This window comes from Quercus suber, unplaced genomic scaffold (genome assembly GCF_002906115.3).
Source record: "Quercus suber isolate HL8 unplaced genomic scaffold, Cork oak 2.0 scaffold_868, whole genome shotgun sequence".
Lineage (NCBI taxonomy): Eukaryota > Viridiplantae > Streptophyta > Magnoliopsida > Fagales > Fagaceae > Quercus > Quercus suber.
This window is the reverse complement of record NW_027070298.1, coordinates 100,378-172,466: the sequence shown is the minus strand read 5'-3', so window position 1 is coordinate 172,466 and position 72,089 is coordinate 100,378. Positions and strand designations below refer to the sequence as shown.

General features: G+C 34.1%; 5 protein-coding genes across 5 annotated transcripts; 3 read left to right on the top strand and 2 right to left on the bottom strand.

Moving 5' to 3' along the window:
- The first annotated feature begins 29,680 nt into the window (after positions 1-29,680).
- LOC136065164 (uncharacterized) lies at positions 29,681-31,204 on the top strand. The gene is made up of 2 exons (XM_065767948.1): positions 29,681-29,791; positions 29,900-31,204. The coding sequence occupies exons 1-2, from the start codon at positions 29,681-29,683 to the stop codon at positions 31,202-31,204; spliced, it is 1,416 nt and encodes a 471-aa protein (XP_065624020.1).
- An 8,046-nt stretch (positions 31,205-39,250) lies between these two features.
- LOC112028917 (ankyrin repeat-containing protein ITN1) lies at positions 39,251-39,643 on the top strand. Its single transcript, XM_024061607.1, has one exon. The coding sequence runs from the start codon at positions 39,251-39,253 to the stop codon at positions 39,641-39,643; it is 393 nt and encodes a 130-aa protein (XP_023917375.1).
- Positions 39,644-40,060: 417 nt separating this feature from the next.
- LOC136065163 (secreted RxLR effector protein 161-like) lies at positions 40,061-40,615 on the bottom strand. The gene has a single exon (XM_065767947.1). It carries the CDS (start codon positions 40,613-40,615, stop codon positions 40,061-40,063), a length of 555 nt encoding a protein of 184 aa, XP_065624019.1.
- Positions 40,616-42,976: 2,361 nt separating this feature from the next.
- LOC136065162 (uncharacterized) lies at positions 42,977-43,987 on the bottom strand. Its single transcript, XM_065767946.1, has 2 exons — positions 43,492-43,987; positions 42,977-43,299 (listed from the first exon to the last, which is right to left on the bottom strand). Exons 1-2 carry the CDS (start codon positions 43,985-43,987, stop codon positions 42,977-42,979), a joined length of 819 nt encoding a protein of 272 aa, XP_065624018.1.
- A 20,525-nt stretch (positions 43,988-64,512) lies between these two features.
- On the top strand, positions 64,513-69,308 carry LOC112028918 (protein ACCELERATED CELL DEATH 6). The gene is made up of 3 exons (XM_065767945.1): positions 64,513-65,156; positions 67,279-67,811; positions 68,294-69,308. The coding sequence occupies exons 1-3, from the start codon at positions 64,526-64,528 to the stop codon at positions 68,930-68,932; spliced, it is 1,803 nt and encodes a 600-aa protein (XP_065624017.1). The 5' UTR covers positions 64,513-64,525; the 3' UTR covers positions 68,933-69,308.
- Positions 69,309-72,089: the final 2,781 nt, after the last annotated feature.

The following is a 72,089-nucleotide window of genomic DNA, read 5'->3' as shown; positions in this document are numbered from 1 at the left end:
AAATAATTAAGTAGGTCACATATGATCCTTCCCTATCAATCATTTAAAGTGAAGTTATGAAACATGTTAGTATTTTCTCATTCATAATAGTTACAAATAGGTTTTTTTCTAGTCCTCCACCATCTAACGTGAATGTAAAAATTGTATTTTGAATAATTGCTGAAACTGTAGATAAGGAATGATGCATGAATGAATGAATTTAATTATGTAAATTATTAATTTAAAAATAGTTAATCATAAGTAAGACTAGATGCATGATAAAATGAGTAACTATTTCTTTTTCTTTTTTCTTAATTTTAGATATTTAAGCATTTAATAATGTAATTTTTTTAGATCTCAAGCTCAAAAACTTGACCTGAGATCGAGTTTGAGTTTAATATTAAGCTTGAGTTTGGCTTGACTAATTAATCAAGCCAAGCCAAGCTAAGCTCAAGCTTTTTAGCTTTCCCATGAGCTCAAGTTCAAACACTATTTTTAAGTTTGTTACAAGCTCAAGCCAAGCTCGAGCTTTTGATTTTCCTGACGAGCCATGCTTGAATATGCACTATTCGACAAAACTCAATTCGTTTACAGCCCTAAGTGAAAATGATAGGTACCATAGAGTAACAATGAAAATTTTATCAATATAACCAAATTGACCATTTATCAATCTATCATAGTGAGTTGATCAATATTGATATTGACACAAACCCATTTATCCTAAAAATTAACCTCCAAAAAATTGTGTTGGGTTAATATTTTGTTTGTGGGTCATTTGAAACCTTGCTGCCCAAGAAATGATGAGTCTCTTGCTATAATACCTATTACATATTTGATAGCAAGATGCTCATGTGTGAAAAGTTGCCCAATATATAGTGACTACTTTAATTATCTTTTCTTTGGTTTTGTTAGACTCTAATCATCTTATACACCATTGTCGACTATCTATAGGGCATAGTTCACCTCCAATTTGGTTTGCAAAACTACATGAAAATTCAAATAATTATTCATATATATATATATATATATTTTAGTCACATGACCTATTTAGTGTATCATGCATCTTGTTAATAAAATAATTTCATAAATTATTTTATTTAATACACATTGATGATTTTATGAATTTCCATATAATTAGGGGTTGATGGAAATTAAATTCTCTAAATGGCCTTAGAGGAAATCTTTGTCCATATATTAATTAGTTCAATTATTTATTTTCAAAGCAACAAGATTGTATGTTATGATTAATGTGTGTTATGAAAAATGGGTTTACCATTATTATTACTATTATTTGAAAAACACACACACACAATGGAGAGAAAATTGGGTTTGAACATAAGGGCAAGACTTAAGTACAGTACTTAGGTGCTGTTCCTTAGGTTTCCCTCTTAAGATTCTACCATGTGAATTTTTTCTCACAGAATAGAAGTATATTTTTTAGTTAAGTAGTCACATAGCTAAATTTTAAGAGGAGAACTTAAGGAACAATACCTAAAGTATTGTACCTAAGTTTTGTTCTTAACATAAAGACACATCATAAATTCCACAAAACAATCATGATAACTTTTAAACATAATGGAACAAGTTATATTACACATAATAAACTCTTTTATAAAGGGGTTTATTTATATTGATTTACTTTTTAAAAAAAATTATAAATTGAATAAAATTAAAATTATACTTAAATAAGGTATAAGGTGTGGAAATCATAAATAAATCCATAGAGAAAATAAGCTAAAACAGATTGCCTTTAGCATAATGTAATTCTTTACAAGAAAATTTTCATTTGAAATGTAGTTTTACCATTTAAGGATTGATTTCTTTTTTCTAGGCAAGTAATCTCTCTCTCTCTCTCTCTCTCTCTCTCTCTCTCTCTCTCTCAATGTTATAGTTTTTTTTTTTTTTTTTTTCCTTTTTGATGGTTAATTAACGTTTTAAATTTATTTGAAGTCAGGGTTTAATTTATTTTACATTTTGAAAGTTTTAAATTTAATTTCTAGTGATCAAAAGTTTTAGATTTAATTTGTTACTAACCCTATACAGTGAATTTTCTCTAAAGGGGAAAAAAAGGGTTAAAACACACACTCTATCTCTTGTAGTGTTTTAAGTTTATTTTTTATTTTTATTGTTAATTAACATTTTAAATATTTTGAAGCTAGGGTTTAATTTGTTATATTTTGAAAGTTTACAGTTTAATTTTCTATGATCAAAAGTTTTGGATTTACTTTGTTACTAACCGTTTTATAGTGAATTTTCTCTGAACAGGAAAATTTCTGCAACCTATGTGGTATTTTTACCGAAACTACAGAGTCCTCTGGCAGTTTGTTTAATAATTTATGTATAAATTGCTTGTATCTGGGTTGAAACATGAAAGTACAATGCAATTTGGTCTATCGGCCTTTATGGTTTGTCTGTCTCTTTGTACTTAATAATAAAGAACAGTTTGGAATCTATGTAATAGTTAGTTCTTGGTTTGTAATGTTCCATACACAATTATGGTAGATTGTGATATGAAAGGAATGAATTCCGTTTGTGTTTTAAGAATAGGCCCGCATTGAAAGAAGACAGAGCTTTCGTTGGATATCTAATAAAAATTTTGTCACAAGCACCGAACTTTTAACCCAAAATTTTGTGTGAAAATTTTGATAAAATTTCTAATGCCTAATACTTCTGCGTAACTTCACAAAAGATACACCATTTTCACACCGTTAGCATTAGCATTAACATTGCTTTTTTTGGGTTTATATATGTATGTATGTATTTATGTATGTATGTATTTTTTTTATTTTTTTATTTTTTATTTTTTATTTTTTTTACATTAAGGCTACACAATCAATATTTACTCTCCCTACCCTTTCTCTCTACCTCATAAAACCATCAATGGAAAACAGAACTTTCAAAACCCAATTGCATAGCATAGACCCAACCAGGTCCTTCCTGAACCAAGACGCATGTGGTACAACTCTTTCCTAACGTTAGCCAACAACTCCAAGGCCCATGCCTCGATATGAGCCCGAATTGGCGTTGAGAGTATCCAGGTTGGAGAATGAGGTTCAAATGGAGCTGTTGATAAATCAATTAGTGCTGCTCATATCTCTCGTTCTTTCTATGCAATCTGCATTTGGTGTGAGGCAAAAAGCACAACTGTTTGATGAAATGCATGAATTGAAGTTTCCTTCACTAAAACTAAGATGTACGGGCTTGGGCTTGGGCTTGGGCATAGAGGTGGGAAACTCAAATTTTTAGTCCAACTTTGGTTTGGGTTTTCTCTGCCAATCCAAATTGATTTAAATTTCATCATTTCTCACTGATTGAGACTAAAAGCTAAGAGCATCCACGTCCGGATCCTATATCCCATCTTATTTTACCATCTTAAAAATCTACTTTATTAATTATACCATACCATTTACAATATACTCAACATCTCAAAATTCTGTTTTCCTCTTCTACTCATTAAAATAATATATTTACGTAATAAAATATATTTTTTGTTTTTTCTCAATTTTCTCCCCCACGGGCGTCCCTTCCAGAATCCTCCATTCCTTTACTTTTCACCTTCTTCCAGCCTCCTTCTCCAAATCCATCATCCATATCAACCCAACTCCTCCACACAACTCCTCCATCATCCATGTCAACAACCTAGATCAGCGAAACAGAAAAGAAAAGAAAAGAAAAAAAAAAAAAAACCATTAACCAGCAAACCCAAAAATTTATATTCCAAAAACAACGCCACGCCACAAACCCAGAAAAACCACAAACCCACAAACCGTTAACCACGCCATAAACCATTAACCATGCTACGCCACGCCACAAACCCACAAATCCATAAAACCAGAAATTTCTCAAACAAAGAAACCCAGAAAAACCATCCACCGATCTCCGCCACGCCACAGCCACCACAATGCCGATACCAGCAGACCTAGAAAAAAAAATCCATTAACACCCACACCGGATCACAACGCCACAGCCACCACAGCTCCGCCAATCTCACCACCCACTGATCTCCGCCACACCACAGCCACCACAATGCCGATCACATATACCAGCAAACCCAAAAAAAAAAAAAANCCGGGTTAAAAGGAGAGAGGAGAGAGAAATGAGAGTATTAACAATTTTTTTTTTTGCAATTCAGCTACAGTACCATCTTACATTTGAGATGGTACTGTAGCTATATCTCAAATTTTTTTAGCATTTTAGCATATGGCCTTCCAGTTGCTGGCCTTTTTTTGGGCTTGTATGCCAAATGTGCCTTGTATTTGGCATATAGCAAGCCAAATGCAGATGCTCTAATATAGTAGCCAAGTAAACATTAATGTCAATGCATTACATCTTTGATTTGTTAGAGATTATAAAAGTTTGGGTTTTTTTCAGAATTTCAGATGGGTTGCATTCTTTATGTGTTAAAAGCTAGGAAGCCTTTATTCTACGAATATGTAAATGAAAATTTTGAACTTTTAATAACTTTGCTAGAATTTAGCAATAGCACCACCATTGTAACTCTATTTTTGTGTGTGTGGGTTGTTAAATTAGCAAAATGATTTTTTTTTTTTTGAAACTGAACTTTCATTCAAGAAGAAAAATATACAACCAGTACATTTCATTTTCAAGTTATGTTACTCAATTGAATTTTCCCAAAGCCCAATAATTGACCTACGAGCGAGCTACTTTTTAGGGCAGATAAAACCCACTTTTTGTAACCCTTTGAGTTGGGCCAAATTGGTTGGATTGGCCAAGTTTAGTGACTAGTCCTATGGCCCCTAACCTTGATATATTTAATGTAAAAAAGTTTGAGAATTGATAAGCACTTCAAGAATCTTCCAAGATCACTAAAGAATTTTTCTTTCCTTTTTGAAAATATTTTCTTCATAGTTTCTTTAGGGTCCGTTTGGTTAGAGGGGTGGAAAAGTGGGAGGATAGAAAAAATTTTATTTTCTCACCTTTTTGTTTGGTTGGGAGTGGAAAAGTGGAGGGATGGAAAAATGAATTTGAATAAATTTACTCATATACCCTTGTTAAAGAATGATGTCAAATTAAAAAAAGTGACAAATAACCACAAAAAAAGAGAGCAATCACCCAAAATTTTTTATAAAAATAAAAAACATGTTAAAAAAAAAAATCACATCCAGTAAAAATAAAAATAAACTATCACGCCCAAGCCCTAAAAAAAAATAATAATAAAAAAAAAAATAAAAGGGCAACGTTGCTGCCTAGGGAAGAGAGAAGAAAGAAAAAAAATGCAACTTAAATAAAGGGTATTTGTGAAAAGTGCATCTTTTAGCACTTTTCTCTCCTCATTTTCCTCTCAAATTGGGAGGATTAAAAAAGGTGGGCCCGAAGGAAAAAATTTCCTCCCTATTTTATGTCTCTCTTGTTTTCTCTTCTCAACCAAACAATAAAAAATGCTATTTTTTCACCTTATTTTTCACTTTCTATTTTCCATCCTTCCCATTTTCACCCCAACCAAACATACCCTTAGTAAATCCCTTACTTGAATTCGTTAATATAATATATTCATAGATCATACTTCTTTTCATTTTCTTCTTTATTTATTTAGCACATAATTACTTTAATATATATATATATATATATATATACTCTTTACTTGAATTTCNTATATATATATTCTTTACTTGAATTTCTTAATACAATATGTTCTTGCTTATACTTTGTACCGGTCACTTAATCAGAAAACTAATAAGAATATTCTTACATTTTTATATTCTTTAGTACATAATTCATTTATAACTCCTTCTCAAAAAAAATAATCATTTATAATTTTATATTTTTACTTCTATTTACTAAATTGTTGTTTCAACTTGGGTTTTTATTAACTCCAACTAGTAAAGTTTATTATTGTTGAATAAGAGATTTGATGTTTGAACCTTGCCTATATCAAAAACTAATTAATGTCTTAATTTAATGATATGGTGCAATCATTATGGAGTAATGTTATAAGTTACAATTTCATCGTATCTATATAATAATAAAAAGTAGTTTAAACAGTTTTCTTAGAGAATTCACAGAGCAAGCTTGCGGAACTCAATGATAATATAATATATATATAATATATATATATATTTTGCATATAACTTTTAAACGGAGATCAACCACAAAATTTTGTTAGACAAATGTAACAGGATGTTCATAGTGGGTCTTGCAATACTTTTTTATGGTGAAACCGGAAGTGGGCCTAGTAATTACTTCAATCTTCATGACTCATTTCAAACCCCGTCAATTGGTTGCCCACTTTAATTGCTACTATTTCTTCTTAAAATATATATATATATATATATATAAATTGCCTGCTAGTTTGTATTTTTGTAATGCCTACATACTCATGGACACATTTAACAATAAATAATATGTACTCAATTGTTTGAAATTGTTCATGACCCTTCGGTTGGGTTGGTCGGGATGGCATTGGGAAGGAGTAGAACAAGTTGTAAACTAACTTTAAAAAAGAGATACTTTAGTTTGTGTGTTACCATCGTGCTTCACGCCCCTAACCACTTTAATTCAAGTCACCCCACAAGTGGATCATAGTAAACACTGTAAACTTTGTAAACAAGACAAATCACCTACTTCAAAAATATGATGAAAAATGATAAACGTATCTTATATTTTGAAAACACATAAATTATAATAACTATAACCAAATAAATTATACAAAAATTCTTGTAAGAACCAGATTTGATTTCCTAGCCTAACACGTGGATAAACTTAGGCTCAAAAAGCCCAAAATAATGAATTTGTAAAAAATGTGTTGGAAAATTGGGCTTTAGTTAATCAAATGAACACTAAAAAGGGTTCAGATGATAAGAGAATGAAAAGAAAAATGTTTGTATTGAAGAAAAATCATACTCGGCAAAGTTTGAGGAGGTCTGTTCTTATTATTCTCAAGTCCGGTTATAAGTTTGGTTCCTGAATGCTATAGTGTTTCTCTCTTTAATTCTCGATCCCTTAGTCTCGTTACCTCCTTCTTCTTTTATACTATCTTTCATTTTCATCTCCACCTTCCACGTACATGCTAGATGGTTGGTGCTGATACTTGTCCCATCAGCGCCTCCCATAAGTCCTCATGTAGTAGCTATAAGACTGAAAAACTACTGTTCAGGTATCACCTCCATATTAATGCGGCCAGAGAGTTAGTTGCAGAGCATTTAATGCGGTGGCAACAACTTTTTTCTAAAATATTTCAGGACTTTCTCCTGTTTGACATCTCTACGATGCTTATCAACACCAACGAAATTTCTTAGAACGTCACCCTAAGCGACAGACAACATCTTCAAACCTCGGTATTGGTAAGCCAAGGATGCATTTATTCTTGGCCCACCCTCTGGAGCCATTATGATAAAAACTAACCTCCATTTACTAATACAGTCTTTTCTAATAAATATTTTTCTTCCTTGGGCAACCCTTCGTCCTCAGACTGGGTCCCAGGCCTGAAATGCAAACAAATGCTGGACTCTTGGGCCCAATATCCCTACAATTCTAATTTACAATAACATCAAATAAAGTACAAATATTTTATTTCAATCTAATAAAATTTGATCAAATTTTAGAATATAAAATCTAAAAAAAATAAAATAAGCTAAGAAGAGATTTCATTTTTTTTTTTTGACTGAAAATGGTATGTACCATAGAGTAACAATGAAAATTTTATCAATATAACCAAATTGGCCATTTATCTATCTACCATAGCGAGTTGACCCATATTGACACAAACCCATTTATCCTAAAAATTAACATCCAAAAAATTGTGTTGGGTTAATATTGTGTTTGTGGGTCATTTGAAACCTTGCTGCCCAAGAAATGATGAGTCTCTTGCTATGATACTTATTACATATTTGATAGCAAGATGTCCATGTGTGAAAAATTGCCCACTAGTGACTACTTTAATTGTCTTTTCTTTGGTTTTGTTAGACTTTAATCATCTTATACACCATTGTCCACTATCTATAGGGCATAGTTCACTTCCCAATTGGTTTGCAAAACTAAATGAAAATTCAAATAATTATTCATATATATATATATATATATTTAGTCACATGACCTATTCAGTGTATCATGCATCTTGTTAATAAAATAATTTCATAAATTATTTTATTTAATACACATTGATGATTTTATGAATTTCCATATAATTACGGGTTGAAGGAAATTAAATTCTCTAAATGGCCTTAGAGGAAATCTTTGTCCATATATAAATTAGTTCAATTATTTATTTTCAAAGCAACAAGATTGTATGTTACGACTAATGTGTGTTATGAAAAATGGGTTTACCATTATTATTATTATTTGAAAAACACACACGCACATAATGGAGAGGAAATTGGGTTTTAACATAAGGGCAAGATTTAGGTATAGTACTTAGGTATGGTTCTTTAGATTCCCCTCTTAAGATTCTATCATGTGAATTTTTTCTCATGAGATAGAAGTATATTTTTTAATTAAGTAACCACATAACTGAATCTTAAAAGGAGAATTTAAGGAACAGTACCTAAGGTACTGTACCTAAGTTTTGTCCATAACATAAAGACACACTATAAATTCCACAAAACAATCATTATAACTTTTAAACATAATGGAACAAGTTATATTACACATATTAAACTCTTTTATAAAGGGGTTTATTTATATTGATTTACTTTTTAAAAGAATTATGAATTGAATAAAATTAAAATTATACTCAAATAAGGTAAGGTGTGAAAATCATAAACAAATCCCTAGAGAAAATAAGCTAAAACAAATTGCCTTTAGCATAATGTAATTCTTTACAAGAAAATTTTCATTTGAAATGTAGTTTTACCATTTAAGGATTGATTTTTTTTTCCTAGGCAAGTAATCTCTCTCTCTCTCTCTCTCAATGTTTTAAGTTTTATTATTATTATTTTTTTTTTTATGATGGTTAATTAACGTTTTAAATTTAATTTGAAGTTAGGGTTTAATTTTTTACATTTTGAAAGCTTTAAATTTAATTTCTTGTGATCAAAAGTTCTAGATTTAATTTGTTACTAACCCTATACAATGAATTTTTCTCTAAAGGGAAAAAAAAAGGTTTAAAACACACACTCTATCTCTTGTAGTGTTTTAAGTTTTTTTATTTTTATTTTTATTTTTTTATTGTTAATTAACATTTTAAATATAATTTGAAGATAGGGTTTAATTTGTTATATTTTGAAAGTTTACAGTTTAATTTTCTATGATCAAAAGTTTTGGATTTAATTTGTTACTAACCCTTTTATAGTAAACTTTCTCTGAAGGGAAAAAAAAATGTAAAATGCCACACACACACACAAAGAGAGAGAGAGAGATTACTTCCCTATCATCCGCCGTACATTAATTGTCCGCCAGCACACACCTCCCACAATTGGTTGCCTTCAACTCAGCCTCACCTGTAGTGTTGGGCATTGTCTACATGGAATTTCTAAGCACCTCGTTTCCCACAAGTACTATAGCCCCCTCTAACCCAACTGCTTCCCATTTTCCATATGATTACCCTCCTCTTTTTGTCTCTTCTTCACTCTCAGCTTATTTTCATAATGAGCTGCTCAGTGGCGGCTTTAAGAATCTTTCTTAGAGTGTTACTTAAGAAAAATAAATTATATAATCTAATAAAAAGATAAATTCATATATTGACAACAACAACAATAAAAAAACATGCAAATACATAAAGTTTACAATTGTCTTCTACGAGTTTTCATATTTTGAAATCATTGCATAATAGTTTCATTATCATTTATCAATATTATATGCTACAGCTTTTTCAATATACACAACTAAGCAATCATTCATCCACTTAATGTAAAACAAATTATTGAATAAAATTTAATTTTATTGGCATAAAAAAAACTGAGAGTGTTCCTAAAATTTTTTTTTTAAAGGTAGACAAATAAAAATTTTTAAATTATTATATATAAGAATTTTTTTTTTTTTATCAAGTTCGATAAAACAAAAGCTTAACAATTTGGTTGATAACGGTGAAAAAGAAATAGCATATATAACTAAGGAGGTTATAAACAAAAATTCAGGGAACAAATTAAGTCATGGAGTAAGGGTTCATAAAAAAAATATTAAAAAAAAAAATCAGATTATCCAAACTACATCATTTGTTTCCACGTAAAATATTAATAGAAAATAATTTCTTTTTTTTGTAAACAATTTTTTTAGAAAAGTGTTACATTTACAATATTTTTACAACAAATTATAAGTAGTAAGTTATTAATAGCTCTGATTGAATTCACAAATTAAATTACTTTTTTGCTTACCCATAACAACTAATAACAACTTATTACTTAAAATTTATTGTAAAAGTATTTTGAAAATATTGTGAACATAGCATTTCTCATTTTTTTATAATGCTTGGTTTTACATTTTAAAAATATTTTCATGCATTTGGTTGGTAGTAAAAATACATTGAAAGCACAACCTAAAAGTACCATCGCCATAACCAAAATTCATCATACACATTAATAAATTACATACAATAATCCAAAACATATCAAAAATTTAATCTACGACAGGGTTGTGTGAGTGGCTGGATCTACATTTGAGGACGGTTGCATTATGGTGGGTTGAGAGAGAGAGAGAGAGAGAGAGAGAGAGAGAGAGAGAGAGAGAGAGAGAGAGAGAGAGAGAGAGAGAGAGAGAGAGAGAGAGAGAGAGAGAGAGAGAGAGAGAGAGAGAGAGAGAGAGAGAGAGAGAATTTGGATAATAGTGTGGACGATTGAGTTGCAGTGGTGGGCCAGGTGGGGAGGGGGCTATTGTGAATTGACAACGTAAATTGTTTTACTTAAGGTCTTAAAACAATTTATGCCCATATTATTTAGGTCAAATTAAAAATATTTTGAAGTTGACTAGCAATTTCAACTAGAGGAAGTATTTGAACAATTATGTTGAAACAAATGAATCATAAATGAAGAAAAGGAAAGAAATGAAAATTAAATAAACCATAAAAAATCAATTTATTCGACTATAAATCTTGAAAATTCTCATATTATTCTAGGTTCTCTCTGTCTCTCTCACTCTCTCTCAATAGATCAACACCGCTTTGCATTCAATCTTTTCATCAATGGCTTAAGAAGAAGCAACAAATTTTTTTTTTTTTTAAAAGGATAATTAATTACTCCACTGTCAAACTATCGATCACAATTAATTCATATCAGCTATTGTCTACTTTCAAAAAGAAAAAAGTTATTTCTATCAGTAAAAAAAAATATATGAAATGAAATTACTCAACTTTTCTTGATAGCTTGGTTGTTAGGTGGAGAGAGAGAGAGAATTGAAATCTTGCAGGGGGANATAATGCTTGGTTTTACATTTTAAAAATAATTTCATGCATTTGGTTGGTAGTAAAAATACATTGAAAGCACAACCTAAAAGTACCATCGCCATAACCAAAATTCATCATACACATTAATAAATTACATACAATAATCCAAAACATATCAAAAATTTAATCTACGACAGGGTTGTGTGAGTGGCTGGATCTACATTTGAGGACGGTTGCATTATGGTGGGTTGAGAGAGAGAGAGAGAGAGGAGAGAAGAAAGAGAGAGAGAGAGAGAGAAAGGAAAGAAGAGAGAGAGAGAGAGAGAGAGAGAGAGAGAGAGAGAGAGAGAGAGAGAGAGAGAGAGAGAGAGAATTTGGATAATAGTGTGGACGATTGAGTTGCAGTGGTGGGCCAGGTGGGGGAGGGGGCTATTGTGAATTGACAACGTAAATTGTTTTACTTAAGGTCTTAAAACAATTTATGCCCATATTATTTAGGTCAAATTAAAAATATTTTGAAGTTGACTAGCAATTTCAACTAGAGGAAGTATTTGAACAATTATGTTGAAACAAATGAATCATAAATGAAGAAAAGGAAAGAAATGAAAATTAAATAAACCATAAAAATCAATTTATTCGACTATAAATCTTGAAAATTCTCATATTATTCTAGGTTCTCTCTGTCTCTCTCACTCTCTCTCAATAGATCAACACCGCTTTGCATTCAATCTTTTCATCAATGGCTTAAGAAGAAGCAACAAATTTTTTTTTTTTTTAAAAGGATAATTAATTACTCCACTGTCAAACTATCGATCACAATTAATTATATCAGCTATTGTCTACTTTCAAAAAAAAAAAGTTATTTCTATCAGTAAAAAAAAATATATGAAATGAAATTACTCAACTTTTCTTGATAGCTTGGTTGTTAGGTGGAGAGAGAGAGAGAATTGAAATCTTGCAGGGGAAGACATTAGATCATCAATTATAAAAGCAGAAAAATGGAGCAGCTCCATGGGCGGGCGTTAGGCTGATCCCAGGACCACCTGACCTTAAAAAAAAAAAAAAAATATATATATATATATATATATATATTGCTCTACACTTATTAGTTTTTTAATATTATAAAAGTTTTCAATACTTATTAGTTATTATATTATTAAAAAATCTGTAATTTACATCATTAGTTATGTTTATACTAATTCTTGTGTCGTATGGTATATCGCACAATACACGTTTAATACGCAAACTCTTCCTTTTTCTTATATCTTCCTGTTTTATTTCAACTGAGCATACCCAACAAATGCTTAATGATTTTTTTTTTTTTTTTTTTCCCTTTTCCCATTTTATTCCATTAATAATCTGTCGTTTGTCTAAAGTCCAAACTCCGGTGCGTAGGTCTAGGGAAATCAGCAATGGAGCGTACAGGATTTGAACTTTACAACGCAGCTAAAGATAAAGAGGTCTCCTCAAGTACTTTAAGGAGCCTGCTTGAAAGGGTGACATGCAAAGGAAACACCATCCTTCATTTAGCAGTAAATTTTGAGAACAAAGATATTGCAGAAAAAATTCTCAAATTAGATCGAACACTTTTGTACGAGACCAACAACAAAGGTGACACTCCACTGCATATTGCGGCAAGATTCGGGTATGCGGAGATGGTAGAGCTTCTAATAAAGTATAGGAAACAAGATGTTGAACAAGGCATGAAGCTCTTAAAGATAAAGAATTCAGAGGAAGATACAGCACTTTCAGAGGAAGATACAGCACTTTCAGAGAAAGATACAGCACTACATGTTGCTGTACGAAAGGGTGAAAAAGAGATTGTGAAATTGCTAATTAATGATGACCCAACACTGGCAATGAAAACAAATGAAGCAAAAGAGTCCCCCCTCTTCCTGGCTGTGGATAGGGAATTTTACGATATTGCTTTGAAGATCCTGGAATTAAAAGAATGCTCCCCGGAAGGAAGGAAAAACATGAATGCCTTGCATGCAGCAGTTATTCGGACTTACAAATGTGAGTCCCCTAATTAGTTTCCATTTTTCTATCTATTTTTATCTTTAAAATCCAAAGTAAAGCAAAATTGTTAAAGTAAAAGGGAGAACTATGGGGTAGAAAAATTACAAAGAATGTTTGATTTCTCAATTCAAGCAACTTGCATATTGTTAGCGATAGTCTTTCAAGTTCCATGTCGGCTGATTCCAAAAAAAAAAAAAAGGTTCTATTTCAGCTAATTCAGAATGAGTTAGTTCTGATCAACATAAATTTATAAAACAATAAAATTGATTATTTATAAGATTATGTCTGGAATAATAAAAGTTGTATTTCAATACAAATTATGTAGAGACAGTAGAGTAGTGAACATAAATTAATAAATAAAATATAATAGACAATTTATTAAATTTATGTTTAAAATAATGATGGTTGAATTTCAGTACAAAATCTATATGGCAGTTATAGGAATATAACAAATTTTAAAATATTAGATTTATACATTGATATGTCAACTTTTTAAACAAAAAGCGAAAAGATAATAAACAAGTTAATTTTTTATATTGTTGACGTAGCAACAATAAATTTATTATCACATCTGTTTCTATGAATTTTGTATTAAAATTAGTAGTACATTTAGTATTCCAAATATGTATGTTTTGATTAGAGAAATCTAGAGTAATGCCAATAGTATCACAAATATTACTACACATGCTTCACTAATAGATGTGTGTGCGCATGTGTTTGTTTCTCAAAATTAATGTGTCAATTTTTAAACACAACATGGAAAATATTTTAAATTTTTTTTATTAAATTGTTGGTGTAGAATCAATCACATTAATTGTCAAGTTAGTTTATAAAAATTCTTTTTTTTTTTGGGCAAAACAAATTGCAAAAATCATACAGACACCTAATTTTACAATATATTGAGTAGTTAACTTACAATAAAAATAAATCAATTTCACATGAGTCATCCACTAAATCATTTGTTGAGGTAAAATCATTTGGAAGGAATAAAAAATTCATTAATCAAACATATAAATGCGTTACATGTTTTTAGTAAAATTCTAAGGGAGCCAATATTGAAATTTATGTACAATTTTTTTTTAATACCAAAAATACAATAGGGAGGGAGGGGGAATTTTTTTTAAGTCAAGGGGGGCCTGGCTTATTGATAAAATTGGTAGTAATTTTAACAATGTTTTTTTTTTATCTTTTATCTCAAAAAAATTATTTTGTAAGATCTAATAGGAAAATTCTAAAGTTAGTATTGATTCTACTACAAAACACTTACAAAATGATGCAACAATAAATACAATTATTGCCACTTCAACACACAGTAAACAAATATTTTATTCACTCTTTTTTATGACCAGCTACACATGAACTTTTAAAGCATATACGTAAAAAATTTGTAATATTCCTTAAATCACTTGAATATCATAAGATTATTATCCTTGATCTTGAAAGGATTAGCAACAAACGACAATTTGTTAGTAGGTATATGGTAGCAATAAGCAGCTCATATGGAGGGCCCCATACCCTGAATATCTGTTTTTGAAAACATTAGGTATGGCTTTAATAAAAGCACGGTTACTCGATCAATTACTTGAGAAATTGGTCATTTTAGTTAAACCAATTTTTCAGAACCCAACAAATATTCTATGTTATTAACTTCTTTTTATCTATCTTACATTAAAAATTTTATAATTTTTGTTGTAATATATAAATTAAAGCTCATGTTACCGTGGCAGCTACTTTTGATTTAGCTGTTGAAGGCAGTCCCTTTACATCCACAAGCGGATGGGTAAAAGCCACAAACGAATGGCATCGCAAATGTATCAGATTCATTGTAAACATCACCTGCGGGAAAGCTAAACCACTACACGATCCGAGAGAAATAACACGTAAAGGCAAGTCCTCTGACCTCTCTCTCTCTCTCTCTCTCTCTCTCTCTCAAATTAAATTTCATTCTATACTTAAAATCTGCGTTAGATACATTATATTTTCTTTAAAAGATAGAATATATAATTCTATATACATATAAAATCATAATAAATGTATAATAGTAGAATATTTATAGTTTTATATACAAATGTAATTACAAAACTAGGAAAGACTTTTGTGGTCAAATAAAATATTTGGATTCATATGCATTACACGTGTTTCTAAACTAGTAATAATATATTCTCCTCGTCCCAATTTGTTTGCCCTATATTGTATGTATATAAATAACAAAAACTTAGAGAAAATCCAATTAAATTTTAATTGGATTCTCAATTTTATGTTACGTGTCCATTTTTTTTTTTTTAAATTTTTGTGGCATGTTATTGGATGAAAAAACTAAAAAGTTTAAATCTAATTAAATTCTAAATTACACACACACACACACACACACACACACCATTACACATTTTAGAAATGTATGGTTTAAAAAAGTGTAATCTAATACTATGCAATATTTAAATTTCTTATAAAAAATGTATAATTGTAATTATTTTTAATTGTATCCATGCATATGCATTGAGCTACATGATGATATATATTAATAGGCAAAACTTAGAGAAAGTTCAATTAAAATCCAATTTTAAGCCAAGTGTCTAAATTTATGTAAAGATCATACCATAATTATCCACATAAAGTTTGTGCTATGTGTCCACTTAAGTTTTTTAATTTTTGTGCCAAGTGAGTTAATGAATGCAAAATACTTAGAATCTAATATTAATGAACTACAAAATTAAAAAAAAAAAAAAAAAATCAATCACATATACCCAATAAAAATCACCACATGTTTTATCCTATTTAAAATTAGAAAAAAAATATATCATAAGTAGTATTAAATTTAGTTAAGAATTTTAATTTCTGGCTAATTACTTTTATTTTAAAAAAAATAATTTGACTAATTACTTATATTTTTATGATACAAATTGTGTTTAATTTTAAATGTATTTATACATATGCATTAATGCATATGTTACACGCTATTTTTTTTTTAATAATTTGACTAATTATTTATATTTTTATAACAAAAATTGTGTTTAATTTTAAATGTATTCATGTATTTGCATGGATTACATACTAGTAATGATAAAAGCAGTGTGCTAAATGAAATGCCTACTAATTAATAAAGATTTGATTAAATTATATGTTTTTCCTATAGTTTTGGGTGATTTCAAATAAAATCTAATTTCTTTATAAAAAAAATTAATTCAAACCATGAATATAACCCATTGCACCCTCGGTGGGTTATTGTTAAATAAAAATAGCTTAAATTCATAATCTATGAATACACCTTTGGTTAATTTTTTTAAAACGTACATGTGAAATTACAAGAATGTTGTTCAAATTTTTATTTATATATTAATTGAATTAATTTCATTTTTATAATAAGTTGAATCTTACACATCATGCATGCACTATGTAACTCAATGTGAATATTATATATTTATATATGTTGTATAACATAATTTTACGAAATGACTCGTTATAAGTACATTGAAAGTATTAACATAATTTATTTTAAGTGAAATTATATTATGAAAGTTTTTTTATAAAAATTAGGATACTGCCTTGACTAAAACTCAATTATTTCAAAAAAAAAAAAAATTAAAGGATACTATTATTTATTTTAAATTATTTTTTTTAATTTAATAAAAATTATGATCTTAATATATCTCCCCTTGATCCACGCCCGATTAACCGGGCACGAATCAAGGGGGGGGGGGCTAATGTACGGGCCCATGTGTTGCGGGCCTGGGCGTGATTTGGGCCTTGGGCCAACAAAGGAGCCCAAGGGACTTACAACTGGCCCCCCAAGTCCTAACCCAAGTTCGCCTAACAACGGACCCGAACCAAACACCATCCGAGGACCCAAACTTTTCGCCTAACATAAATAGGACTGCTGAGGTGATTGCTCGGTTCGACTTGCCGAGCATTGCTGCATTGGTCCGGACAAGCAACCGGGTGACTACCTGGTGGTGCCTAGGGAATAACGCTGCTGTACACGTTTGCTATAGTGGGGATCATTTCCAAAGCCACTCCCACCTAAATCCTCACTAATCCCTTCTGAGATTGGACCTCTCAATCCATTAACATTGAGGATAATCATGATCACCCCACTAGCAATCTCCTATAAATAGGAGATTGGAAGAAGGAGCAAGGGTTGGAGAGTGTGGAGAGAAAAAAGTGATAGAGAGGAGAGTGACAGTGGAGTGATACAAAGAGATAATAAGGTGGTGTACTAAAAGGGGTGAAAAGGTGACCTCGTTAAGTCTCCTAGCTACGAACGACCCAAAGTAGGAATCACTATCCCACCATACAAATAGGTTGTGAGTCGAGGTGAGGTGAAGCCCACTGGGCCTCATTTTCGCCCTGCACAATTATCTATTTCATTCTTTAACTTCAATCATATTGTAGAAATGTTTTCTTAGTTTACCAATGATTTTTAATTAATATCCAAAGTTTTCAAAAAAAAAATAATAATAATAATATTGCAAAGAGTATAATACTAATATACCTTACAAGTTGTGGTGTTTTCACCCAGATGCAATCATAATTTTTATATATATATATATATATATACCTTTTTCCCTCTTTTCTTCAACAATATGTTTTTGTGGGAGGGTTTCATAGTCTTAGCCCCCAATTAGTAGATATTGTCCGCTTTGGGCATGCTTAGTGCAGCGTCCTCACAGTTTTGCTCAATCCCATATCGGAGAGAGACGCCTCCCACATGTGCCTTATAAGTTTGAGCTCAAGACACATGTGTACCACTACTACACGTGTAGTAGTGGTACACGTGTCTTATTGAGTTTAAGTTTATAAGGCACATGTGAGAGGCGTCTGATTGGTTAAAACTGTGAGGACGTTGCACTAAGCATGCCCAAAGTAGACAATATATATATATATATATATATTTTTTTTTTCATTATTTATCTTAATTGGAATGAGGCAAAAGAGAACCAAATCCTATATGAGTCCCACATTATTAAGGCAAATGGAGTTGCGCTTTATATGAAGGCCTTAGACTTTAATTGGAAAAAGGTCTTTTAGAACCTTAAGAAATAAGGCTATATGACACTCTCAAAAGAACAATATTTTACTAATGATGAGTTCAGGCATAACAAAAAAACCTTTTAAAAGTGAGGTGAGAGAGAACCAAGACTTGACTACGTGGTCACATTTCCAATGCAAAGAGAGTTATTATACCTTATGTGAAGGCCTCGTACTCTAATGGGTAAGAGGCCTTATAGGTTCTAACCTATTGATCTTTGTTGCCTCTCAAGATTGAGTTCCGGATATCCTTTCATGTACCTCAAGATGAGCTTATTTAATTAGCAAATTCTTTAAACCAATATAACCTCAACCATGATTTTACCTTCTCTGTGTAGAATTTGTGAAAAAGGTGATGGATAAATGCAAACCCACACAAGCGGATGACTCTGGTTGGATTCCTCTTCACTATGCCGCACACTTGGGCGATGTGGAACTCGTAAAACTGTTTCTGGAAAAGGATACATCCCTTGCGTACATGACAGAGGAAAAAGGCATGTCTGCCCTTCACATTTCAGCTAATAAAGGACATGTTGATGTAATGGATACACTCATTAAAAGATGTCCAGATACTTGTGAGTTGTTGGACAATAAAGGTAGGACAGCTCTTCATTATGCTGTGGAAAGTGGAAAGCCAGAAACAGTAAAGTTTCTGCTACGCAAGGAGGAATTTCAAAATCTTATAAATGAGCAAGATGAAGAAGGAAACACACCTCTGCACCTAGCAGCCTACCGAGGGTATGCTATAATCGTACACCGGCTGTCACGTTCCAGGAAAGTTGACAACGTGATCCAGAACAAGAAAGATATGACCGCTCTTGACATTCTTCGATCAACAACTCAGAAAAACATTCTATTTTGGCTAGCAGATGAGGTAAGCTGTACAAATGCTACGAAAGTATATCATTTATGGGGGAAATGTTTTCTCTGGAAGTTCACAATTCCTCCGTTTTTTATTTTTGAAATTAACCAATTTTTTTTCTTTATGTTTGAAAAATAAGTAAATATCCTTAATTTATTAATTATTTTTTAGTTAATTCTAATGGAATCACAATGATTACAAATGTAATCCTCAAATTTTGCTCTTTCTTGTGGTGTAAGACAAACAATTTTTTCAAAATGTTTCACTGGATTTAATTTTAAAAGTAATGGATTGGGAGTTTTTGCTCATTTTCTATACATAAGGAGAAAATAGGTTGGTTTTAAAGATAAGGAGGAGAATTATCAACTGGGGAAAGTTTTTTTTCCTCAAATTTATGTTTCTGACAACTTCGTTTCAACTTTCAAGTGATCATATTTATGATATTAAAAATAGAAATTAATTAACTATATATATATATATGTGTGTGTGTATGTATTATTTTCTATAAAGCACACATTGGATTAACAACTAAATACATTTTCGTATGTTGAAATTAAATTATTTAATACAGTTTATTCTACATTATATAAGGTCAACACAGACTAATTTGTTAAGAATTTATGGAGGAGCCAAAATTTTGGCACGGCTTGTTGTTGCTGTTATAATTGTCAATCATGTTGAATGTTAGCATAAATATCAATTTTTGCTTTTACAATTTATACTATATCATAGAACAAAAGATTAATTTTAAATGTGAATATTTCACGGGTTAATTTCAAATTACAGATTAATAATCGGCTTGATTCAGTCGAAAGAAAGAATATTATATTCTCAAACTAAAAAGAAAAAGAAATGAACAGTACACCCAAGAAAAAAGGGAAAAAAAAAATATGAATATTGTAGTAGAGAACATGATCTGATTTTGTATGGATATTATAAACTTAACTTTTTCTTGTGAAACTTCATGCATATTACCTTGACATAGGTAGTCATTAATACTGTTTGCTGTATCAGATGCCGTTGGGACCTTTTATCCATTTTTTTAGATACAATATGGGCTACCTACCCTGTTTGAAAGCAGTGGCCAATAGAGAAAAAGAAGAAGCACATTCTATTGAGACTGCTACGAATGGAGAAGGACATGGTGATCAAAACAAAGTGTCAAAGAAAGAGCACAGTGTGGATATAGGAGGAAATAATAAGGAAAAGACTGAAGCCCCCCTCCAGAAACCACAAGATCAAGCTGTCCAGAAAGCACGAGATCAACATGAGCAGAAAGAAAAATCCAGTGAAATTTTGGCGAGCACATCATTAATGGTAGCAACAATAATCGCAACTGTCGCGTTTCAAGCAGCCTGCCAAGTTCCCGGTGGGTACAATGGAGGAGGCGAGCCAAATCTAAAAGAAAATAATTCGTTCAAAAGATTTATGAAATTTAACTCCGTGTCTTTTGGTTTATCAGCCTTCTTAATGTGTTTTCAGTTCATAGTTGCCATTCTCCCACGATATTTCCACATCCCATACCCACGACTCTTTATATTCTTGCTGTCTGAACTGTCCCTTCTCTGTATGGTAGGAGCTTTTCTATCTGCACTCTACACCCAAAATTCTGAGCCTTCTGATTCTGCTGCAACTGGTACTTACGTTGCCTTGTTTCTTCCATTATTCCCTTTCATGCTCATATTTTACGCTCATTATATTTTAAAACACGTTTCCAAGTATCGGTTTCCCTTTTTCTCCTCCTCATATTTTTCTAAACAATCCTTTGCCCCAGAATAAGGTTCCTCAACTCAAAAAGCACCCAAGCCTCTCTGTTGTTTATTTTATCTATCCTCTTATCACCATGTCTCCTTTCTTCTCCTTTATTTCTCTGGCAATGGCCCCAGTTTGATTTCTCACTTCTTGTGTGTTTGTTTAATGTCAAAAACAAGGATTGCTGTTTCTTTCATTGGCCTCTATGAATAGGTTGCTATCAGATAGCATGTTAATTTGTCTGTATTAATCTCTAATGTTTTATAATGCATATGTAAGTTCTGGACTTCTGGAGTGATATCTGTTCTTAATACTGCTGTTATGTTGTTACTAAGTACATAAATTTACAATCTATAAGGATAAATTAGATATTTGCTAATAATTGCATAAGTCATTAAGCAGAGCTTAATTAACTAAGTTTCAATAGTTACAAAGTTCATTTCTGTTATAAATTATAAATGTCTAGTGGGCTGAGTACTGCTCTTACATTTCTGGTCTAAATAATTAGACACTGATCTTTTGCACCAGTTTCTTTATCTTATTTTTATTTTTTAGATTTGGGATTACAAGTGGTAGAAAAACCCAAGCCTTAACTAATCCATATATTGGATTAGACCTCCACAAGGCAACTTCAGATAGGTCATTAGGAATCAATTGCCAGAATTTTATGAATACTTTGAACTAGAAAAATAAAAAAAACAACCTATGATTTCATTCGTCCATTAACGTATTAGAGTTTAATTTCTTTCATGAACTATTGGCTGTCAATTTAGGCTTTGAAATTAGATGCTATCCCTTTTACCAGTTTCTTTTTACTTTTTGGAAATTAAATAATTCCTACAAAATTGCTTTATAAATCGAGTGTGTCAATTTGTAGTTTACTTTAATCGTTAGTAATAGCCTATCACTAATAGGAGACCAAAAATGTTTAGCAGAATTTGTGAGACAGTGGAAACGAATTAACGATGCTTCAATTTAAGAAGCCTAAGGGAGAGAGAAGTTTTGTGTGTGTGTGTGTGTGTGTGTGTGTGTTTTGAGGAAGAGGGGACATTGGTTAGTACATGCCTTAATATCGTTTTCCTTCATGGTCTTTGTCCTTAAAAGGAGATTTCAATGGTACTTGCATGGGAGAAATTATTCATTCCACCGGGAGGACCATATTAACAATGCCTAATGCATTCCCCCTCAATTACATTTAGGCATTTGTGATAACTTATTGAGTCAAATCTTAGTTACTAATCCTGATATTTTTTAAAACAAAATAATAATAATAAATAAAGCAGTAAAAACACACACAAGTTTAATATTAAAGTGAAAAATCAAATAAGAACCTCTTCAGTGAATCTTGTGGAAAAATCACTATAGGAAAAGCAGATACAACCATCTACTAATAAAAAAAATTGTTCAAATATAGTCTCTATTGTGACCTCTATAAATATCTCGTTTGCCTTGACACCAATAGCCCAGAACCTCTAGAATTTTCCTAATAAGTGACTTTTCCCTATAGGAACTCCTTGTCCACATTAACCAAAGCCTATGGCACTCCAAGGAACATATGTGAAGATTTGTTGTAGGGAACATCTCTAGAAAAATTGTATTGTGGTTTCAAACTATTAAACACTCTTTAGGATTATAAGGTAAGAGGGTAAACTAACGTGGTTTTTCAAAAGGTCAAAGGTCGTGCACAAAAGCACTTTATATAGACTTGGCAAAATAGGCGGGTCAGGTCGGGTTCAGGTTAGGTCAATCGGATTGTGGGTCAAACAGGGTCATTTTAAGCGGGTTAAAAAGGGGTTAAGGTCAATTGGGTTGCGGGTCGGGTTGGGTCAGGCTGACTCGTATTTTTCACATGATTTTTTTTTTTAAAATAAAGAAAACAACATATATTTGTCATTTGGAAAGTCATGTAACAAATTACTTGATGTAAACTTTGAATTCAATGCTTATATCAATAATGAACTCAGTTAAACTTATTAATACTTATTCAATAATTTTAAAATTATATAAATCCTAACATTGCTATCTAAAACAAAATAATGCAAAGATAAGTAAAACAAATACACAAGTTTTATTTCTACACAATATCAACATCCCAAAATATAAAATAAAATTACAAATGACTTATTAGATAACTCATATGACAAAGAATAAAAACACATAAGAAATTTACAATCTTGAAAATTAATTTTATAATCTATTATCAATTGTGGTTGGCACTCTATTTCAATTTGAAATATACATTAAAATTTGATTGTTTACTTATTTATATATGATCTCTTTTATGAATATCATATCATTGTTAAGCAACACATACTCTAGGAAATTTAATAATTTATTTTGAAAAAACATTTATTTTGGATATAAATTGTTAAAAAATTGGTCTAAGCATTCATAATTTATACTAATTTGATACTTTGGCTTCACTATTTTCATACTTATGAATGTTTTTTTACACATGTCTACAATTTTAAATCTATATTTTTAACTCTACTGTAACCAAATTATCTTGGTATGTACTTTGCTATTTGATATCTAAAAATTTTTACTCATTACAGAATGCTCACTCATTACAGAATGCTCAACCATTTATCTTTCAATTAATTTGCATGCAGTTATGTAAAGTCTTAATTGTTTCCTTAAAGCTCACAACAAACAATTAAACCAATATTGTCTTAATTTTATTATTATTTTTTTTTTTACCCAAAAAAAAAAAGTTTTGAAAAATGGTTCTGGTTCGGGTTGGGTCGGGTCTGGTTGACCCACAAAAAATACGAGTCAGGTCACAGGTCAACCCGTTTTTACTTTGGGTCAAAAAATCGGGTTCAGGTCGAGTATTTCGGGTCAAGTAAGAAAATTCTGACCGAGATAGTGGTACACTACTCCTTCGCTTCAGAGCTTATAAGGCAGAAAGTAGGGGAATACTCTTTCGATGTGGGACTCCTAGGACTCCGTCCGAGGACGTTGCCAAGCATGCCTAGGGCGTTGCCATGCATGCCTAGGACGTTGCAAAGCATGCTGAGGACGGCCTAGGACGTTGCCATGCATGCCTAAGGTACCCACAATAATAATTATGAAATTGATATTTCAAGTTTCAATGATTACAATACACTGAAAAGCACATTAATACTTAATGTTACAGACTAAAAAGATCAATCTCACCATATTAAGTAACCTACAAGAGGAAAATAATTTAAGTAACATGGCGTCATGCATACCCTTTATATTTCGAAAGAAATGAAAAGGATCATTTACTTGTTTGACATATTACAAGCCTTGGTGCCATATTTTGTTTAGCCTCCATACTCAACCATTTTGATGGAAGCCATGAAAGTGGTGTAGATTCTCAGCTCTTCCACTGGGTGCGACGTTCAATGTCAAACCAGAACTAGTTAGCATTTGCTTAGTTATTTGATTGAGTCGTCTAGCCATTTCAGGTGTGAGATGATTATTCCATTCTCCAACCTTACCATTTCTAAAAAATGAATTATTTTTGAACTCATACATGTTGACTCCATCTTTTGTGATTCCAAACTCCAACTTTACCATTCCATTTTTATTCACTTCCAAACTAGACATGTTCTCAAAACTATATAGGTGCATAATCTTTTGCACCACACCTTTATCTTCCTCCTCCAAGGAGAAAGGAGGACCCATGAACTGAGCTATTTTCTTTACCCAATGTTCAGTTTCAATCTTCAAATCTTCGTACTTTAAAAATAGTACATTCTCTGGTGATTCCAAATTTGCTCTCCAATATCCTAATAAATGGTCCCAATATGGTCCAAATTAAAGGAGTTAATCCTTCACAAAAGAACTCAAACGCATCCTCCAAAGGAAGATCTTTCATGGCCGAGACTTCCTCCTTAGCACTCATCTTGTGATTAAAGTTCCATAAAGCCACAAATGTATCCTTTGAATCCCTGCATATGTAAACAATTTTGCTACTAGAATTTATAATGGATTTAATTTGGTAAGGAATTGTAGGGAATGTGTGTAGCCACTAGTGGAACATATAAGTTAAATATTTGTGGGCTTGAGCGAAGATTCACCTCAATGAAGGGTACACAATCATGTGCCAATCTTGTGAGTAAAGTTTTAGCCAACTGGTTAAAACTAATCTAGCTTAAAACTAATCTAGCCCAATGTTATTTTTGATTCACAAAGTGCTTTTGTGCCTAACCGATTAATTACTAATAATACTACAGTAACTTTTACACAAGATGAGGAATAAAATAATTGGGAAGAAGGGGCAAATGACCATTAAACTAGATATTAGCAAAACCTATGATCAAATGGAGTGGAGTTTCCTCAGAACAATTATGCATGGATTGGGTATTGATGACCAGTGGGTTTAGCTAGCTATGGAAACAGTTTGTACATCTTCCTATTCGATGCTTATATCTGGTGAACCTAGAGGGTACATTACTCCATCCTAGGGTATCAAGCAGGGGAACCCATTATCATCATACCTATCCTTCTATGTGCAGAAGGTCTATCCTTCTTAATTCGACATGCTGTTGATTCTCAAATCCTCCATGGAATTTTGTCATGCACAAACGGGGTATATATATCTCATCTTCTTTTTGCAAATGATAGCTTCATTTTCTACTAGGCCACTGTGGAGGAATGCCAACATCTCCTTCAATTATTAAGGTGGTATGAGGAAGAATCCGGTTAAGCAATCAATAGGCAGAAGAAGATAGTATTTTTTTTTAGTTGAAACACAAGACCGAATGTTAAAATGTCCATTCAGGGAATAATGGGAGCAAGGATTATGGAGAATTGTGAGAAGGACTTGGGTCTTCCAATGGTGGGGGGAAAGTCTAAGGTTAACACCTTTAGAGACCTTCAGGAGAAAACTACAAAGAGAGTTATGGACTGGAAGGAGAAATTCATTTCCGAATCGGGTAGGGAAATTGTAAGGTTGAAATTTATCAACCATCTTGCTGGCTTTATTCCGTGCCAATTTGCTTGTAATTTAGCAGTTAGTAATCCTGTATTTAGGTGGGAAATTTGTAAGGGTAGTGAGTGAGAGAGTGTGAAGAAATGCTCAAGATTGTGCAAAGAAATAGAGACTCGCGACTGGATCTCGTGAGTGACTCGCGGCTTGCAAGTCGCTAGAAGTTGCACACGTGCCAAGCATGTTAGAAGCTGAAGAGTCGCGCCAGCTGTTGCACTACAGGACAAAAGTCCCAGGCTAGCCAGGCTGTTAGTTCGCGGTTTGAACTCGTGACTCAACCCAGTTGTGAGGTCAAGTCGCCAAAATGCCCTGTTTGGGAAAAACTGATATTTCACATTCCATTCTCATCCTAGTATAAATACCCTTCATTTCCACGAAATGTAGAGAGCTTCCAGAGAGAAAATTTGAGAGAGAAACCCTAGAGAAAAACAAGATTGCCTCATCTCCAGTCTTCACTAAGAGACTCCTCAAATTCCTCTACTCTCTTCCTCTCCATTGTTACATCCTTGAGAGGTTATTGACCAAATCCTTATCTCACCACACCCACGTCTGTAAGAAGGTCTTTTGGTGCTAAGGGAAGCAGTTTGGAAGTAACCAATGGTTATTGATTGATGCTATAGGTTATAGCGAAATCCGGTAAGTTAGAAAAGAAAAAGGTTCGACGCAACCTCATTGGAGCAAAAAGCTTGGAGGGCTTAGGTACCTCGGTAGATTAGGCTTAGAGAGTTTATTGCTCTTCATGTATCCCAACTACATTTTCTAGTGGATTATTGACCACTTGGAGGGCGGCGGAGAGGTTTTACGCCAAGGGCTTCGATTTCCTCTTCGATAACACATCGCGTATTTTCTTTGTATTTGTATCTCTCTTCCCTTAATTTTTACCATTTATTATCTGTTGTGAATGTGATTTTAAATTAGTTTAGATTATTTATCAATTCTGTGTTTAGCTATGTTCATGTTCCGCACATTAATTGTTTGATTATAAGCTTGAATTGATAATTTGTAATTTGGGATCTAAACGTTCAAAGGTGTTTTACACGCTTTTTGAACATTTAGAAATTCTAATCAAAACTGTTGCTGAGACCATCCCCACTTACACTATGGGAATTTTCAAAATCCCTAAGGCCCTATGTGATACCATTAACTCTACTTTGGCAAAATATTGGTGGGGACAAATGAAGGATGAGAAGAAAATTGATTGGATCAATTGGAAGAAGTTGTGTACTCCAAAGAAAAATGGTGGCATGGGTTTCCAAGACATCCAAGCCTTAATTTAGTTTTATTTGCTAAACAAGCATAGAGGCTGATTCATAATACCCATTCTTTGTTTTATATGGTGTATAAATCAAGGTACTTCCCCAATTGTTCCTTCATGGATGCAAGTCTTGGCAACAATCCTTCTTATATGTGGCGTAGTTTGTTGGCAACAAGGGATACTATTAGGGAGGGCTCAATTTGGAAGGTTGGTGATGGTAGAAGTATTAAAGTCTCAACTCACAAGTGGTTATTACACAAACCAGTTTTTCTTGGGGAGCCTTGGTTAAATCTGTTTGAGTAATTTAATGGAGGCTAATACTCGGCAGTGGGTTAGAGAAATTTTTTTTGATCTCTTTGCCTTCTGAACCCGAATGGAAATTATGGCCATTCCTCTGCCTAGGACTGCAACCCGTGACACGCTGGTTTGGAAGGAGAACCGATACAAAACTTTTACTATGAAATCTGCCTATCAAGTAGCTCTTAGGATGAAGGAACAGGCCCAGATTGAGCACTCAACAGCTGCTTCGGATCGGCGTATTTGGAATAAGATATGGGCTTTAAATGTCCTTCCCAAAGTTCGCACCTTTCTCTGGCGAGCTTGTTCTAACATACTACCAACCCGTGGTAATTTGCACGGACGAAAATTGTAGGTGGAGCCACATTGTGGATTTTGCTGCCAGAACACAGAAACAACTGAGCACGTGCTATGGGAACGTCCATTTGCCAGAAATGTGTGGGCGCAGAGGAAAAATCCAAAAGTGTTCCAATGCAGTGTTGGATTTTTTCTCATTATTTTGGATTCTGGTGGATAGACTTACCCCTGATGAGATCAAGAAGTGGGCCATGGTGTCTTGAGCAATTCGGACTGCGAGGAACAAATTTTATTTTGATAAAGTTCAGCGGCATCAAAATCGTATATCCCTGATGAGACTCTTGGTTTCTTGTTGGAGTATTAGAGATTATGAGCAACACACTGTTAGATTTTTCAATTTGCTGCTATGGTTTCTTGGTGTCCTTGACATGTTAAAACTGCAGGGTATGCTGCTGGGCAAAATAGCATAAGTCAAACAATAAGTATGGCAAGTGATGCAACTATTGCTAAGGTAAAGTGCACTAGCAAAGCCACCAGGACAGTAGGGAGTGCAGCATTTGCTGATGGGCAACGCAGTGGTCAAGCCACACAGAGTGCACGTGCATCAACACCAGAACTGATTAGCTCAGAAGTCTTGGAAGCTATTGAGGCATTGCCATACCATGAATTCTTCATCCAAGATCGTTGAAGACTTAGGCTCCGAGAATTTAGGAAGCAGTTAGACATCATGTAAATATCGTGGAATAAGGTTTGATCCTATTCATAGGTGAGTTATGAATGAAGTTGACTTGAGGTAACAGAAAGAGTTTATAAACATTCATGAAACTTCATTAGATTATGGAACGTGTATTAAATCTAGGAAATCTAAGCTTCTCAATTTGGATAAAAATCCACATGTTTAATTCATAATACCTTGGCTGCATTTATACATAGAGATGACAACAATGTCTTCAAAAACTAAGATTAAGGATCAGACTTTATTATGATCTTAATGTCTCACATGGGTTAAATATAAACTTAACTACGTGTTTATAAGCTCTTGAACACCCTCACCTTGCAAGCCGATTTTTAAAGGTGAGTTCTATCTATGAATTTGTAACATTTGGTATCAAAGCCAACCAAAACCCCAAGTAATTGGGTGTAACTTATTGAGTATGTGTTAAAACTGCAGGGTATGCTACAGGGCAGAATGGCATAAGTCAAACTACAAGTATGGCAAGTGATGCAACTATTGCTAAGGTAAAGTGCACTAGCAAAGCCACCAGGACAGTAGGGAGTGCAGCATTTGCTGATGGGCAATGCAGTGGTCAAGCCACACAGAGTGCACGTGCATCAACACCAGAACTGATTAGCTCAGAAGTCTTGGAAGCTATTGAGGCATTGCCATACCATGAATTCTTCATCCAAGATCGTTGAAGACTTAGGCTCCGAGAATTTAGGAAGCAGTTAGACATGAGCTGACACGTGGAGAAGTCTGTTAGACACGTGGAGAAGTCTGGTGATTTGAATAACTGCTTTTGGCGCCAAATTCTAATAGTTTGTTATGATCAATGTGTATATAAACAGAGCATAGTGTATTTTATTATTCACTTCTTCCATTTTCTTGTAATCTCTCCTCCTCTTCAATCAATGAAATTCTCTCAGTTTTATTTAGAATTCTCTCAATTCTTTACATGGTATCAGAGCGACTAGCACAGTTATACTGATTTCCTAGTCTCGTTTTTTTATTCCAAAAGATTCTTGCTTATCAAACAGAAATTTCTTCGAGAAAGTTCTTGAATTCTGATTCACAGAGACTTGATTCATCTGTATCTTGAAGAATCTTTTGTTTTTCCTTTTCAATTTCATTGAATTTCATTAGAAGTTTCATACAAGCTCGTGATTAGCATCAATGGCTTAGGGAATATCTTAGTCACTCAACCACTTTTGGGAATGAGAAACTATCAGTCTTGGTCTAGAGCTATGGTTTTAGCATTAACTGCCAAGAAAAAGATAGGATTTGTTAATGGCAAGATAGTGAAACCTGAAGAAGATTCTCCTCTGTATAAAGATTGGGAAAGCTGTAATACAATGGTTCTTTCTTGGTTGATCAATGCTATGCATGTTGATGTGTCAAGCAGCATTATGTATTGTGAGACTGCAAGGGAGATGTGGCTTGAGTTGTAACGTGTGTATTCACAGGGAAATGGACCAAAGATCTATAATCTTCAACAGGAAATTTCACAAATAACTCAGAGTCAGATGTCAGTAACTGAGTATTACTCTAAATTCAAGAAGCTTTGGGATCAACTACTTCACTATGAACCATTACCAGCTTGCACATGTGGGGCAATGAAGATTCTGAGCATTGCTTATGAAAAATCCTATGTGATGAGGTTTTTAATGGGGCTCAATGAGAATTTTGAGACTGTGAGGAGTCATATTCTCATGCTTGAGCCATTTCCATTAATGAGCAAGGTGTATGCTTTGGTTCTTCAAGAAGAGTCTCACAAAGGCATTGGACATGGTTCCACCTTCACACCTAAACCTGATTCAGTGGCAATGTATGTCAACACCAAAGGATATTCTGGCAACAAAGCTGGATCCAAAAAGGAGAGGCCCTTGTGCACCCACTGCAACATGCTTGGACACACTGTGGACAAGTGTTATAAACTCCATGGTTATCCACCGGGTTATAAGCACAAAGGGAAGTTCAATGTCAGTGCTAATCAGGTTTCCTATCCACAAAGTGTTGCTAATGAAATTTCTCCAAATGCATCTGTTCAGTGTCCTATTACCAAGGCACAGTGTGAGCAGCTTCTTGCCCTTTTCAATTCTGGAGTTGATCAAGGTCCAAATCATCATGTTGCATCTGTTAGTACAAGTGGAAATGTGCCTGGTTTGACTACTGGAGCTCATGGTGTGCATGTTACAACTGGTGTGCCTTCCTCAACAGCTCTTGACAATTCAAACTTCATTGATACTGTGTCAGGTACCACTTCAAACACTTCTTTCAAACCTACTCTTCAACATTCTATTTTTTCAGCCAAAGTAGTTGATAGGAAATGTTTTCATGCCACTGATTGGGTCATAGACACAGGGGCTACTGACCACATGGTCCATTCTGTCACCTGCTTTACTTCCATTACCACTGTCCTAAATACTCATGTTAATTTGCCTAATGGTGAAATAGCTTTAGTCACACACATTGGTACTGTGAAGATTTCAGAAAAACTTACACTTTACAATGTGTTATGTGTTCCATCTTTCAATTTCAATCTCATCTCAGTCAGTCAGTTAGCTAAATCCATTTCTTGTTGTCTTATCTTCTTTGGAACCTTGTGCTTTATCCAGGCCCTTGCTCATTGGAGCACACTTGGTCTGGGTAAGGAATGCAATGGACTCTACTTGCTGGAAAGGGGCAACTCCACTTCACATTCCATATCTGCTTCCATTTCTGCTGCAATACCTTTTGTTTCTAGTCCTCATGTATGGCAANAGTTTTAACACTCCCCCTCAAGAGCATAGCTCTTGCCTTTTGACATTGCTTAGGTGGAGAAGGATATTCTACTATATGAGCAAAAATATTAATGACTCCCAATCTATTGATCAACCTTAAATGATTTTCAACCCCTAATGCCTTTGTAAATACGTCTGCCAATTGATTCTTGGTAGAGACATAGAAGGTTTTAAGTGTTCCATCAATGATTCTATTCCTCACAACATGACAATCAGCCTCTATGTGCTTGGACCTCTCATGAAACACTGGGTTTGCTGCTATGTGAAGTGCTGCCTGGTTATCACAGTACAACAACACAGGTTTGTCATGTGTAACATGCAAATCTTTCAACAAATGCAAGATCCAAGTCAGTTCACAAGTAGTTGTAGCCATTGCCCTGTATTCTGCCTCAGCACTTGATCTAGATACTATACTTTGTTTCTTAGATCTCCAGGACACCAAGGCATCACCCAAAAACACACAATAACCTGTCAAAGACTTCCTTGTGTCAGGGCATCCTGCCCAATCAGCATCACAATATGCCTTTAAGTGTAAATCTGAAACCGTGGGGAAGAAAACACCTTGTCCAGGAGTACCTTTAATATATTGAAGTATCCTGGTAGCAGCCTTCATATGTGGTGTTCTAGGCTGTGCCAAAAATTGACTAAGCCTGTGTACTGCATATGTAATATCTGGCCTGCTCAAAGTCAAGTACATTAGCTTCCCAATGAGCCTTCTATACTGTCCAGGATTAGAAATCAGATCCCCACTACCTTTAGATAACTTCAACTGTTGCTCCATTGGTGTCTGTACTGGTTTGCAACCTGTCATTCCAGCTTCTTTAAGTACCTCAAGAGCATACTTTCTTTGTGTTAGACTGATGCCAGTTTTGTTCCTTGCAATCTCCAAGCCTAAGAAATACTTGAGTGATCCCAAATCTTTGATTCCAAACTTTTGATCTAGGACTGACTTTAGAGAAGCAACACAACCAAGGTCATTACCTGTAATGATCATGTCATCTACATATACTAGCAATGCAGTGAACAAAGATCCTTTGTTATAAACAAATAGGGAATGATCTGCTTGGGACTGAACAAAACCAAGCTGTGTGATTGTGGCTGACAACTTAGTGTACCATTGCCGAGAAGCTTGTCTCAAGCCATAAAGAGATTTCATCAGCTTACATACTTTAGGAGTAGTAGTAGCTGCTGAACAAGAAGAAGAACACTCCCCCTTACTGTGAAAACCAGGAGGCAAAGTCATGTAAACTTCCTCATTCAAATCCCCATGAAGAAATGCATTGTTGATGTCTAACTGATGCAATGGCCAGGACCTAGCAGCAGCAAGAGCAAGCAAAACCCTCACTGAAACTGTCTTAGCAACTGGAGAAAAAGTCTCCAGAAAATCAAGCCCAGCCTGTTGAGTATAGCCTTTAGCCACTAACCTAGCTTTATACCTTTCAACACTACCATCAGGATTGAACTTGACTTTATATACCCATTTGCAGCCAATGGGAGATTTACCAGGTGGTAGAGTAGTCACATTCCAAGTGTGGTTGCTTTCAAGAGCCTGAATTTCCTTGTCCATGGCAGCTCTCCAAAGAGGATCTTGAACTGCCTGGGAGAAACTCTGAGGTTCTTGAGGACTAGAACCAACTGACAGCAAGTAGGACTGGTAACCAGGCTCCAAATGAGAATAAGTGAGGCACTCATCAAGGTCATAAGGATCACCAGGAGCAAATGCAGTACATGCATAATCCTGCAGGTAAGCAGGAGGTCTAGTGTCTCTAGCTGATTTCCTGAGAGGCACAGGATTTGTTTTTCTTTGGTTTGGGGACACACGGCCATACTTGTACTTGATTATAGTTTATTTACATCAATAAAGTTTCTATCATTTACCTCAAAAAAAGAAAAAAGTTTTAGTTATAAATAAATATTGAATTATCTTTGCACATAAATTTGTAAAACTTATATAATAAAATTTGTAATATTCAAAGATATTTGTATCCCTTTCTTGCTTTACATTGTGTACGGTTTTCTATCAATAAAAGTATTTCTATCCTTTTTTTTTTTAATTTAATAATTGTAATCGTATTCACTTTATTGACCATTCAATATTACTTTCAAGACAATCATTACGAATTTAGCAATTCACAAATGGCAGATCACCAGTTGATTAATTACCGATGGCCCTACCTTTGCTTTGCACCTAACTAACAAAAGAACATGACCTAAACTAATTTGTGAATATTATTTTTTTCAGTAATACTAGAAATGTAACAAATTTTATTTAATAAGTTTTACATATACAAATGTATCATCAATTTAAAAAAAAAAAATACATTATATATTTATCTATTATGTTATTGATGTGGCATCAATTACATAAATTAACGAGACAGTTTGTATATTTTTTCTTTATGCCAAATTTGTAATAGTTTTAGCATTTTTCTTAATTTTTAATGGTCTATATTGTTATTGTGTGGACTTATTTTTATGTTAATGGCATAATTTGTATATAAAAAAGAAGAAAGAAAAGGGCCTTTTTCTTCAACCAAGTTTATATATATATATATATATATATATTATGAAATTCAACCAAGTTGAAGTAATTAAGTATGTAGTAACAAGTCCCAAAATATAGAGTTTAAAACAAAATGTAATATCAAAGATTAAGAATGAGTCTCCTATGGACTTATTCACTTTTTTTTCGTAATTTATTGACCTTGTAGATTGTTAATTGTGGAAAATAGAAGGGGCGTTAATGATGAATTTATGTATAAGTGTCTATTATTTACAACTTGTACATGTAAGTAATTATTTACTATTTACAACTTGTCATCTCAGTATATTATATCAAAAATTATGAAAAAAAAGTCATGAATATTTAATTATATATGACTTAGAATCTGAACTTTAAAATTTCTGTCATGCAAGAAAATATCAAATGCTGAGAAGGCGGTGACAGTTCCAATCCGTTTAAACACTTTCAGGATAAAATCTTTAAGGGTCATGCTAACGAGTACCCTTAAAGTACTGGTTAAGAATCCAGCTAAAAGAAGTTTTTATGAGAAAAGAAAAAAAAAATCAATTAATATTTTGACAACTTTTTTCATTTCCGATAAAAGCGATGTCAAAACTTTTTTTAACTGAATTCTTAACTAGTATCCTAAGAGCACTCATTAACCTTTCCCAACCTTTAAAAAATTGATTGGAGAGGGAAGCTTGGAAAGAGTGATTCACATGCAAACTGCGAAAGAGCAGACTCTTGAGGCAGATATTGCAGACTGCAGAGGAAATGCCCAAAGTCAATTTATTGGTAGCCACACTCGTTGCAATTGTCAACTTCGCAGCAGCATTTCAACTGCCTGGTGGAACCTATATAGTGGGATGCGATTTGGTCTATCCGCCTATATTGTTGTCGGTCTGTTCTTGTAAATAAAAAATAAACGACACTTTGGGATCTATGTAATTGATCGTTCTTGGTTTGTCAACTAGTGATCATTTCTTACATGTTGCTCTTAATATGTATTGCTTGGTTTCAAATTCTATATCTGTTCCGTACATCATTCACTTTTCTTAAAGTTACATCCGGATAAATTATTAATTTTCCCGAAGGTTTAATAGTTTGATCATCGATCAAAATAAAATCCGCATAAATTGTTGGGAGGAGTATGGGATCAGATTATAATAGCTTCAATTAAACAAGAGCAACCCAAGATCATGTTAGCAAGAAACATGATCAAATATATCTAGATAAAATGATTGATAAATCTTGTCCCTATAATAATCATTTATCAATCATTTTATCACTCTTAGTCCAACAATACATATGACAGAAGATTAAGATATGATCAGACCAAGCAAAGCTGCAATGTTGGACTTCAAATCATGTCAGCCTAAAACGACATATAGCACAAGATTAAGGACTCAAACGACATGTAGCTTATACTCTCAACATTAATAATATTTGGCTAAGAGTGAAATTCACGTGTAATTAATATATTGGGTCATTAGAAAAGCTGTTAGTCTGTTAGACTAGGAGCCACTCTTTGTAGATCTCTGTTCCATGTATATAAGTAGTCTGCTGTGTTTGACAACATGTAAAATATTTTTCGAGTGTAAAATATTTTTGGTAAAGGAAAATATTTTCAAGTATTTAGTTGTATTTCAAAAATTGCTTTGGAAAATATTTTTAGATGTTTGGTTATATTCCTAAAAATGCTATTTTTTCTACTAGTTTCTCACCTTTTCTTAGCTTCCAAACAAATTTTATAATAAAAAATATCAATATATAAACTTTAAAAAAAAAAAAAAAATCAAAGCAAAACCATTCATTAAAACTCTCAAACTTAGTCAAACTGAGAGAGGGAGGAAGAAAGAGTGAGAGATTGAGGAAAAGAGAGAAGTAGATCATGAAAGAGAAAGAGATCGGTCATGGGTGGTTCAATCTAACCCAAGTTCAAGCTCTCTCTCTCTCTCTCTCTCTCTCTCTCTCTCTCTCTCTCTCTCTCTCTCTCTCTCTCTCTCTCTCTCTCTCTCTCTCTCTCTCTCTCTCTCTCTCTCTCTCTCTCTCTCTCTCTCTCTCTCTCTCTCTCTGCTAAAATGGTTTGAATGTAAAATAAAAGTGTATTCTATTTTATACTGAAGGGCCAAACATTTTACAGTCAAGGAAAATGTTTTTCCAATTTCCTTAATTTACAGCTGAAACAAATACAACCTTATACTCGTAATCAAATATGCAATCATATAAAAATCAATAACAGAATCTTTGAAATATTTTCTCTCTAGAAATCCTTTAGTTTTGCATTTTTCTTTAATATAACAATCTAAATGTATTCTTTATTGTATTCTTCAACTATAAATCTACTACAATCTGCCTGTCAAAATCTCAAGAGTGTGAACCAAACTCTTTCGTTTTTTGGTTGCCAAGTGCAATTGAGATTCTTTGCAACAACTTACATTTTTTATTAAATCTCTGCTCGTCATAAATACATATAAATTTAAAAATTTGGCAACAATTGTTATTCATCTATTTTGGTAGAGAGAAACCAGTATTTGGGTAGGGTTTTAACTTTTGGGATTGATGTATCTATTCATACAGATGTGAGTATACCAAGGGGTGCAAGTTTGCCTTAAATACTGAGAACCTCATTTTCATGAGATAAAATTAATTCTTACTGCAAAGACAAGGTTATAGCTTTTAATTAGAAATATTCTCCAAAATTAAACTATTTCCTAATTTATATCATGATAAATTATCAATTGTATGCATATAATTATAAAAATAAATAAAAAACTAAAAACTTAAATGAACTTAATCGTAGTGGACAAATCCCAAGACTCCTGACCTTGATACCTTTGAATAACTTTTAGGCTTGACAAACACTTCTACAATCAAAAGAAGAAGGGTCATGTTAACGGGTGCTACACAACACCCATTAAGATGGAAATTAATAACAAATAAATTACACATGGAGCTATTTTTACTGAGGAAAGAAAAACGTTTTAGAAAAGTTAAATTTGCTACATATAAGACAAAAATACCCTTCTTCTTCTTCTTTAAACTCTTCTCAATTTTCTCTCTCTAGTCTTTGCTACGTCTGAAACTGCTCTCTTCTCTTTCTTCTTCTTCTTCTTGTCTCACTCCTTTCTCTATCAGTCTTTCTCTCTCTAGTCTTTGCTACGTCTGAAACTGCTCTCTTCTCTTTCTTCTTCTTCTTGTCTCTCTCTTAGTCTTTCTCATGCTTCAATCCAAGAAACAAAAACACCACCACCGCCGCAACCACAAGATTTGTAACCCTCCACAACCAGATCTGTTTCACTCCCCCTCTCTGCTATCTCGGATTCTCTCTCTCATCTCAGCCATGGCCGAACCGTTGAGCTCCACCACTGTTTCTGGTAGTGGTGCTCACCTACGCCACCACCACCACTGGTGATCGTTGGCCTCCCTTTTTTCTCTCTGCCTTTATTTCCACTTTTTCCTTCCTCTGTGTTTGGTTGTATCTAGGTTGTTTTGGTGACTGGGTTCAATTTGGGATGTGAAAAAGCTTTGACAATTTGGCTTAGGTTTGAAATTTAGGGCATTTGAGTGGATGTTTTGTAGATCTGGGAAAAAAGAGAGAGTACAAAACCTAGTTGAAAATGTTGGTAAAGGAAAGGAAGAAGAAAGAACTTTAAAAGGGTATTTCGGTCATGTTGTAAAATGTGCAATTCTTTATGCTCCATTGACACTTTAACTACTACTTTACCAAGTTTTTTTCTACTCCCGAAAAGCTACAATACTTTATTAATAAAAAAATCAATTTTAATGAGTGCTGAACAACACCCGTTAACAAAAGCCAAAAAGTAACAAGAATCGTTGTTATTTTAGCTCCACCAATGGAGTACTCACAGTAGTAGAGTTAAATAGTTATATAACTATTTTAGCTCTACTAAAACACAAAAATTCATAGGTAAATTTGCACAGTTATATATACTGTATACTATAGCTGAGAGCTAATTTTTTTTATTTTTATTTTTATTTTCCAGCCAGTTTAAAATATATTCTTTTATTCTCACCGTGCCTCTCTCTCAGTGTCACTCTCAACTCACTCTGAAGCTCTCATCTCTGTCCCACCTTTTCTCAAGCTCACGCTCTTAAGCTCGCTCTCTTAAACTCTCACCTCTCTGTTTCACCGCCGCCGGCCCTCAATCCTCAACGTCACTGCTACCGAAGCTTGACCCACCAGCCGACCCACTTAGTTGAACACCCACGCCGCCGAGCACTTCTCTTCCACCGATCCACTTCAGGTCAATTGTCTCTTTCTTCTTCATCTACATGCTTAGGATTTTTGATTTGGGTATAACATCAAAGAAAAGGATGGATATTTTGTTCTCTGCTGGAATGGGTGTCCCTTATTTTCCATTTCATCTTGGGGGTTCAGGAGACAAAACTGAGATATTTAGCAATGTGGTCAATGATTTCTTTTTTTTGTTCTTTCAGTTTATTATTTTAGATGCAATAATTTTTTTGTTGTTCTTGCTCAATGAAAAGTTTTGTCATTTGATCTCAGAGCATCCATTCATTTTGATTCAGAGCATCCATGAATGGACATAATGTATTTGTATTGGAACGTATTGGGAATTTTCTATTTGCAGGAATTTGTTGTGTGGTTTTCTTGTAATAGAAGTTCTTGTCCTAGTTTTATGGGTTTTATGTTCTGTTGCAAAAAACCAGAAACAGAAGCACACAAAAAGGATTTCTTGTGATCATTTTAATGAGAAATTGGTTTTGAGTCGGCTGCGGCAGCGGCGGTGTTGGTGGTGGAAGAGTCGATGGTGGCGACAGTAGCGATTGCAATGACGGTGGAAGATTCAGTGGCAGCGGGTGGTTGTGATTATTATTTATTGTAGTGAATATATTATTTTATTGTAGTAGATATATTATTTTATTGTAATGTTTATATTATTTTATTGTGTTGAAAGCTAAAGTGGATCCACTGTTGCAGTATGTGAGTAGGTAAAATAGATAAATTAACCTTTTGTTGTGTCAAATAGCTAAATTTTTAGCTCCTGTGCTGTGGATGCTCAAGAACTTCTTTAATTTATATTTCCTTTATTATATTCCTTACTTGAATTCTTGAATGAATGTGTTCTTAACGTATACTTCTTTCTTACTAAACTATTGTCTATAAATTTGAGTGGTTTCCCTTAGAAATTTACGGGAAGCTTGTGGAACGAAATTACATCTATTTAGTTTATTTTTATCTTTTCTTTAAACTTATTTTTTTCATAGAAGTTTCAAATTATGGTTAACAAAATCTGGTTAGAAAAATGTAACAGAATGTTCATACTTCATAGTGGACCTATCAACATTTAATAAGCCTTCCTAACCCCATCAAATGTTTGATACCAAGATGCCCACCAAGCAATAGGTTGCCCCCTTTAATTGCCGGCTGGTTTGTGTTGTAACTTGTAATGTCTGGATACTCTAGAATAACGATTAACAATTTGTGAACATGTCACATAAGGTTAACTTTGGGAAACAAGGCTTAAGATTCAAGAAGAAACTCGATGGATGTTGGACTATTCAATGCAGCAATTTCTGGGAATGATAGTTTCTTTGAAGAAATTGGGGGTGTGAATTTAAATCTCAAGCAGGTGACAAGGAGGGGGAACTCTGTCCTTCACATGACAGCAAAATCTGGAAAGGTGCAGATCATGAAAAAAGTTCTTGATTCGCTGCCATCACTTTTGTATATGGAAAATTGCAAAGGCAATACTGCACTACATATTGCAGCAAGCTTAGGACACTTTGACCTGACAAAGCGCCTAATAAGTTGTGCAAAAGACCAAGAAGCTGCAGTGAAAAACTTACTACTAAGAAAGATAAATCTGGAGAAGAACACAGCACTGCATGAGGCTATAAGAAATGATCATTTTGACATTGTGGAGTTACTGATGTAAAATGAAAGAAGAAAGCGATAAATTAAAACAAAAGGGAACAGAGTTGGACTGAAACTCTACAACTTCATTTGATAATGAAATGGCCATAATCTAGGCTAAAAACAAATGGTTACGAACACAAATATAGGCACCACTAAGATCATGCTAAACAACTCCTACAAACTAGGAAACAAATAGAAACAAACTACTGAATTCCTAAAGACTAGGACAACCCAAATCCATTCTAACGTGTGCTACACTGATTTATTCAACAATCCCTCCCTTAAACTAATGTTCCACACATAACATCAGTTTAATAAGACTCAAACTTTGAAGTGCCATCCCTCAGATAAAGTCCTTTGAACTGCAAACACCAAGTAGCTCCCTGAGTTTCTGAAATGCTGGAAATTTGAGAGGCTTTGTTAGAATATCAGCAATCTAATCTTCACTTCTACAGTAAACCAGATAAATAACTCCATCATTCATGAGATCCCTCAAGAAATGATACTTCACATCTATATGCTTGCTTCGACCATGTAAAACAGGATTCTTTGAGAGCTTTATTGCTGAATTGTTGTCATAGTAAATAAGAGTAGGCCCATCTTCTTTGAACTGCAACTCTTCAAGAATCTTCTTCAGCCAAATAGCTTGACAAGCACAAGCTGTTGCTGCAACAAATTCAGCTTCAGTGGTTGACAATGTGATGATTGGCTGCTTCTTTGATGACCATGAAACAGCTCTTGTTCCCAACATGAAAACATACCCAGATGTGCTTTTTCGATCATCAGAATCTCCTGCATAATCACTATCTGTAAAGCCAAACAAATTTGACTTTTCTCCCATTTTAAAGAACAGCCCAAACTCCTTAGTACCTTGCAAGTACCTAAGAATTCTTTTTGCAGGCAAAAGATGAATCTCTGTTGGACACTCCATGTATCTACTAATGACACTTACAGCATGCATTATATCAGTCCTTGTTGCAGTCAAATACATTAGCTCCCCACAATCTGCTTGTAAAGAGTATTGTTAACCTTCTTTCCTCCATCATCCTTGTTTAGCTTCAAACCAAACTCAGAAGGTGTTTTCACAGGATTACAATCCTTCATCTGAAACTTGTCCAAGATTTCTCCCACATACTTCTTTTGAGAAATAAGAATGCCAACAGAGGACTGCAACACTTCTATGCCAAGAAAGTAATGCATCATGCCAAGATCAGACATTTCAAATTCAGCCATCATGGATTTCTTAAAGCTTTCAAACATGGCTGTATTACTTCTAGTATAGATTAGATCATCTACATATAAGCAAACAATGAGCATTTTCCCTCCATCATCAACTTTTATGAAAAGTGTATGTTCATAAGGACATTTTTGAAATCCTTCCTTCAAAAAATAAGTTTCTATACGATTATACCAAGCCCTTGGGGCTTATTTTAATCCATATAGAGCCTTCTTTAGTCTATACACTTTATGCTCATTTTCAAATTTCACATAACCAGGAGGTTGATCGATAAATACTAGTTCCTTCAAATCTCCATGAAGGAACGCTGACTTCATGTCCAGCTGGAAGATAGGCCATGAATTCTGAGCTGCTAATGCAATCACCAATCTGATTGTGTCATGCCTTGCAACTGGAGCAAAAACTTCTTTATAATCAACACCAAACTCTTGCTTATAGCCCCTGGCCACCAAGCGTACCTTATACTTGTCGACTTCACCGTTTTCCTTCAGCTTTGTCTTGTAAACCCACTTCACACCAATTGTTTTGTGCCCTTCTAGAAGATCAGATAACTCCCAAGTGTCATTCTTTTCAATGGCTGCAATTTCAGCATCCATAGCCTTCCGCCATTTTGATTCTTTGACAGCACTTTCAAACACTGTAGGATCAAAATCTGAAAATAGAGCAAAATGAGTGAGTGGGTCTTCAGATTGATCAATTCCTGTTACCTCATAATCATACATCCATGCTGGCCTCCTTCGAACACGATGAGAACGTGATTCAACTACTGCTTTTGGTGCTGTTGGAGTGACTTCAGAGGCTACAAGAGTTTCATTTTGAGGATTCTCAAATGCATCAGTTACTGGAGCAAGGTGTTGCTGCGGCTGGTTTACTTCATCACCATCGTCTCCATCAAAACTAGTTGGAATTGGCTCTCCAACTACATTTTTGCTCCATTCCCAGATTTGATCTTCATCAAAAACAACGTCTTGACTGATAAGTATTTTCTTAGTGTTAGGATTGTAAAGCTTATAAGCTTTTGACTGATCACTAACACTGAGAAGAATACATTTTTCTCCCTTGTCATCTAGCTTCTTCCTCTTCTGATCTGGAATATGGGCATATGCAACACACCCAAAAATTCTGAAGTGATCAACAATTGGTTTCGGTCCGCTCCATGCTTCCTCTGGTGTCATATTTTTAACAAAAAGTGTGGGACTTCTATTCAATATATGAATGCTCCAGTTAACTGCTTCAGGCCAAAAACTCTTTGGAATACAACTCCTAATTAAAAGACTTCGCACCATATTTAGAATAGTGCGATTCTTCCTTTCACAAACACCATTCTGTTGGGGCCTATAAGCTGCTGTAAGCTGCCTCTTTATTCCATGAGTCTCACAAAAACTTGCAAATTCATGTGAGTTATATTCTCCACCATGATCTGTACGTAGAGTTTTTATGGGACTGCCAACTTCTTTCTTAACTAGCGCTTTATAGCTTTTAAAGGCTAGAAAGGCTTCAAACTTCTCTTGCAAAAAATAAACCCAGCTTTTGCGACTAAAATCATCAATGAAGGTAAGTATATATCTCTTACCTCCATTAGAGTGTGGAGTTATTGGCCCGCAAATGTCAGAATGAACAAGCTTCAGTGCAGCCTTCGCCCTCCATGATTTCCCTTGTGGGAATTGATTACGATGTTGTTTGCTAACAACACATTCTTCACAAATTTCAGAAGGAGCTATAATTTGAAGAAGACCAGTCACCATATTCCTCTGTTGTAAAGTTTTCAACCTGCCAAAGCTAAGATGCCCATAGCGAAAATGCCATAGCCATTCCTTCTCTCCCAATCTTATAGAAAGACATGAGTAATCGGTGTCATGAAGATACAATGGAAACATTTTGTTGGCTGTCATGTTGACTTGAGCTATCAAGCCTAACTTCTCATCTTCAATTCTGCAAACTCCATTTTTGATAGAGATTCCATATCCCTTTTCTTGTAGTTGACCAATACTGAGTAAATTTATTCTCAAATCTGGAACAAAGAGAACATTAGAAATAGTTTGAATAGAATTTCTATTGGTTTGAATTGCTACCTTTCCCTTTCCCATAACAGAGACTTAGAGCCATCATCGAACTTCACAACATCACGAAGGCTTCATGCAATTCAGAGAATACAGACTTCCCTCCACTCATATGGTTGCTGCAACCAGTGTCTAAGTACCACAAGAATTTCTTGTGGGTTTCCTCCTTGCCGTGACAAGCCATCAACAAAGACACTTCTTCTTCCTTCTCAGCAAAATTGGATTGCTTTCCACCATTTCTCCTTAGATTAGTACGACACTCTGACTTGTAGTGCCCAAACATGTGACACCTATAGCATTCAACTCTTGATTTGTCTGCTGACTTTGACTTGGAAGACGTTGAATGATTGTTGTTGTTGTCATGGCCTTTTCCTCTCCCTTAAGAATCAAAATCTTTAGATTTCTGATTTGAGTGTCTATCATCATTGCCGCCTCTACCTCTGCCTCTTCCTCGCCCTTGACCTCCTCCTTTTGATGCCAAGGCTTGTAATGCTTGCTCCTCTTTGTCTTGCCGATTCATTTTCTGCTCATGAACTAACAAAGAACTCTACAATTCATCAATGGACATACTGTCAGTGTCTTTAGATTCCTTAATCGAACAAACAACATAGTTGAATTTTGTTGTCATCGAATGAAGAATCTTCTCAATGATAGTGACATCTGCCATTTTGTCACCATGGATTCTCATCTTATTTGCGATTGTCATTGTCCTGGAAAAGTAATCTGACACCGATTCTCCAGACTTCATGTGTAAAGTTTCGAAATCGCCTCGAAGTGCTTGAAGCTGTGCCCTCTTTGCCTTTGCTATCCCCTCATACTTCTTCTTCATAGAATCCCAGATCTTCTTGGAAGTTTCTTTACAAAGAATGGTTTCTTTACAAAGAATGGTTTCTAGGATGGAACGATCAATTTCCTGGAAGAGATAATTCTTTGCTTTGAGATCCTTCAACTTCCGCCCTTCAAGCTCCACCTTCTGTGCATCTGTCAGCTCAACGCCTGCTGCTGGTTCTGTTACTCCAGAAACAACAACTGTCCAATATTCTTTGGACCACAAAAAATTCTCCATGAGCATGCTCCAATGGTCATAGTGACCATCAAAGCGTGGGATTGCCACCTACACAAAATTTGAATCTGAAGCCATCAATACTGTTTGGGGACTCTTTCCCTCTTGCTTTTCTCACTGGCTCTGATACCACTGATGTAAAATGAAAGAAGAAAGCGATAAACTAAAACAAAAGGAAACAGAGTTGGAATAAAACTCTACAACTTCATTTGATAATGAAATGGCCATAATATAGGCTAAAAACAAACGGTTACAAACACAAATATAGGCACCACTAAGATCATGCTAAACAACTCCTACAAACTAGGAAACAAATAGAAACAAACTACTAAACTCCTAAAGACTAGGACAACCCAAACTCATTCTAACGTGTGCTGCACTAATTTATTCAACAGTTACTAATTAGGGAAGACCCAGTGTTAGCTTCTTTTGCAAATAATGCTTTGGAATCCCCTCTCTTTTTAGCAGTGGATCGAGGATTTTGCAACATTGCTCTTCAAATTATAGAGACCATTCCAGAATGCTCCTACATGGGAAGGAACGGCATGAATGCCTTACAAGCAGCTGTCATTCACGAACAAAATAGTAAGTACAGTAAATTATTTACTCATACCGGAAGAGTCGTCCCTCCTCTCACAATAAATGTAGGCCCTTGTGGGTGACTCATGGTGGGGCCTACACCTCCTGTTAGAGGAAGGAGGACTCCTCTAGTAAATACCTTCAACTATATTTTGATTTTTTTTTCTCCCTTTTTGGGTGCTGAGTTGTACTTGATTGAGCCAAAGAAGTATAATAATTATTCTTTCTACAGCTGACAACAAACAAGTAGAAATTGATGTCCATCCTGACCAGAGAAAAGTCTACTCTTGTGTAACTTTTATACTTGCCTAATTTTCAACTTCTTGGTTTTGGACATCAAGGACGGTTGTCTTTTGTGCCTGTCAACCAGAAATGTCGTAATATGGGTTATTTTTTTTATTAGTACTAAAAAACTTATAAAGTTCGTCCATTTCATGTAAATAATTTTACACAAAATTAAGAAAACAAATTTATATATGAACATAGGAAGTAGCAACTAGGACGAGAAGAGAAAAAAAAAAAAAAAAAAAACATGAAATAAAAAGCCAAATCTTCTTACAAAAAAAATTGTTCTTTTATAAATATTGTGAGAAAATGTTTAATATATCTCTCCTATAAATCCTTAGTGTTAATTAATTACATTGTTAATTTCCTTTTGACAGGATTCGCAACTATTGTTTTAACCCTCGAAGACAATATGCTTATACCCATTTGCAAGGATGCTCTTTTATGGCTGATTAAACAAATCTGTTGGATAATTTTTGAATCCCGTGAATTATGCAAACTCGATGTCACTGGAACAGGTAATTTTCTCAATAAATTATAATATTTTGATAAATACTATGTTCATAATATTTTCACGACAAATCTTAAGTGGCAGATTGTTATAGGTTTTTTTTTTTTTTTGATAAAATGTTATGGGTTGTTATTGATGAGGTATGTTAAGTTATGGTTTTTCACATAACATTTATGTTGGTTTATTTCATAACAAAAAGTGTTGTAATTGCATTAATTTACATCTTAAAGAATATAACCCTAATTAGATCTTAAAGAATATGTACATCTCTTTGTGAATGGAGGAAATAACCATAATTAGATCTTGATGCTTGTCCTAGCCTTTTCTTTTACATTTGATGGTAGATGTCAAATTAACTATTCTTAACAATATAGTTTAATGCTATATTTCTTATCCGCTAATGCATAAGGAATTTTTATTTATTTTTATTATTTTTTTATGATTTAAAAAAAAAAAACCAGTATAATAATATTATTTCTTTCAATTTTAAATTAAATTTTTTATTTTAATTAATTATATTTTAAAAAAAATCAAAACACAAAAACACACATCTATAAAAGAAAATGAATGAAATTTTAACACAAAACACACCAAAAATTCATTCAAAAGTCATGATAGTATTGTCCAATTTCTCACATTCTTTTTTTATTGTAAAATATGTTCTTGTGTCTGTTAAAGTTTTGAATCATTCATGTCTTTTAATACTTCATTAGTTCAACTGAAAATTTTTTACTCACTTTGGCTGGTAATTTGGTAACTTATATTAAAAATAAAAACTTTAAGAATTTATTATGGAGGATACTAAGTTATATGTGCATATAGATGTTTGTGTTTGTGCATGTTTATGGAAGTTTGTATAAGCTAATAAATTAGTATCATGGATGTTTGTGTTTGAACTATCGAAGTTTTGAATAAATGCTCAAACAAAAACTTGTAGGATATATTAATGTCAAAGTGGAATAGAGACCTCATTCTACTGAGTTTGGAACGAGTGGTTAGACAAACTACTAAAGTGCAGACTCATGAGACAGAAGGGCTTGAAGAATTTCAAGAAACACACGGGATGGTGCATGCAGAGGTTAGGGCAGAAATGTGTGGTGCCAATAATGTGAAAGACAATCCTGGAAGAGACAACACAACTCCAAAAGACAACACATCTCCAAAAGACAATCCTGGAATAGACACACCTATAGCCAAATTCAATATAACGGCAATAACAATATTTACAACTGTCACCTTCGCAGCAGCCTTTCAAGTTCCTGGTGGATACGAGAACACGGGCTTGGCAGTTTTACGCAAAAACAAACACTTCCGAACCTTTATGATATTTGATTGTTTGGCCTTTGGTACCTCAGCTGCGGTAATGTGCATCCACTTTGCGATTACAATTTTTTCCAGAAGTAAAATATCCTCGCCTCTCCCGGTACGCAGAAATGCTGCAAGTGCCGTTAGTTGAATTCTCCATATTTTGGATGATAGTAGCCTTTTATGGGGGCATACAAGCAGCCTTGGATGATAATGACCCTTCAAACCTTGCTTCTTGGGCTACGCTTTATTTAGTGATTTCCATTTTGGTCCCCTTATTTTTAATTTTTTGTTGTACAATGTATACAGTTAAGTTTTAGTATCTGGCTAAATTTTTGGGTCAAAACAAACTGTTGTAAGGGTTGTTTTAAATTAGTTTGGTTTGTATTAAAACGAATCAAGATGCAGGATTTCATTAATCAAGCTTGGTAACAATCACTAAAGCAAAATAATTTTCATTTCAAAAGAGAGTAATTAAAGACAGAAAGTTCGTGTGATATTCGCTCAACACTAGTATGAGTGAGATTACGTGATCGGTGGTGCATTAACCAGCCTGTGTCAATGTCGAATTTCAGTTCCAACAATCTTGCCTTCCACATGTTTGTCAGGGTCGTGAGTGGTAATAAATAGAGTTTTTTATTTCCCAAAATAAAATTCAAGTTTCTAATAATAATAATATTTTTAAACATAATAAAACTTATAGATAGTTCAATTACTCAATCTTGCGGGTATTTAATTCAATAATATATGATTTATTGAATTAAATACGAAAAATAATACCTAAACAAAAAGGATTCAGATTCTCTAGATTTTCTAGAGTACTCTACTAAATAGATTTCTTTAAATCTTAATCATTTTTTAATAATTTAATGATCTAGATTCTGCCATGTCAGCATTTCACTAACAATAATCTTAATTTTTTTGTTTGCAACATTCTTTTATTATTTTAAGAATATTGTTAGTAAAATGCTGGCACTGCAGAATCTAGACTATTAAATCATTAAAGAGTAATTAGGATTTAAGTAAATCTATTAGTAGAGTATCCTAGGAAATCTAGTGGTTAGGATTTAAGTAAATCTATTAGACCATTCAATAAGTTTTAATTACATGTGAATTTTGACAAATCTACCATTGAATTAAATGATTTTTTTATGCTTTACATACTTATGAAATTTCAAGATGATGATCAGAGATTAATAACCATAGCATCAATCAAATGTTTAAATTTCAAGTTTTGTATTTAAAATTGTGCATGAAAGATGGGCTTCTAAGTTGAATATTAAATAGCATATGATTGGTATGAAACTTGATATACGTGTTAAAAACATAAATAATATATAATCCAATGATGGGATTTTTAAAATATTAATCTAATAAAAGGTTATTAGGTGGTGTAATATTACTTAGAATTATACTAAATGTAGCTTTTTTTTTTTAGAGTTATACTAAATGTAGCTTTAACTAACAAAACTTTTTGAACCTAACAAAACTAATTTGAATCATAGAACAAGTTAACATAACACCACACACAAAACAAGACCACCAACAATAATAGAGGATGCAAAACCGACCCACCAAATCCAAGAATATCCACAAATCTCACAAAGAAATCAAACAGTGGTTGAGAAACTCACTCATAATCAAGAAAACACTTTAGAAATCGATAACAAGTGAAAAAAAAAAAGAATCCCTCAAGAATCCAAGAAGATTGAAGAGAAAAACCCACAAAAATCCTCGCCTTATGATGTTGCTAGGACCTGTGTCATGGACATGCTTCAACACACACCAATCTAGAGAGAGAGAGACAGATGGGCTACATGCAGCAAGTACCAATCGTAATTTTTTAAGAAGAAGAATGAAACACTAAGCTAATTGCTTTCTCTATCAAACACAACCCTCCTTCTGCCACAACCCCAATCCCAATGTAAGGAAGAAAAGTTTTTAATTTTTAATTTTTTACTTAAGAGGAAGGATCAAAAAATAAAAACACGTTTTTTTTTTCTCCTTTTATTTTTGAGTTAGTTGTCAAAAGAAGTTTATATGTTCATTATAATTTTATGAATGCCCAATTAATTTAAGAGAATACATTCTGTCCGGAGCTGACGTAAAAGAGCTGCTTTACGCCAGCTCCAAACAAAATGTAAAGCAGCTCTTTTACGCCACCAATAATAAAACGTCACGTCAGCCAATAACTTTAAACTTAACACACCTTATTACACACGATTATAACCCACATAATATCCCAAAACTCAAGCACATTCTTCTCTCTGAAGTCTGATCCCTCTCATCTTTGTTTCTCTCTCCCTCACATCAAAACCCAGCGCCGATCTGCCAGAGCTTCTTTGACCAAAGCATTTAAGCTTCACATTCCAGATTCTGACATATCATTTGTGAGCACTGGAAGGCCAAGCACATATCGCATGTTTCCATCTTTTTTTGACAATATAGAATCTAGATTAAGCCAGCAAACCCAATCAACAAAACCCCCCAATCATTCTGTGCATCTAGCAACAAAAACCCCAACAACCCAACCAACAAAAAACCCAGCAAATCCAGCAAATTAAGACAAACCCTGTTCACTCACCTCCATTAAACCGGAAGACTTTAACGATGAAGAGTGGCAAATTAAGTGCTCTATTGGCCAAGACTGTACTTTGGATCACAAGGTATTTGGAATGTGGTATTTATAATTTAGTAGTGTCATGTTATTACATGGTCAAAACACGAAAACTTGACATGGGTTTTGTTTTGCATAGGTATGGAAAATTTTATTTTGCAAGTAATTACACTTTATGCAACATGTGTGATTATGGGTACTAATTTTGTGTGTAATGTAATTTTCTAATATAATGGGGTTTTAGTTGTTATTCTTTGCCGATCTCTATGACTTCCATACCTTCCCCACCAACATTGAGGACAAGCAACCCTTCAGAGTAAAGATGAGAGCTTTTCTAGAAAAATACGCTCACCTCACGCTCTCGCACTCCGCCGCCGTGCTTCCCGATTTTTTAGACTCGGTTGTTGGAGCATCATCGTTGGGTGATGGCAGATCGAAAGTGATGTGGGTGATGGTAGATCGGCGATGGGTTTTGATGAGAGGGAGAGAGAAACAGAGATGAGAGGGATTAGAGAGAAGAATACGCTTGAATTTTGGGATATTATGTGGGTTATAATCGTGTGTAAGAAGGTGTATTAAGTTTAAAGTTATTGGCTGATGTGGCGCTTTATTATTGGTGGTGTAAAAGAGCTGCTTTACACCAGCTTCGGATAGAATGTATTCTCTTAATTTAAGTTACCAATATATATAACTCGGTGTGAAATACACTAGACTTTTTCTCAAAATCATATATTTGAATATTATTTATAAATTTATAAAAAATTTAATTTTTAAATGCAGGGGCCATATGCATATATATTTCAATTTAAAAAAAAAAAATTATGACTGTTCATACATATATTTTCAATTTTTGGTTAAATACTTTTGGGAGCCATTGCCCCATTGTGGCTCTGCCATGGAGGAAAGAATACCACATTGTTGAACTCTCAAAGTACTAAATATATGCTCAAGCAAAAACTTGTAGGATGTATTAATGTCAAAGTGTAATAGAGACTACATTTTGAGTTTGGAGCGAGTGGTTAGACAAACTACAAAAGTGCATACTCGAGAGACAGAAGGGCCTGAAGAATTTCATGAAACACGGGATGGTGCGTGCAGAGGTTAGGGCAGAAATGCGTGGTGCCAATAATGCGTAAGACAATGCTGGAACAAACACACCTATAGCCAAATTCAATATAACTGCAATGACAATATATGCAAATGTCACCTTCGCAGCAGCCTTTCAAGTTCCTGGTGAATACGAGGACGAAACGGGCCTGGCAGTTTTTTGCAAAAACAAAAACTTTCAAACCTTCCTGAAATTTGATTGTTTGGCCTTTGGTACCTCATCTGCGGTAATGTGCATCCACTTTGCGTTTACAATTTTTCCAGATATAAAATATCCTCACCTCGCTTTATGCAGAAATGCTACAAGTGCCGTTAGTTGAATTCTCCATATTTTGGATGATCGTAGCCTTTTATGGGAGCCTGCAATCAGTCTTGGTAGAGGGTGACCCTTCAAACCTTGCTTCTTGGGTTACGCTTTATTTAGTGATTTCCATTCTAATCCCCTTATTTCCGATTTCTTGTTGTACAATGTATACAGTTAAGTTTTAGATTGTTCGCTACATTTTTGTGTCAAAATAAAATGTTGTAAGTGTTGTTTAAATTATTTTGGTTTGTATTAGAGTAAATCCAAGATGCAAAATTTCATTAATCAAACCTCAAAGCAATTGCTAAAGCAAAATAATTTTTTGTTCAAGAGAAATTCAATATAGAAAGTTGGAAAATATGCAAAATTTACCTTGTAAGTTTCATTAATCAAACTTCAGAGCAATTCCTAAAGCAGAATAATTTTTTGTTCAAGAGAAATTCAATATAGAAAGTTGGAAAAAATGCAAAATTTACCTTGTAAGTTTCACTTGAATTCATTTAAGTTCTTTAACTTTATTTTCATTCAATTAAGTCCGTTAATAAGTTTTAAATTTGTTCAATTAAGACATTCGTCCACTTCTGTTAAGTGCTTGCCATTAAAGTGTCTAATTTTGATTTTCTTTATTAAAAAAATTTAAAAAAAAATTGGAAAAAGAAAAAGAAAAAGAAAAAGAACAAATTTGGTTTTCCAAATCGACATGATGAAGAAACCTCGGTAACCTAAACCAAGAAATACTCTTCTTCTTTACCTTCACTGGCCACCTTTCTCTTCTATCTCCACCTCTTTCTTAGCCTCACTTTAAACTCAAACCTTAGCTTTCAACCCTATTGCTACCCCCATAAACCAGGCCAAGGAGTTAGCGACCAACCCACTTTGAATTTCTTGTTCTCGTATGCCTCTCTCTCAATTTTTTGCAATTGAAATTTGATCAATTTGGTGGGGATTTTTATTTTATTTTCAAGTTTGATCAATGAACATATTTAAGATTAGTATGTTTTTGTATATGTTTTTCTTATTTTGAAGTTTCAGTCATTGGAATCTAGAACCCACATAAATATTATATATATATATATATGTATGTATAATAAGAACATGTAAAATTGTGAGATCTTAAAAACTTACATAGCAAAATATTATAATATCTGTCAAAATTTAATATTTTATAATTAAAGATATGTTCCTCCTTGTACTTCTTTCATACTATTTTAAGTCACTTGATCATGGCACTAAGAGGAATTTTTCCTTTCCTTTTTTATACTTTTAATTCCTTTATTATATACCTTACTTGGTTCTTTCATGTACTTCTTCGTTACTAAACTGTTGTCTCTATATATATATATATAATCCCATCCATTTCCCCCCCCCCCCCCCTCTCTCTCTCTCTCTCTCTCTCTCTATTTTTGCAATTGGAATTTGATCAATGTGGTGGGGATTTTTATTCTATTTTCAAGTTTGATCAATGAACATATTTAAGATTAGTATGTTTTTGTATATGTTTTTCTTATTTTGAAGTTTCAGTCATTGGAGTCTAGAACCCACATAAATATTATATATGTGTGTGTGTGTATATATATATATATAATAAGAACATGTAAAATTGTGAGATCTTAAAAACTTATGTAGCAAAATATTATAATATCTGTCAAAATTTAATATTTTATAATTAAAGATATGTTCCTCCTTGTACTTCTTTCATACTATTTTAAGTCACTTGATCATGGCACTAAGAGGAATTTTTCCTTTCCTTTTTTATACTTTTAATTCCTTTATTATATACCTTACTTGGTTCTTTCATGTACTTCTTTGTTACTAAACTGTTTCTATATATAATCCCATCCAAAAAAAAAAAAAAACCTGTTGTCTATAAAATTGAATGCTTTCCTTAAATAATTTATGGATAATACCGAAAGTGTGGGGACACCAACCGGGGCAAACTTCTATTACTAAATCATATCTTATTTAAGAGCGAGCTCTCTCTCACACGCCGCGTGCACACACGCACATACATATTGTTAATTTAGCAAAAACAAAACAAAGAAAAAGACAAAAATACTCTTAAGGTTGGCAAAATCAATCCAAACTCATTTGCCTACTCACTTAAATAACCCGCATCCACCTAATTATCAATTGGTTTAAATAGGTATTGTAGGGTCAGTTTTTGCGGCCCATGCCCAAGGAAGTATGAGTTAGGAGCCCACCGAGCCCAAAACAATAAATTTTGTAGAGAATGGGTGAAAGGGCTAGGCTAATAATGAAAATAACAGTATTAAACAGCAACCCCAATGGGAGGATTTGAATTAATGTGTTCTTGGACTAATATGAGTGCTTTATCCGAAGAGATGCTTTTCATTGATAGTCTAGGGTTACAATTCCTGGAGTTACAATAATCAAATATCTCTCTTTTCCTTTCTTTTTTCTCCCCCCACAGGTATTAACCCCAATTAAACCCAATTAACATTAATGTTTATTGAGTTTTAACTAGGTATCCAATTAAAGCCAATTATTACGTTTCTACAAACCACCAACTCTAAAGGATTTTAGGAGTACTTTGGTCATTTTCAAGTTTCAAGAATATTTTGGTAATTTTGATTATTGGGTAATTGTGTGAGTTGTGGTTTACCCATAATAATTAGGTGGGGTTGGGTTAAAGTTAGAAGTAATCAGTTAAATGGACAATAATTACATAAATGAGTTTTATATGCCCAACCTAATTATACCCACCCATTTGACACTCCTAGAAAAATGTAACAAGATGTTCATGGAGGACCTAGGGGCTAGCGGCACTTTTCTTTATAAAGTAAAAGCAGTAATGGGCCTAACAATACTTCATGATTCACTTTTCTATATGTATAATGAAATTTATATTCAATTAACACACACACACACACACATATATATATATATATATATATATATATATATATATATATATATATATGTATAAGAACATGTAAAATTATGAAATCTTAAAAATTTATGTAGCAAAATAGTATAATGTGAGGGTTTGGATAGAGAGTTTTCCTGCGTTGCGTTTCTCTTGCATTGCATTTTCTCCTTTTTTTTGGCCCAAATTTGTTGACTTTGGGAGACAAAAAGTATTGTACATGAACAGTGCGTGCACTATTTATACACTATTCAAATACTGTTCACGCATTAAAAAATATTAAAAATGGGTTCTACGGTACTATTTATACATTTAAAAATTATTTTGCTACAATGTTTTCAGCAACAATCAGTTTTCAGCAACAATAAGTTATATCCAAACAGACCCAATATCAATCAAAAGTTAATACTTTATATTTAGTAATTATAGATATGTTCCTCCTTTTACTTCATTAATTCATACTATTTTAAGTCACTTGTTCATGACAGTAAGAATAATTTTTCCTTTCCTTTTTGTTACTATTAACTCCTTTATTATGTACCTTACTTGGTTCTTTCATGTACTTTTTTGTTACTTTTTTTTTTTTTTTTTTGAGAAACCAGACCCGAAGTTGGGCTGGGGCTTTATTAAACTTTAAAAAGAAAATTAAGGAACATCATCTAGGACCAAAGTGGCTACGTCCTGGGGGCAGTCTTCCAGCCAAACTTGCAAGTCTGGGCTTAACTTTGCACGTTTGGCCAGTGAATCAGCTACTCTATTACAAGACCGATTAACATAACGAAATTCAAAAAAAGAAAAGAAGGCAGCTTGAGCAAGGATGTCTCCAACGATATGGCCATACGAGGAATGCTCTGTATCACCAGCGTTGATGGCGTTGATAACCACTGCTGCATCACCTTCGATAGTCACCTCATGGAGTCCAATCTTAGCGGCGAACTGCACAGCTCTTCTACAGGCCAGAGCTTCGGCTATAGCAACTGAATGAGGGAGTGGAATACGCATCGATAAGGCACCAATGACCGCACCGTTGACGTCGCGAATGATAATACCCAGACCAGCTGCGTCGATGTGATTAAACAGAGCAGCATCAAAATTTACCTTGTATCTTGCCTGGGTCGGAGCAGTCCATTTAGCTTGTATAGGAACTGGATTCAGAACTGGGACAGGGTCTTCATCATGAGCTTCAAGAAAGTCACGCAGGAGTCTGCCAGCCTCAAAAAAGATCTGATTCAATGGTCGAGCCGGGCGACCAAGACGAATTGAATTTCTTCGAGTCCAGAGCATCCAGGCAGCAATAGAGAATATTTCCACTCTGTAATCCTCTCTAACCTGCAAAAAACTTGAGAAAAGGTTAGTGAACTCCCCCGGAGGGGGGGAAACTGAGCTGTGTGCCCAGCTAAGCTCCTTCCACATATTGGTCACCTCTGAACAACTCCACACTACATGCAAGATATCTTCAGGGTGGGCATTACAAATATTGCAGCAATCAGAGGAGACAATTTGGTGGCGAAACAGGTTGTCCAACGTCGGGAGGGAATTGTTGCAAGCTCGCCAAATAAAATGCTTCACTTTGTTGGAGGTACGTAGCATCCAGACACCTCTCCAAAGATGTCTCTGGGGGTGTGGATTTGAGCTACTAGGACTGCTGGCCGAAGCTTCATTAGCCAACAGTCGATAGGCACTTCGGGTGGAGAAAATGCCCGAAGGAGTTTTTGACCAAATAAGGCTGTCATGGGGCAATCTGGAACTAATGGGGATGCTCAAAATCTGCTTAACTTCATGGGGCAGAAACAATTGTCTAACCTCCTCATCTTTCCAACACCCATTTACTTCATCAATGAGTAAGCTTACTTTTGCATCAGGGGGAATAGAAGGCAGGGGCGAAGTCACCGATTTATAGACTTGATCCGGGAGCCATTTGTCTTCCTTAATACACACAGTCTTACCATCACCAATCCGCCACACCACACCCTTCCGCACCACACTCCGTGCACTTAAAATACTCTTCCATGCATAAGATCCACTTGCTGAGTTAGAAGCTTCAAGGATGGAACAATTAGGAAAAAACCGAGCTTTAAAGACCCTATGGCACAATGAATCCGGGTTTTTCAACATTCGCCATACTTGCTTGGCTAGTAAAGCTTCATTAAACTTCTCAATTTCCTTGAACCCCAAGCCCCCAAAATCCTTACCTTGGCATAGGTGCTCCCACTTTACCCAATGTACTCTTTTACTATCACCACTATATCCCCACCAAAACTTCCGGATCATAATCTCAATCTCCTTTATTAACCCTTTAGGAAGCTTAAAACAACTCATAGAATAAGTTGGAATAGCTTGGATCACCGATTTAATAAGCACCTCTCTGCCTGCTTGTGAAAGCAGTTTCTCCTTCCATCCCTGAATCTTTCTCCAAATTCGTTCCTTGATGTAGGCAAACCCCTGTTTCTTAGCTCTTCCCACAAACGCTGGTAACCCCAAATATTTTTCATATTGTCTAATAGCTGGTACTCCCAAAATCTGTTGAATTCTAGTTTGGATATCATGTTGAGTATTTGAGCTAAAGAAAATGTTAGTCTTATCTTTATTTATTTTTTGACCCGATCCCCTCTCATAAATAGATAAGATGTCAAGGATTACCTGGCATTCTGATTCCTTTACCCGACAAAAAAGCACACTGTCATCTGCAAAGAACAAGTGAGAGACACGGGGCCCGTTCTTACATATTGACACCCCCCTTAGAGATCCATCCACCTCGGCTTTGTGTAGTAAGCCCTGCAGCCCCATGGCACACATCAGGAATAAGTACGGGGAAAGAGGATCACCTTGCCGTAATCCCCTACTTGGTTTGATAGCACTGCCTGGAACCCCATTAAGCAAAACTGAGTACGAAACAGACTTGATACAAGACATAATGATAGCAACAAATCTTCCAGAGAACCCCAAGTGTAACATCGCCCTCTCCAAGAAACCCCACTCCACTCTATCATAAGCTTTGCTCATGTCAAGCTTTAGGGCCATGTACCCCAACTTCCCTTGGGTTCGACGCTTTAGATAGTGAAGAGTCTCAAAAGCTACCAATACATTATCAGTGATAAGCCTCCCCGAAAGAAAAGCGCTCTGTGAATCAGACACTACATAGGGCAAAATCAATTTCAGACGATTAACCAATACCTTTGCAATGAGTTTGTAGACCACATTACAAAGGCTAATCAGTCTAAAATCTGAGACTTTCTTGGGGTCTTTTATTTTCGGGATAAGAGTAATGAAAGTGGAGTTTAATGAGTCTGGAACAAAACCTGAGTTTAAAGCATTCAGAACTACCTCAGTGACATCTTTACCAACAATATGCCAAAAAGATTTATAAAAGATAGGAGACATACCATCCGGGCCAGGGGCTGTAAGCGGAGCCATTTGGTGAAGGGCTCTCAGTACTTCTTCAGCAATGAAAGGTCTATCCAATCTAGTATTCATTTCAGTTGTGACAGTGGGAGTTAAACCACATAAAATATCATCAAAACCAACTGGATTCGAAGAAGTGAACATGGCCTCAAAATAATTGCTTGCCAATTGACCCATCTGGTCCTCGTCTTCAAGCCAGTGACCAAAATCATCTTCCAAACCCAAAATGTAGTTACGTTTATTACGTTGGTTTGCCCGGCAGTGAAAATACCTAGTATTTCGGTCACCCTCCTTGAGCCACTCAATATGGGACCGTTGTTTCCACATGGTTTCCTCCTTCACCTTAAGCAACTGAATATCATCACGAAGCTTTTCAATCAAGGCCGGATCAGTACTGTATAAACCCGCTTCCTCTGCACAACTCAGCTCCTTCAATTTCTTTGCCAAAGTAGTCCTGACATGCCCAAAAGTGACCCGGTTCCAAGTTTGTAGGTTGTCCTGGCAGCTAGTAATTTTCCTCAACAGATTTCTTACTGGATTAGCATCATCCAAACCACCCCATGAATCTTTTATCACATCCTCACATGTCTTGTCTTTAACCCACATTGCTTCAAAACGAAAAGGCCTCCCTTTCCTGTAAAATCTTTTTTGTTCGGCATCGGAGATGAGAAGGATAGGTCTATGATCCGAGTGGAAACACTCTAAATGATGGATACGAGAAGTTGGGAACCTTAGAAACCAATCCACTGTTGCTACCCCTCGATCAAGTCGAATCCACACATTATGATCCCCCGGTCTTCTATTACACCAAGTGAATGGGAATCCATTAAACCCAAGATCTTTGAACCCACAAAAATCCAAAGCATCCCGAAACCCTTGCATCTGCCTTTCAGGTCTAACCAACCACCCTTGCTTCTCTTCAAGTCTGAGAATCTCATTGAAATCCCCCATACAAACCCAAGGTAAATTTTGTCTTTGGCTTAAGTCTCTAAGTAGATTCCAGGAATTTTCCCGGCTGGCGGTGTCAGGGTCTCCGTAGAAACCTGTGAACCGCCAGGCGTCATTCATTCCTTGATCTACCACCCCGTCAATGTGGTTATCTGAAGAAGTAATAACATCCAACACAAAATCATCTTTCCACAAAAGAGCTAGGCCCCCGCCTCTATTATGGCGAGGAACAACAAAGAAATTTGGGTACTGCATTTTACGACTAATTCTCTCAACAACTTCCTTATCAACTTTGGTCTCCATTAGGAAAACCATTTTGGGATCTTTTTTGCCAACCAAGTCAGCAAGTTCGGCTTCTGTCTGTGGGTTCCCAAGCCCACGACAGTTCCAGCTTATGCAACTCATTGCAACTGGTGGTGCTGGAAACCAGCCACCACCTGAGAATTTTCCTTGTTTCCACCCCCCACTGCACTAACTCTCTTCTTCTTCCTAACTGCCTGTTCAGATGACTCCAAATCTGGCCTCCTATTTTCCTGGATCTCCATGTCACTACCATTGTCAGATTTCCCCACCTCTCGCAACAGTCTCGCCCATTTTTTTTTCGTGGTATTTAGAGGCTGTGAGGCTGCCTGGTTGGACATATCAGATAAAGGAGCCTGCATTGCATTAAAGGAAAACATACCATGCTGCCCCTGGGGAAAGTCCGTACCTACTGTATTATTTTTTTTAAAATTCTGCATGGGCATGTGGGATGGAAACGGGTCCCTCATCTCTTCTAATCCACTATTCAAGTTTACAGTATTCCCATTATTGCCATTACTAGAATAACTCAGAGGGTTTGCAAGACTAGGGAAATTAACACCTGTAGATTCGGCCTCCATGGAAATTACCTCAGTCACTTCTCTATCCGTTCCATCATCTCCCTTGAACTTTGAAGCACTCCCTTCCCTGTTGGACGAGCTCTTGTGAATTGACTGGTTTTTTCCTATAGCCGGTCCCTTCTTCCAACTCTTCTCACCCCGTGAAGTCCCAGCCACCACCACAACCGTTTTTCGAGATTGTCGCACTGGGTCAGCGCGAAGCCACTCCCCATACTGCTGGTCATTCTTCTTCAGACTTTCCTTACCCCGAATCCACACTTCGCAATCTCTTTCGCTATGAGTAAGTTGTCCACACCAATAGCAAAAGTTTGGGAGCCGTTCAAATTTGAGCAGTGCCCAGCCAACATGCTCACCATCTGACCACAACTTGTAGCACCGTGGGAGGGCCTTGGTGATATCCATCCTAACCCGGATTCGCAAGAACTCACCCCCTTCCCCATCATCTTCCGGATCAGCTGCATGAACTAGGGTCCCTATGCTATTGCCCACTACTTCCCCTGTTGCCTGTGTAAGACACTTGTCTGGGACATTGTGGAGTTGCACCCAGAAAGTCACTGAATCAAAATTTAGCGACGGGACCGATTCCGCATCCACTGCTCGTCTCATAACAACAATGCTCTTATCGTATGACCACGGTTCGAACTCAAGCACTCTCTCTAAGTCCATTGCATCATCAAATTCAAACAACAGAATATTGCCCCCGATATCCCTGATTTTCATCTCCCCACTCGGTTTCCACAGAGGTTTAAAAGTCCTACCCACCGCTTCTGCATTGACCACTCGTTTCGTAAAAACCTTCGCTGCCAAACGAACAATAGTAACCTCTGTTTTACGGGGTACATCAGCACCAATCTCCTCTTCTTCTGTCAGTGAGAACCGAGCCCAAAGGTCTTCAATATTCGCCATATCACTGTGAGAAAAAAAACTAAACCCCACAACACCGTGCCAGCGAAAAACGGAGAACAGAACCTGCCGTCCTACCAGACTCGAGGACTGAAGGGAACAGAAACCTCCACACTGGGAGGGACGAGATTCTACACACGGCACCGAGCAACTTTGCTTGAGAAACTCTAGAAGAGAAACCCTAGCAGAGCAACCCTGACGGCGTGAGAGAAACCTTATAAGAATTTTACTTTTTTGTTACTTAAATGTTGTCTATAATCCCAAAAAAAAAAAAAAACTGTTGTCCATAAAAGGGACACTAACAGGGGCAAGCTTTTGTTACTAAATCATATCATATTTATGTAAGAGCTCTCTTTTTTTTATTTATTTTTAATGATGTACAGAACTTTCAAATGAAAAAAAAAAAAAAAGTACTACTACTAATTCAGCAAAAACAAAACAAAAGACAAAAAAATTACTCTTAGAAAAATGTAACAAGATGTTCATAGAGGGCCTAGCGGCTAGCGGTACCTTTTTTTATAAAGTAAAAGCAGTAGTGGGCCTAGCAATTCTCCATGATTCATTTGTTCCCAGCCCCATCAAATGTTTGATGCCAAAGATGCCCACTGAGCAGGTGGTTACCCACTTTAATTAATTGCCTAAACTAGCGATTGACACTCATTTAAAACTGTTCGTACGGCTTTGGTATATCCCTTAAAAAAAAAATACTCAGTATATAATTTCTTTATTATATTCCTTACTTGAATTCCTTGATATAATATGTTCCTAACATTATACTTCATTTTTACTATTTTAAGTCACTTCTACTTTTTCTTTTTATATATACATTAGTATATATTTGTTTTTGATACACTGATAGTTGTACGAAGATTTGAACTCTAGATATATCTGTTGAAATGATCACTAATAAAAAAATTTCATTTTCTTATTTAAATTCTTTAATATATTTTTCTTTTATTATATTCCTTACTTGAATTTTTTATATATAAAATTTTCTTTTCCTTTTTTAAATTCTTTAGAGCATAGTTGCTTTAGTATATCTCTTACTTTAAATTGAATATATATATATATATATTTCTATTAGAAAGATCACTTATAAGAAAAATTTTATTTTCCTTTTTCTAAATTCTTAAGTACATATTTCCTTTTATTATATCCCTCACTTGAATTCCTTAATATAAGATTTTTTTTTTCTTTTTTTAATTATTTAGAACATAGTTCCTTTGTGAATTCTACTTAACTCAATCGGTAAAGTTTCTTATCGTTGAGTAAGAGATTTAAGATTCAAATTCCGTTTACATTACAAATCGATTAGTATTTTAGCCTAATGATAAAGTACAAGCATTATGGAATGAACGCCATAAGCTAAAATTCTATCATATCAAAAAATAAAATTATAAAAGTTGTTGTGTGATTTTATATAGTGATTGAATGATGAATGGAAGTGTGAAAGACAGATTACACATAAAGGTTTACTTGGTCAGCTTAACGTTCATTTAGTATATCCTTTGCTTGAATATATTATGTTCCTTCAATATATTATGTTTCTAGCTCGTACTTCCTTCTTACTATTTTAAGTCACTTCTAATAAAAAATCGATAGTTGGTGGTGTAAGGATTTAAAGCATTAATATCTCCATTGAAAACACCAAAAAATATTAGTTGCACTACGAAATTCTTAAATATTCTCAAGTACATAATTCTTTTATTTTATCCCTCACTTGAATTTCTTAACACAATAAGTTTCTGCTTCTACTTCCTTCGTATAAGTCACTTGATCATAACACTAAATAAGAATTTTTCTTTTCCTTTTTCATATTCTCTACTACTTTACAATTCCTTTATTATATCCAATTACCTTTATTTTTTTAGAATCTATTATATCCCTTACTTGAATGCCCAGACATATCATGATTCTAGCTTGTACTTTATTACTAAACTGTAGTCATTAAATTTGAACCGTCTCCTTAGATACTTAACAAATGATACGGAAAGTCGGGATACCAACAAGACTGCGCTTGTGGAACTAAATCATAGCTATTCAAGTAAGAGCTCTCGTTCTTTTTTATTTTGTTTATTGTTATTCTTTTTCCTGCATAGAACTTTCAATTTCAAATGCAGATCGCAGCAAAATACTGTTAGAAAAATGTAACAGGATGTTCATATTGAACCTAGCAATAAGTCTCTCTCTCTCAATTTATTAATTTATTTTATTATTTAAGTAAAAATGGTAGTGGGCCTAGCACTACTTCATGAGTCTTGTGTTCCGAACCCCACTTTAACTACCTACTAGTTTCTAATGCCTACGCACTCATGGACCCATTAAGAAAAACCATTAATACGTACTCAACCGTTCTTCCTCTTCTACTTCTTTTGTTTTTGTTTTTGTTTTTTAAATTTTTTATTCGACTGTTGGGAATAGAAATTTTTGAACTGTGAGTATCTCCATTAGAAATATTAAATAGAACTATCAAGACTTGGCGTTATTATAGCTTCTGTAGAAAAAAAAGAAAAAAGAAAAAAGAAAAAAAAGGTAATAAAGAATGTTTTATGAAAAAATGAAATTCAAGTTGTTGGATCAAATTGACTGTGAAGTGACTGTTGGATATTTTGTATACTCAAGCTAGTTGTGATACAAATTTGATCCCACGTGAAGAATGTTGCTTAATCCCACCGTGAAAGTGGAAAAGTGTTATTATCTATTTAGTAAAGAGAGAAAATAAGCTCAGTGAAGTTGGTTTGAAATCATGGTCAACCCAAGTAAAATGCGATTGTTGGGTCAATTGAGATATTAGGTGAGTAAAGGGCAAGACTCTTTGGGCTCTCTATTTAATGCTATATTTGGAGGTTTGGAGGGAGATGAGAGTAGAGGAGAGGAGAGTAGTGGGAAGAAGAGTAGAGGTGAATAATTCTTCACATTGTTTGGATATTTTTAAAATTAAGTAAGGGGGAAGAGAATAATTAATCTTTTCATAGTTTGTAATTTTGTTAATATGGTAAAAGTAAATTTGGTAATTTATTTAGTCAAGCATTTCTATGCTCTACTTTCCCTCCAAATCTCTCCAATTTTGGAGAATTAAAAATGAGGGATTAGAAGTAATTAAAACCCCTCCAAATATCTCTCCCTCCTCTCTTAAAAAAATCCAAACAAGGTAATTTAACGTACTCTCATTCCCTCTACTCTACTCCCTTCTACTCTCCATCCATCCAAACAAACTATAAACTTGGTTTGACCAAGATGTCGATGAGTGTTAGGAGAGATTATATAGAATAGCTATTTTTACAGTTTTTAAGACCAAAAGTTGCACCATTTGATACATAAACATTTGTTAATATTGAAAAATTGTTTACCTGATATAACAATTTAATTTCAAGATAACTTCTAGTTTTCTCTTAGAAACACTAAAACTTTGGTGGGTCTTCTACAAAAAATTACAATTTATAGAACCCAATAGACTTAGATATATCTTGAAAATAAATTTGCAGTAACTCTTTAGTAATTTGAGTGTAAGGGTAAATATTATCCAAGGAAAACAGTTTCATTGTGCCACTAGTCATTAAAATTTCTTTATATTATATAAAATTTTATTATTTCTTTCATTGTTCATCCCAATTTTCTAGAAAAATAACAAGACTTAAAACTCGAGAAAAAAGAAAAAGGAACAAATTATTGTGTCATATTGTAGAGGCATGCAAGACCTCAATTAGAACTCAAGTCTCCTTGTTGAATGCCCAAAGGTTTCATCTTCTGGTATTATTATTATTATTATTATTATTATTATTATTATTATTATTATTATTATTATTATTATTATTATTTTATTTATTTATTTATTTTTTGATGAGTCTTCCGGTATTGATAAATACGTACTTTGGCAAAACAATATTTCGAAACAAATCCAAAAATTTTATTTGGTAATTTAAAACCTATATGTCAACTTTTAAGTCACTGCTTGGAACTTTTTGCTCATACTCTAGGAATATGTATGATTCTTTCAATCTCTTCAAACAAGATTAGACCATTAAATAATTTTTTATTTGAATGTGTATTTTAACAAATTCTTCATTGGATTTTCTTTTATAATGTATATAGTTACAAATTTTCTAGATGACAACAAATAAAAAACTTTCTTAATTATAAAATACTTAGATTTCAAGTTTATATATATATATATATATAGAAAAAAAATAACTTTCTCGGTTTTTTTTTTCTTAAAAAAATTATATTTAGACAAAAAAAAAAAATTATGAATCGAGTTCCAAAATAACATGCCAGATACCCAACTTTTTCGTTTGTGTTAAAATAAATAGGAACAAATAATCCAATGGTAGAATTTTTAAAAACTAATCTGATAAAAGTTTTTGGTTGTTGTAGCATTAACAAGAAATTACACCAATTGTGACTTGATTGGTGTATGTGTGTTCAATTTAATCAAATCTTGTACTTTGAAATTTGTTCACAAAAGTATTATTACGTTTAGTTTGAATTGTTTAATTGTAAATCATAAACCTGAAAGTTGAGTTTTGCTTTTATCAAATACAAATTATTTCTCTTTAACTGAGCCCATGCTGTTCATAGCAACTCAAATACTTTTAAGTGCGTTTTAAATGTATAATTCATAAAATTTAAATTATACATTTAATAATGAATTCGATTCAGATGGATTGTTTGAAAGATATAAAATAATAAGATACCCCTATATGGCATAGCAATTTTAGTTTATATATCATATATAAGTTGGAAAAATGATTTTTCCCCTCTAATTATCTAAACTTTGAACTGCTTATACACAGAGAGATCAGTATTGACTACATGGGAAAAACTTGTTCAATGGATCCTGAAAAGGGCTTTCATGAAGTCCATATTGAGGACAACATAGAAGTAATACCTTGTAAACGTAAAATAGAATTATACAATGCTGTGGTTGAAGAACGCGAGGATTTCACAGTTGAGGCTGAAGTTCTTCGTGAGGTAACATCCACAAAGAACACCATTCTTCATGTTGCTGCAAAATCTGGAAACATGAAAATTGCTAAAAAGATTATCGATTTTGACCCATCACTCTTGCACGAGCACAACTCGAAAGGCGACACTCCACTTCATATTGCCGCAAGTTTGGGGCATCTGGACATGACAAATTTTCTGTTGTCGCAACACCAACACATGACGGTACCGCTGGTGATGATTACAAATGAAAGCAATGAAACGGCATTGCATGGTGCGGTACGAAATGGCCACAAGAAGATTGCGAAGAAGCTAATTGAAAAAGATCCAAGCTTGACTTCATTACGCAATAAGGATGGAGAATCTCCTCTCTTCATAGCCGTGGATAGAGGGTTTTTTGATATTGCTGAATATATCCTAGACAATAAAGAATGCTGTGAATACAGGGGAAGTAAAGGCAGGAATATCTTGCATGCTGCTGCCATTCGCCTCGATGAAAGTGAGTCCCCTAATATGTTTTAGTTTATCAATTTTAATTTAGTTCATACTAGTGTTTATATACTTTAGAATATTTGTTTCACTATATTCTAAAATAATAAGTATAAATAAAAGAAAAACAACAGTTAATTTTTTATCTATAAAAAACAGTCTAAAACATAAGTTTTTATTTTGGGAAAGGAAAAAAAAAAAAAAAAAAAACTCAATTTACAATTATGAAAGACAGATATTTTTTTTTTTTTTTTTTGAGAATGAAAAAAAAAAAAAAAACTCAATTTACAATTATGAAAGAAAGAGAAGCATTTGTTACCGTTGAACATTCGGTTTTACTTGTATCCAGTTAGAAAACAACTTATTTAGTTTTTTTACTAAAAGTATTATAGATATCTATAAAACTGAAAGCAGATTGATTTTTAGGGTAAAAGCACTGTAGCTATAAAAAAAAAAGGTAAAGTGAAACTCATGATAAGCAAAAATGTGGGAAAAAAATATAGAAAGAATGTAGGACCACAAATAGTAGTTTTTTTGACCAAAAACAATACCTAACTGCAGCTTTTTGGCCAAAAACATTACCGGGCTGTGTGAGAAAAGAAGCTACAAATAAAGCATATTTGCAGTGGCCAGTGGGACCAAAATTTACGCAAAAAACCAAAACTATAAACTTATTGAAAATTCTTAGAGAAAATTAGGTACAGTTCATAAACGATCTGAAATATAGACTAGTCGGGTTCAAAAATAATTTGAAGGAAAGGCAATCTTTCATGTGTTGTCTTATGGGTAGTGGAAGAAAATTACCAATATGTTTATCTATATTGACCCTTCCACTATTAATTATTACTGCTTCGTTATTTTAGTTAACTCAATATATTGGTAAAGAGTTGTCAAATAAAAAGTTTGGGTATAAATTCCATCTAGATTTTCTAAGTTGAAATTGTATTGTATCTATCTATCTATCTATATATATATATTATGATTATTATTGTGGAGGAGTTAAATTTATTCTAATTTTTTCATGGGACCAAAAGAGTCCGTTACTAGCTTTACTTTCCCTTAACTTCAGCAAGATCATATGTGTCTTGGAAATCTTGGTACAGTGAAATAAGATATGAATTGGGTTCAAGTTACGTTGTTATGTTGTTTTGGCTAAGATTCACTACTTTGATCATTTATTTTCTGTAGGCAATCTGTTTAAACTTCGCACTCAAGATTTTTTTACCTGGAAAGCTGTTGCCTCATTCCTAAGAGAAGTGCGTCATAATCTATATGCCATAAGAGATAGCATTTATCAAACGAAGATCCCTAAAGAAATTTTGGACAAAAGAAGTAAACTTGACATCACAAAAATAGGTAATCCATTTCCCTTTGGGATGCTATATATTTCTCTCTCTTTTTATTTTTTCCTTAGATGAATTATACTACTTATTATTATTATATTTTTTTTAGAGTTTCAACTTATGGCATCTACTCCTGATGATAGCTCTTTATCATCAGACTAAGACACCAATTGGTTTTTGGTGTAGGCAGGGATTGAACTCCAGATCTCTTATTCAACTATCAGACTTTACCAGATCTCTTAATATAATAATAATATTTTTCTTTCTTTTATCTAATTTTTTATTCTTTTAAAAGAATTCTAAATATGAATTTGATAATTATAGTAGTTAGACATAGGCATTTATTATCATGGTATTTGTATATGCACATAAAATTTCAACATAATATGACTGAGGAAAAAATAAAAAGAGAATTTACTAATTAGGTTGTTCAACCTTGTGTCATTCACAAGACAAGAGCCCAAGCAATTATATTTTCCCACTCGCTTTCTTTATAATACATTACAATAAAATCCATATTTATAATTGGGATTGTTCAATAAATTCAATGATAACTTTCTCTAACAATTGATCACTTGATTCACTATCAATGTTCTCTGGCTATCAATGTTTTAATTTGGTTTTCCAGGATAGATTTGCCACACAAAACAATTGTCTCTGCTCGAGAGATTTTAAACAAAATATATATCTTACTCAGTGCACTCTCTTGATAAGTCGATACGTGTAATTAAAGAATGTAAAAATAAATAAATAAAAATCTTACTCTATGTGGTCTCTCTCTCTCTCCAGAATTTATGGAAAAAGTTATGGACAAATTTCCAAAGGCAATTACGGAAGAGGATGACTTTGGCTGGACTCCTCTTCATTATGCTGCACACTTTGGCGAGGAAGAACTTGTGAAACTATTTTTGAACAGAGATATTTTCCTTGCTTACAAACAGAACAACGAAGGCATGTGTGCTCTTCACATTTCAGCCAAGAAAGGACATGTTGACGTAATGGGAATGTTCATTGAAAGATGTCCATATACTTGTCAATTGTTCGACAAAAGCCATAGGACAGCTCTTCATCTTGTAGCGGAAAGTGGACATACAAAAGCCCTTAAAATTTTTTTCAAAAATAGGAAATTCGCTTTTCGTGATCTCATGAATGAGCAAGATGATGAAGGAAACACTCCTTTTCATATCGCTGCCGCAAATAGGCATTATGCACTATTAATGAGTCTGGCAGATGTTAGAAGAATGGGGGGTGCTTTGAACCAAAAAGGGGACAGTATTCTCGACATTATTCAGGCAGATAGTGAACTGATGGAAGATGAAAAGGTAAGCCATGCAAATCTTAAAGTAGAATAGGCTTAAGATTGAGTGTGTTTAGATACCGCTTATTTATTGAAAACTGAAAACTTATTATTGAAAATACTGTAACAAAATAATTTTTAAATATATAAATAGTACCGTGGGACCCAAAAATGCATTAGTATGCGCATTTTTGTGTTTTTGGCTGGGTCATGAACAGTGCCGTAAGACCCAGCCAAAAATGCAAACGCTGGAAATGCACCACTCACCACTATCCAAATTCACGCATAATCTATGGATGGCAAATTATAAAAATTTCTTCAAAGAAAATGACATTCCTCCGAATTGCTTTTGTGGGACAGAAGATTTATACTCTTGTAAAGATTAATATGGTAAGGATTGGTGAAATATAAAATTAAATACTTAAAATAAGAATCATGCATGTACTCAAATGGGAAAATTACAATTTTAGGCATTAGGAAGTGACATTTCTCTCTAAATACTTGCAGAGGATAATCATGTCAAATTTGGAGAGACACAACGTTCTATGGAGTTTGGACACAATGGTTGACAGACAGACAATAAAAGTGAAGAATCCTAAGGCAGAAGGAACTGGTGCTGCCAATTCTTCAGAGGAAAATGGTAAGAAAGACAAAGAAGATGATAATAAGAAAGCCAAAGAAGAAAAAAAAGATGATATCAAGGATTTGGCCAACTTCAATCTAGTGGTCGCCACAATCATTGCAACTGTAACTTTCGCAGCAGCCTTTCAAGTTCCTGGGGGAACTGGTGGTGACGGCTTGGCAAATTTAAGGGAAAAAGGCACTTTTGTGAAATTTCTGATATATGACTCGTTGGCATTTGGGTTTTCAGCTGTCTCAATTTTTGCTAACTTTGCGTATCCGTTTTTAGCTAAAGCTACTCGTATCACATACCCAATAATGTTCTCCTTGGTATTAACTGAATTCTCCCTTATCTGTTTGGTCCTTGCGTTTATAGAAGGCACAAGATCAGTCTTGACTGAAAATTCATGGCTTCCTGAGGTCGTGTATGCCTCTCTTTTTCCCATTTCGTTTTTCTTAGTGAGACCAATTATCGTTAGGAAAACTTTCCTGTTCTCATCCCGTAAACTACCGTGGTACCTTTGAGTTCAGTTCAGTCTTAGCTCAAGATTCCAACATTGATCCCCCACTAGCTCTCCATGAGGTAGTAAGTAATCACATGTCATCAATTTCATCCTCAGTTCTAAGGGTTCGTAGTCGTAGCACCTTAATTTTCCCTTGTCTTATCTTCATTTCTGCAACCTATGTGGTATTTTTACCGAAACTACAGAGTCCTCTGGCAGTTTGTTTAATAATTTATGTATAAATTGCTTGTATCTGGGTTGAAACATGAAAGTACAATGCAATTTGGTCTATCGGCCTTTATGGTTTGTCTGTCTCTTTGTACTTACTAATAAAGAACAGTTTGGAATCTATGTAATAGTTGGTTCTTGGTTTGTAATGTTCCATACACAATTATGGTAGATTGTGATATGAAAGGAATGAATTCCGTTTGTTTTTTAAGACTAGTCAGTAGTCAAGCATTAAAAGAAGACAGAGCATTCGTTGGATATCTAATATAAATTTTGTCACAAGCACCGAACTTTTAACCCAAAATTTTGTGTGAAAAATTTGATAAAATTTCCAATGCCTAATACTTCTGTGTAACTTCACAAAAATATACACCATTTTCACACCGTTAGCATTATAATTAGCATTACGTTTTTTTGGGTTTATATATGTATGTTTTTTTTTACATTAAGGATACACAATCAATATTTACTCTCCCTACCCTTTCTCTCTACCTCATTAAACCATCAATGGAAAACAGAACTTTCAAAACCCAATTGCATAGCATAGACCCAACCAGGTCCTTCCTGAACCAAGGCACGGCCCCCATTCCAATGATCCCACCCAGTGATTCCAATCTCACGTGGCACAACTCTTTCCTAGCGTTAGCCAACAACTCCAAGGCCCATGCCCCGATATGGGCCCAAATTGGGGTTGAGAGTATCCAGGTTGGAGAATGAGGTTCAAATGGAGCTGTTGATATATCAATTAGAGCTGCTCATATCTCTCGTTCTCTCTATGCAATCTGCATTTGGTGTGAGGCAAAAAGCACAACTGTTTGATGAAATGCATGAACCGAAGTTTCCTTCACTAAAACTAAGATGTACGGGGTTGGGCTTGGGCATAGAGGTAGGAAACTCAAATTTTTAGTCCAAATTTGCTTTGGGTTTTCTCTACCAATCCAAATTGATTTAAATTTCATAATTTCTCACTGATTGAGACTCAAAGCTAATATAGTAGCCAAGTAAACATTAATGTCAATGCACACATCTTTGATCTGTTAGTGATTATAAAAGTTTGGGTGTTTTATTCAGAATTTCAGATGGGTTGCATTCTTTAGTGTTAAAAGCTAGGAAGCCTTTATTCTACGGAGTATGTAAATGAAAATTTTAAACTTTTAATAACTTTGCTAGAATTTAGCAATAGCACCACCATTGTAACTCTATTTTTGGTGTGTGGGTTGTTAAATTTTGCAAAATGAATTTTTCTTTTTGAAACTGAACTTTCATTCAAGAAGAAAAAATACAACCAGTATGTTTCATTGTCAAGTTATGTTACTCAATTAACTTTTCCCAAAGCTCAGTACTTGATCTACGACCGAGCTACTTTTTAAGGCAGATAAAACCCACTTTTTGTGACCGTCTGAGTTGGGCTAAATTGGTTAGATTGGCCTGGTTTAGTGACTAGTCCTATGGCCCCTAACCGTGATATCTTTAACGTAAAAAAGTTTGAGAATTGACGAACACTTCAAGAGTCTTTTGCTCCGTCCTCCCTTTGTAAGTTACTTCAATAGATCACTAAAGAATTTTTCTTTCCTTTTTGAAAATCTTTTGTACATAGTTCCTTTAGTAAATCCCTTACTTGAATTCGTTAATATGATATTTTCGTAGATCATACCTCTTTTCATTTTCTTATTTATATTATTTAGCACATAATTACTTTATATATTCTTTACTTGAATTTCTTAATACAACATGTTCTTGCTTGTACTTGTTACCGGTCATTTGATCAGAAAACTAATAAGAATATTTCTTAAATTTTTATATTCTTTAGTACATAATTCATTTATTGTATCCCTGGTTTAAATTTCTTAATATAATATATGTTTTTAGATTTTACTTCTTAATTACTAAATTTTTGTTTGAATGTGGGTTTTATTTAATTCAACTAGTAAAGTTTATTATTATTATTTTTTTTTTTTTGAGAAGAAAGTTTATTATTGTTAAATAAGAGATTTGCTGTTTGAACCTTGCTTATATTAAAAACTAATTAATGTCTTAATTTAATGATATGGAGCAATTTTATCATAAGACGAATGTTGTGGGAGGAAAAAAGCCCAAAGCTACCTAACGGGCCCGGAACCACCTGTTAAGGACTATTGCATTTCCGAGGATTGATAGGTGGTTGGGGCGGCCCATCTAAAGCGGGAAGCCCAGAAGCAGAAGGGGAGTGTCGTCCGAGGAGGTCACCATTTGTCCGAGGATGTCTTGCTCCTCGGCTATGATGAGCCTTGATCAAACGAACGTGTGGAGGGCCCGACTAATCTTCCCAACGGTCCCAACGGCCATGATAGATCCTGGGTGGATCCGAAAATGATCAGAACTAAAAAATATCTGAAGGAGAAGCTGGTACCACCGCATTTAATGCGCTGCAACAGCTTTTCTGGCCACATTTATGTGGAGAAGACCCCTGAACAGTGCAACCTCAGCTACCGCCACTCACAAAGAACTAAAGTAGACACACGACGTGACATGCACTCGAGTGGATGCGTGGATGAAGAACAAGTGGACGATGGAGATGATAGGAAGAGATGATATATAAAGAAGAAGGGTCCTTGATAATAGGGGATCGGAAAAAAGAAAGAGAAAGAGAGAGAAAAGCTTTATTGTAGCTCTGAATATTATAATCACGGTTCATTCAATAAAACGCCTCTTCGGACATTTACTCATAGAGTTGTCTAAGCTTCAGTTCATGTTATCATCACTGCACGTAGCCTAGCCAACTGTTCTGTGCTTCATATCCAGCTCAGCTCTTTTGATCCACTCTCTACAAATTCATTGTTCTGGGTTCGTTGGGCCTTTAACCCATATCCTTTGGGCTTGGGCAATAAAAACTGACCCTACAAATGTCATTAATTGATATTCTATCATATTTATATAATAAAAAAAAAAGTTGTTTAAATGGTTTTCTTAGA

Bases quoted from the DNA above. Each gene is read 5' to 3' on its own strand.
- LOC112028917 (XM_024061607.1), top strand. From the start codon at position 39,251: ATGGATGTTGGACTATTCAATGCAGCAATTTCTGGGAATGATAGTTTC.
- LOC136065163 (XM_065767947.1), bottom strand. From the start codon at position 40,615: ATGTATTTGACTGCAACAAGGACTGATATAATGCATGCTGTAAGTGTC.
- LOC136065162 (XM_065767946.1), bottom strand. From the start codon at position 43,987: ATGGAGAATTTTTTGTGGTCCAAAGAATATTGGACAGTTGTTGTTTCT. The intron at 43,300-43,491 runs GTATGTCCATTG...TTGATTCTTAAG, and splicing joins GGAATCTAAAGACACTGACA to GGAGAGGAAAAGGCCATGAC.
- LOC112028918 (XM_065767945.1), top strand. From the start codon at position 64,526: ATGGGAAAAACTTGTTCAATGGATCCTGAAAAGGGCTTTCATGAAGTC. The intron at 65,157-67,278 runs GTGAGTCCCCTA...CTCTCTCTCCAG, and splicing joins TGCCATTCGCCTCGATGAAA to AATTTATGGAAAAAGTTATG. The intron at 67,812-68,293 runs GTAAGCCATGCA...AAATACTTGCAG, and splicing joins AACTGATGGAAGATGAAAAG to AGGATAATCATGTCAAATTT.